Below are 72,089 nucleotides of genomic sequence, written 5' to 3' on the forward strand. Positions count from 1 at the left end.
CTCACACTGAGGCACACTGTAAAGGCAATCAAATTCTACCTCTGAGATAACCTTGCTAGACCTCAGTGTCCTCATCTGTAAAATGACTAAATGACTTCTGAGTTACCTTCCCCTTTTTAGATCAGAACCTACAAACTATTTAACTGATTTCTTCACAAATACCTAAAGCATCCCACCCCTACCTAGGGATCAAATTTACCTCAAACTTTACATATCATGTTTTCCTAAAAATAATGTGTGAAGAAACCAACTTAAATGTCATTACCAGATCTTCATGAATGCAAATATGAACTTTCCAAATTGTTAAGTATTTCGTTTGGTGACATGCACCATATACAATGAGGATAGCCTTCAGTATTGGGAGAATTTATAGTTCCTGCTTAACATTCCAATTGGCTTAGAGACTGAATCTTGCTTGGTGTTTTCTTCTACCTCTGGGGGAAAAGAAAAGATTTGAAGAATTTGAAATAAAGAAGCCATCAAGAATCCATCACTTATTACCCTCTAGCACCTTGGGCAAGTATTTAATTTTCTCTTCTGTAAAATAAAGGGTTTGGATGGACCCCTAAGTTCCCTTCCAGTTCTGGATCTATGAGCCTGTTAGTCTATGAACCTTAAGCAGAAAAAAAGCAATATCATAACATATTTGATTAATTCTTAAGGAAGCTTCATCAAAAGGTTTTAAACATTTTTTGGGAAAAAGAGTCCTTAAAATAACACCTCAAAATCATCAAGTGGGCAGGTGGCATAGTGGTAGGAGACTTTAAATTGAATGCTTAAAAAAGATAAACTATTTTAAATAATTGAAGGAAGAGACATGAACATTAACTATGATGATTTCATACAAAAGTTTGGCTGCCATATCTCTCTACTTGGTAAGCACGTTAATTTACCTAAGAGTCAGTATTTAGGATCCTTTGGTCTCATTATGAGAACTGATTTACATCAACTAAATTTCTATTGTGTTTGTTCTTTGTTTTCAAAGAGGACCATGATACAAGGGAAATGATGACATGACTTGGAGTTGACTTTGATTTGAGTGATGGAGGGCTGTGCAAGGTCACCAGTCTCACTTTCTCCTCCAGAGCCATCTGGGTCCAGTTGCCTGATATTCACCAGGATGACTGGAGATGGCCCAGGAGGCATTGCAAGACCCTGGCCCATTCAGACTAACATCTTCTCAGGTTCTGACTTTGAGTGAATAGGCGTCTTTAAGGAGTTAATCAAAAGATGGCCCCTTTAATCAAGACTCAAAAATAATCAAACAGGGAGGGGAAGACTCTCACAATTCCTGGGCAAAAGAGAAATAGTTACTATTCGGTATTTATGTTCACTCTGTGCTAGGAGGACTGGGACCTATTGTCCAGTCTATGAACTCCAGAGTGAATTGGGTTTAAGGCTATAGAGTTGTGCTGTTGGATAATGGATAAAGCTAGAAGTCCTGCCTTTGATATATACCAAGTGTCCCTGGGCATATGACTTAATCTCCTTTGGCTCAAGGGAACTCTGGGATTTTAAAGTGTCAATCAGCATTAATAAAAGGAATTTCCCCACTAACCGTTCCCTAAACGAATGATATCATAGGTCAAGATCAAAACACAAGCTAATCCATAGCTCTCTAGCTGATATTTATTTTTAATTCTTTGGAGAATATCGAATTCCATATCTTACTACTACACACCAACACCAGTAGAATATTGTTATTAAAAAGATAGGCTTTGCTTTACAGGAAGTTTGGGATTAGTAAATTAGTTTTGCAATTTCCTGAAAGTGGTCTAGCATAGTCTCTTCCTCCTATTCAACTCTGAACCCAACTCATTGTCCGTCTCTACGTTTTCCTAGATGTACATACTGATGAATAAGCTCTACAGGAAATCTAACTAAATGCATGTCATAATCAGGGCAATAGACATTATTCATCTATGTGAATGGAAACCTCCTTTGAGTGAGTACAACACTGTTCCAGGAGGCTCATCAGGGGTTCGGGACTTGATGCAATCAGCTGAGTGTAACCTGCAAAAAGGAATGTTCAGAGGGCCTAACCATACACGAAGAATCCCACTTGAACCTGGACTCTGCATCTATTCTAATTCATCACAGTGGAAAGCACCTTTGGCAAGCATACAACTCCCTGTTTTATACTTCAGATAATATTTATGATTGTTGGTCAAGATTTTTTCTGTTGTTAGATTTTTTGAGGAATTCTGGGTGATTTAAAGACATTGTGTTGAAAAAGACTCTATTAGGCAGCACTTTGATCTACCAAACCAAATTCTTTATTCATTATGAACAAACAATAAGTGCAATGAGATCTGATATTTCACATTTCATTCATGTCAGTTGTAAAATGATTAAAGCTATGATCCATTCTTACAAATTCCTTCAGAAAACTTACTTGTTCCCTTCTAAAGCTCTAATCAAAGATGTTGATTTGTTTGTAGATAACTCTCATGGAGGTTTCATATAGATCAGAGAGGTTTTTGGAGAGAGATATTCATAAGGTTCAATATTTTTTCATGCATTTGGTATCTTGATCACCTTCAAATACCTTATATAGAAATCTCTTGATGCCCTCATAATTCTATCACCTCCTGGATACCCTCTGTATACACTTGTTCCTATCTGTCCATTTTTCTCAACATTTATACCATCACAAAATGGGAGGCTATGGAGAATTAATTATCCCATATTGCTTATTATTTCTTGATAATAAAAAATTATTTAGGAGACCTTCCTCTAACAAGGTATCTCCATACATAAGTCGAAATTATATAAGATTCGTTGAATTGTATAATATAAAAGACAAATTTGTTTTATGACATTGTGTATCTTAAGTCATATATAAAATAGAGAGATATTCTTGTTTACCTCTGTAATGGGGGAGATCAAACACAGAGTCCAATGCAAAGAAGGATTTCCTATAGATGGTAAGATTCTTCAGATGCTCCTGCTTGCTGCTGACATTTTGCCAATTGCATGGAGCTCCACACTACAAAGCTTGTTTGAGGAGATTAATACGGAAAATAAAAAGTAAAAATAAAAACAAGCTGATAAGTATAGTGAGGTGACTGGCCAACGAGGCTCTCATCTCAGAGCATGAGGACTATGGTTTGATTTGGTTTGGTTTTTGGTATCAACCCACTTAAAAACTTGGCAAGCCTGTTCAAGAAATATATAATGATGGGGACTTTTAAAAACCTGTGCAAGTATTCTTTGATTGTTTCTCATCAGTTTATAGCAGTTTAATTAGCTCCTGAACCAGAACTAAAAATGTATACAAAAGACTTGAATGAATGAGGAAAACTCTTTGATGGCTTTTGAGTTAGACGGAAGAAAAGCTATTAATATGGGAGGGACCCATTTCCAATCAGGCATCATGTGACTATGAGTACATGGTACTGCCATATTTTATTGCATTTTTTCTTTCCTGATATTAGGTGACTGTATATCAAAGGTTAAATGGACCATATTATAATCTTATGAGCTTTTAAAGGTTTAAAGAATCATTAGGGACTGTAACAACAAAGCAGCTGCTGTGGGAGCATAAGGCCAACAACACCAGCACACAGAAGAGCTGCTAGCACAATTCTTTGATCTGCTTTACTACAGAAAGCAACTTTAAGGGGTTAACAATCTCACTTTAATTAAACATATATATATATACATATACATATATACACACACACATACATGCAAATATATATACATGTATATATACACACATACATGCAAATATATATACATATATACATATACATGTATATACATATACACACACACACACACACACACACACACACACATATATATATATATATATATATATATATATATATATGTATGTATACGTATATGTTCAGGGGGAAAAGTCAGCGCCCTGAACTTCAGAGAAAAGACAAACAGAAATTACAAGCAGAACTTATATAAACTGAGCAAATAACACAAATCAATAGACAGTCTTCTAGCTGTCTGAACAAAGCTATACATGCATAGTTACCATAGAGAGAGACACCAACATCTGGGTTTTCAAAGTTGAGGGGCTCCTTAATGGCTACCCAGAGTCTCCACACCAACAGTCTTCCAATGAATGAGCCCCAAGCAAAATGCTAGCCTCAGAGTATATATATACCCTTTTTCAGGGGCCTGAGTGCTTCACACTTCTGGAGGGCTTCACATCTCTCAAGGGCTTCACACCTCTTGAGGGTTTCACACCTCTTGAGAGTTTCACACTTCTCCTGACCTAACTAGCAAAAGGGTGTGGACCTTCCTACAAACAAAGGCAAGACTCAATCACTGAGTTCAAATCCGACTTCAGACACTTGACACACTTACTGGCTGTGTGACCTTGGGCAAGTCCTTAACCCCAATTGCCCTGCCTTGCCCCCTCCAAAAAAAAGTTTAAAACAATTATTAAGATAATTCAAGTGAAATTTAAAAAAAGTAAAATAAAAGGTGCCATCTTAGAAACTAGTAAACAAAAAGATAGTCTGGTCTTATGGCAAAAACAAGGGAAAACTACTGGCCAGTCTGTGTGCTCTATTGGTATACTCGAGAGAAAGCAAGGAAAGTCCCCAGTATATTAGAAGAACTCCCCTGTGATGAATTTATGATAGAGCACTCTCAGAAGTTGCATATAATGGGCAAGATGTGTTGCAATCTCGACCACTGGAGGGAATATACACATCAATGACATCATAGATCCATGTGAGTCCTTATATAATCTATAAATGGTATTTGTCTTTGTGGAAGCCACAATTCCGAAAGATCAATTCTAGAAAATTCTCTTTTCTTTTTCTATACCTAATCCACTATTCAATAATCCATGTGTATGAATGAATGAATAAAAAGCATTTATTAAATATTTGTCAACCACTATGCTAAATGATAAGGATACAAAGACTGCTCCAAAAGCCTTAGTACAATTTTGAACTATTAAAACTTTAAAATGAACTGAGACTTTTGGGACACCTTGTATTTTTTTAAATGAGATAACAAACCCCTCCCCTGCATCCCCCTGCTCAAGGATCCCACACTGTAATTGGAGGAGAACACACATGTAAAAAAATTCAGCTGCAGGGCAAATTAAAAGTCCTAAAGGTTTAGAGGGGGAGTGGATGGCAAGGACTGGGGTCCTCAGTATGTGCCAGTAGGTCAGATGACATCCCAAGGGTCTGAAGAACATAGCAACAGGGCAGATGCTAATAACAGTATGATTTGAAGACAGTGGTAGGATAGATGGTAAGGCCTGATGGTCCTCCATCTCGCTGGAAGACTTATAGTTGGTGACTGGCAGTTCGTGTAAATGGTATGAACAGCTATGAACAGCTTGCTCATCCCATTTGGTTGCTTGAATCAGTCTGGGCAGCCAAGAGGTCAGCAGATTATTTTCAGGATTCTTAATACATTGCTATTATTTGGTCTTTTTTCCCCCACTTACTCAAAATCAGTCTTTTTTTACTGACGTTACTATCAGACTCCTTGCCAGATAAATTATTTGCTTTCATTTTGTTTCAGTTTCTAGTCTAAAATTCCTATAAACATGATCATTTTTTATGTCAAAAGCCAATTAATTTTGAATACTTACGATATCTTTTGTAATCTCTAAGAAGGTTTCAGGTCCAATCAGAGAGAAGAGATACATGGACTAATAGACAAAATACAAGCTTGAACAATAGCATACTTAATTCTACAGTTTTTGTCTCCTTTGTTGACTGTCAAAAGTCCTGTCATAAAGACATTTAATGTCTCTCTCCCTTATTAAAGAGGTAAAAAGAGGAATAAAAAGGATTTTCCCTTTCTCATCTAAATGTACCTTTAGCCCCATACTTCTAGTTTGTTAAAAAAAAATTGATACAGATTCTCTCTCTCTCTCCTTGTTTCCTTGTCTCCTTGTCCTATACCACAAAACTGAAAGTTCCAAAGTGAAAATGTCTCTTTTAGGAGAGAAAGACAAATTAGCAGAGAATTGTTGAGGCAGCATGGGAGTAGAGTTTGCTTGGAAAGATGTGAGGCTGCTGAAGGAAGTTGAGACACATTCTTTTTCACCTCTCTGATCTGGTGCCTTTTTATTTTATTTTTCACAGTAGGGGAAAAATAACATGGTGGAAATGAATCATAATTACATTACTAATTCATATTCTAACTTTGTTCAATGACTGTCTCCAAAGTCACTTCTGGTATACTATACTTGTGTATGATTCATTTAGAAGAACTTTTTTTAGGTCTGTCTGTCTTTAGAGCTGAATGAACAATATCACAGTCAGGAGAGACTACAATTTTAAAAAGCAGGTATGTTTGAAGCCTGATATATCTGGGCTGGAGGCAGGGAAAGGGGAGGTGGACAGTGAGTTCTGAGCCTTAGCTTCTGTACAAATAAGTATCCAATTTCTAAAAATCTACCAATAATTAGATATATTAAATCAAATGGCTTTTTAGTAGCATGGTCATCTAGGGCTAGCATGTTCTAAATCAACTACCATGGGTCTGATTGACCTTGGCAGTATTACAGGGTCATATTTTCACATGGCTGAACTGTTCTTGAACAATTTCTCCTAAGTACTGGGTACAGATAGTCTTTTCTTCAACACTAGGCATACATGTCTTATCTCGGGACCTATTCTTTCTTTGCTTTCAAAATAAACATAGCCATTGTGTGACATGCAAAGGCAATGTTACTCCTTGGTCCTGTTTTAATTGTTTTGGCTTGCCTCCTTTTCATTATTTTTTTTTTTGTCTTTTAAATGTTGGTCTGACTTGTTTAGTACTTCAGATGGGTTCAGGTACTGTGTGACTACATGAAACTATATAGTTTGGTTTAAGTTTTTTATTATGAACTTGACAAACATAAACAAAGATGAAAATTTCCAGATACAAATAACTGAAGATGATTATATATTAAACTGTGAATTTTTATTATATACAGCTTTTTTTTAAAAGTACACATTAAATTTTACACAGCAATACCAACCTTGCCCTAGCTTGTCTATGTCTCTTTTGTGAATTTTGCTTCTGTGTATTTTTAAAATGTTTCATTCATGCTCTTTTCTTTCTTTTCCTCTATTTTGCATTTCTTTAAATTCACCCACTCTTGAGGGCTGACTGGGGAACAGGGCAACCAGAATATATGCCATCTTGGAGTGGGGGGGAGGGTAGAAATGGGGAGAAAATTTGTAATTCAAACTATTGTGAAAATCAATGCTGAAAACTAAATATGTTAAATAAATAAATTTAAATTAAAAAAAATTCACCCCCTCTTTCCTACCACTCTTTCCCCTTCCCCTAAGCAAAAGACCTCCTTTGCAGCAAATAAGTGTTGTCAAGCAAAACAAATTCACACACTGCTCATATCTGAAAATGTATCTCATTACATATCTCTGGTCCTCTGACTAGAGAAAGAATGATTCATCATTCTTCTGCAGTTATAATTTATCATTGCAATGATCAGGGTTTTAAATCTTTCAAAATCATTTTATTTTATAATATTGCAATCATTATATAGATTCTTCTCCTGATTCTGCTCACTCACCTTTGCACCAGTTCATATAAGTCTTCTTAGGTTTATCTGGAAAGACATATGTTCCTTTCACTATTTCTTGCCACACGATATTATACAATGGGAGAACTCCCCAATGGTAGGGGGGAACTAGACTAAAACTTTAAGTGGTTCCACAAAGCATTTCACTCCACCAAGTCTGCTTCTGAATTCGGCATTCTCAATAGATGGATCCTCTCCCTTATTTACAGAACACAGAATTTCAGCTGCTAGGTTGATTCACTAATAGGCTGAATCACACAGCTTGCTCCGTGGGTTTGCTCTGTTGCTCACCTAGCTTAGCTAGGGAACATAGAGAAGACTTTGCCATGAATTCTTTATCATAAGATCTCTTCATTGGATCTCTAGTGGCTCCCCTGATTTCTGCTTTACACAGTCATTCCATCTTTAATATTCACTTACCTAAAAGTAAGAACAGACACAACAGGGACAGAAGCAATATAGGCATCATGAGGCTTCAAAGCCATGTGTCAACAAAGTGTACTATGCTTCTTCCTCTTTCCTGGAATTGTCAGGGTGAGAAAGAGGCAATTGAGCAAGTTAATATCTTTTACATAGATCCAATTCCAGTTTAACAGCCAATAAAAAAGGCTATTTTTCATAAGTTAACAGGAAATAATTATTGGATACCTGTGCATGTCCCGAAGTACTTTTGGGCCTGTCCATTCCTTGTCACCAACTCCAGAAGGGGGCTCACAGAGGCTGGCAGCAGGCAGTGTATCCCACACATGCTCCCTGGACTAATCCTTCATTAGCCAGTCCCCTTCCCTCCATTATAACTACATTATACTCATATACCATATCCTAATTGACAGTCATGTGCTTTTTCCTCCCAAAGTCTTTGCTATAACAAAAAGTGCTTCCCTAACTTTAATCTCATTGGTATGTATGCCTACTAGAATTTTTTTTCTTTTTTTTCTTTCTTTGCTGAATCAGAAGATATGCAGAGTTTAGTGACTTTATCAGTCAGTAGTCAACCATCACTTATGTGACAGGTACTACACTAAGTGAAAACAAAAAAAGAAAACAATTATAAACAATACTTCCTCTCAATAATCTTTCTCTCTCTCTCTCTCTCTCTCTCTCTCTCTCTCTCTCTCTCTCTCTCTCTCTCTCTCTCTCTCTCAACTGGAAAAGTGTTCCTGAAGAAGGTAGTAAGGAATCCAGGGTAGCTCAGAAGTGGAGAGGGAAAAAAAGAGTTCCAGGCATTGGGGACACCTAGTGAAAATATTTGGAGTCAAGAAATAGAATATCATGTTCAAGTAACAAGCAAAGCAACCAATACCAGTAGGTCATCAAACGCATGAAGAGAAGTATACTGAAAGAAGAACAGAAAGGTAGGAAGGAACCAGGTTATAAAAGGCTTTAAAAGCCAAACATGAGACAATAGAGAGCCACTGGAGTTTGTTAGCCTGTGATTCAGACCTGTGATTTTTAGGAAGATCAATTTGACAGCTGTGTAAGATGGATTGGGGTGGGGACAGACTTATGGCAGAGAGATCATCCAAAAGTCTATTGCAATAGTCCATACATAAGCTGGTCAGGTTCTCCCCCAGATTGGTGGCAATGTCAGAGGAGAGAAGGAGGAATACACAAGAGTTGTTATGAAGGGAGAAATGACAGGAAGTAAAAACTGATTGCATATGGGAAAGGTAAGAGAAAGTGAAGAATCAAGGGTGACATCTAAGTTGTGAGCCTGGGTGACAGGGAGGATTGTGGTGCACTCAACAGGAATCAAAAAGTTAGGAAGAAGGGACAATTTGGGGTAGATGAAGATAATGAGATGGTTTGGGGTAAGTTGATGAGACATCTGGTTCACGATGTCTATTAGGCAGTTGGAGATGCAAGACAGGAAATTGGGAGAGAGGTTGGAGTTGATGACGTACTTCCAAATTACTTTGCAGAACAGTAAGATCATCTCACACCTCCACCAACAGTGTATTTATGTGCCTGTTTTCCAAATTAAGTCTTTTCTTCAATAGTTGAAGTTCTGGCTATTGTAACTAATTACTTTTGGCTCTTCTGTATCAAATCCCTTCTAGTGTTTACTTTCCTGTTTTTTTTAATAAGAATCGTGAAGTTTTTTTTCATTTTTTTAAAAATTTATTTTTAGTTTTCAACATTTATTTCCACATGTTTTGAGTTAAAAATTTTCTCCCCATATCTACCCTTATCCCGACTCCAAGATGTCATGCATTCTGATTACCCCTTTCCCCAGTCTGCCATCCCTTCTATCACCCCACTCCACCCCCCCATCCCTTTCCCCCTTACCTTCTTGTAGGGCAAGATAGATTTCTATACAGCATTGCCTGTATATCTTATTTCCCAGTTGCATGTAAAAAACAATTTTTTAATATTTGTTTTTAGAACTTTGAGTTCCAAATTCTCTCTGTTCTTCCTTCCCTACCCACCCTCCAAGAGAAGGCAAGCAATTCAATATAGGTTATACATGTATCATTATGCAAAACACTTCCATAATAGTCTTGTTGTGGAAGACTAACTGTATTTACCTCCATTCTATCCTGTCCCCCTTTATTCAATTTTTCCTTTGACCCTGTCCCTTTCCAAAGGTCTTTGCTTTTGACTACCTCCTCTCCCAATCATCCCCCCCATTCCCTTCCCCCTACTTTCCTGTAGGGTAAGATACTCAATTGAGTGTGTATGTTATTCCCTCCTTAAGTCAAATCTGATGAGAGCAAGATTCACTCATTCCCCCTCACCTCCCCCCTCTTCCCTTCCATTATAACAGCTTTTTCTTGCCACTTTTATGTGAGATAAATTACCCCATTCTATCTCTCCCTTTCTCTTTCTCCCAAAATATTCCTTTTTCACCCCTTAATTTTATCCTTTTAGATATCATCCTTTCATATTCAACTCACCCTGTGCGCTCTGTCCACATATATGTACATTCCCTTCAACTACCCTAATACTAAGAAAGGTCTCATGAGTTACAAATATCATCTTTCCATGTAGGAATGTAAACAAAACATTTCAACTTTAGTAAGTCCCTTATATCTCTTTCCTGTTTACCTTTTCATGCTTCCCTTGATTCTTGCATTTTAAAGTCAAAATTTTTTATTTAACTCTGGTTTTTTCATCAAGAAGGCTTGCAAGTCCTCTATTTCATTCAAAATCCATATTTTTCCCTGAAGTATTATACTCACTTTTGCTGGGTAGTTGATTCTTGGTTTCAATCCTAGCTCCTTTGACCTCTGGAATATCATATTCCAAGCCCTTAGATTCCTTAATGGAGAAGGTGCTAGATATTGTGATATCCTAATTGTGTTTCCACAATACTCAAATTGTTTCTTTCTGCCTACTTGCAATATTTTCTCCTTGACCTGGGAACTCTGGAATTTGGTGACAATATTCCTAGGAGTTTTCTTTTTGGGATCTTTTTCAAGAGGCAATTGGTGGATTCTTTCAATTTCTATTTTACTCTCTGGTTCTAGAATATCAGGGCAGTTTTCCTTGATAATTTCTTGAAAGATGATATCTAGGTTCTTTTTTTGATCATGGCTTTCAAGTAGTCAAATAATTTTTAAATTATCTCTCCTGGATCTATTTTCCAGGTCAGTGGTTTTTCCAATGAGAAATTTCACATTGTCTTCCATTTTTTCATTCTTTTGGTTCTGTTTTATAATTTTTTTTATTTCTCGTAAAATCACGAGCTTCCACTTGCTCCATTCTAATTTTTAAGGTGGCATTTACTTCAGTGGTCTTTTGGACCTCCTTTTCCATTTGGCTAAGTCTGCCTTTTAAAGCATTCTTCTCCTCATTGGCTTTTTGGACCTCTTTTGCCATTTGGGTTAGTCTATTTTTTAAGGTGTTATTTTCTTCAGTATTTTGTGGGGGGTCTCCTTTAGCAATTTGTTGATTCATTTTTCATGATTTTCTTGAATCACTCTCATTTCTCTTCCCAATTTTTCCTCTACTTCTCTTACTTGATTTTCCAAATCCTTTTTGAGCTCTTCCATGGCCTGAGACCAATTTGTATTTTTCTTGGAGACTTTTAATATGGGATCTTTGACTTTGTTGACCTCTTCTGGCTATATGTTTTGATCCTCTTTGTCACCAAAGAGAGATTCTATAGTCCGAGTCTTTTTATGCTGCCTCCTCGTTTTCCCAGACAATTACTTGACCTTTGAGCTCTTTGTCAGGACTGCTTCCAGAGTGGAGAGTGCTCTGTCCCAAGCTTCAGGGATTTGGGGCTGCTGTTTTCAGAGCTACTTCTATTCTGAGGTGCTATGATACTCCTCTCCTGGCCTGTGCTCTGGTCTGTGAGCACAAGCACTCCTTTCTGCCATGTAACCACCAGGAGGACTCCCTCTCCACAGTCATCACAAGCTCTGTCACACCAGTGCTTCTTCTCCGCAAAGGATGGTCACCCAGGACTGTGTCCCAGATCCAAGCAGGGCAAAGTGAGAGAATGCTTCCTTAGTGCCAGCAAAGAGATTCCTGCACTCCAGCTCTGATCAGCCGCCTGATACCCCCACTACCTGTGGGCCTGGAGCTGGAAGTAGCTGCCATGGTCACAGTTGCAGCCACCTCTGCTGCCCTGGGCCTGGGGCTAGACCACTCACTTCTCTAACCCAGGTCCAATAGTTTTCCCACTGACCTGCTAAGTTGTCTTTGGCATTTGTGGGTTGAGAAGTCTGGAAACTGCCACAGCTCAGTGATCTAGGCCCCTGAGGCCTGCTCTGCCCCATCTACTCTGTCCTGAACTCTTCAGCCATGGCCCAAACTGGGCTGCTCTCCACTTCCAGCATGGTGTGATAGACACTTCCAAGTGACCATCCAGACTATCTTGGGCTAGAATTCTCCTTTCTCTTTTGAAAATTTTTGTTTTCCTTTCTTTTCTTAATTGAATCAAATATCTTGTCTTTTTATTGTTCCCCTCAGAAAATTCAGCTCCCAGTTTCAGCAATTTCTATCTCTCCTCTGATTTTTGGAATTTGTATTGTTTTTTTTAATTGTGAGTTTTCATTTTGTTGCTTTTCTAGTTTTTCTTTTATTTATATATCCAATTTATTATTGTGTTCTTTTTCATTGTTGTGGATGAAAATATTTAAGAATATATAATTTCCTTTAAAGTCTGGCTTAGTTATAGCCACAAAGCTTTTGTATGTTGTCTCATTGTTGTCATTTTAAAAAAAAATGAAATTACCTATTGTTTCTATGACCTATTCTTTGTCCCATGCATTCTTTTTTTTAACAATGTATATTGATTTATTTATTTTTAGATTTTAATATACATCTCCACAATATTTTGAGTTCCAAATTTTCTCCCCATCTCTCCCCTATTCCCCACCCCAAGATGACATTCATTCTGAGTACCCCTTCCCCCAATCTGCCCTCCCTTCTATCACTCCCCTCTTATCCCCCTCCCCTTTATTTCTTGTAGGGCAAGATAGATTTTTATACCCCATTGCCTGTATATCTTATTTCCCAGTTGCATGTAAAAACAATATTTAATATCTGTTTCTAAAATTTTGAGTTCTAAATTCTCTCCCTTCTTCCCTCCCCATCCACACCCATTGAGAAGGCAAGCAACTCAGTATAGGTTATACATGTGTAGTTATACAAAATACTTCCATAATAGTCATGTTGTAAAAGACTAAGAATATATCCCTCCATCCTATCCCACCCTCCATTTATTCTATTTTCTCTTTTGACCCTGTCCCGTTTCAAAAGAATTTGGTTCTGATTACCCTGTCCCCCAATCTGCCCCCCTTCTATCACTCCCCCACCCTCTTATCCCCTTCCTTCCTACTTTCCTATAGAGTAATATACCCAATTGAGTGTGTATGTTATGCCCTCCTTAATCCAAATCCAATGAAGATAAGGTTCACTCATTTCCTTTCATCTCCCCCACTTACCCTCCATTGCAACAGCTTTTTCTTGCCTCTTTTATAATTTACCTGTAACAGTAAGGCAAGATTCATAACCTCAAGGATGACCATGAACATGCCTGAATGGTTTGGAATCACATTGTATAAGAAATTCTCTAGATAGAAGGGAGAGGAAATATAACATTTATTTAGACTCCAGAGGATCAGATCCCAAGACCAGTAATTCCAATATGATATAGTAGTAATTATATTCCAAAACCAGTAAGCCCACTTCAATGTAGCAACAAGGAAATTATAACAGTATTATAGCAAGGAACCAAGTCATCCTGTAACCTTCTCCCCTGCTAGGGCCTTCCTGTAAACAATCACTATAGCAAGGAACCAAGTCATCCTGTAACCTTCTCCCCTGCTAGGGCCTTCCTGTAAACAATCACTCATGAATCCTAACTCTCAGCTCAACACTCTCTTCTGCAGCTCTGCTGAGGCTGGCTCTCAATATCTGCTCTTCAGCTCCCTCTTGATGTCTGCTGCCTCAATATCTTCTCACTTCTCAATTCTGCTGCTCTCGGTCAGCTGCTCTCAGTTCTGGCTCTCTTTATATACAGTCATAGTTGGCATCTGATTGGCTAGAACTCAGGTCTCTGATCAGCTGAATTCATGATTGACTAGAACTCAGTGCCATACCATTGGCTCTGGTATTAGCAACTCCCCTTAGGGCCCTGAAGGCTTCACACCCACATCAGCTTAGCACCTAGTAAGTAGGGGCTTTAGGCCTACTTACAAACAAATATATAATCAAGCTTTCCCACCTAGGCCCACCTGAAGCCTATTGAATGGGTGGGGAAGATTTTTGATCACATTAATACTGCATTACCCCATTCTATCTCTCCATTTCTCCTTCTTCTACCATATTACTCTCTTAATTTTATTTTTTGACCTTAATTTTATTTTTTATATATCATCCCTTTATATTCAATTCACCTTGCACCCTCTGGCTACATATATGTATATGTATTTATGTAGATATATGTATGTGTATGTGTGTATGTATGTGTGTGTGTATTCACTTCAACTACCCTGTTACTGAGAAAGGTCTCATGAGTTGCAAATGTAATCTTTCCATGTAGCAATGTAAACAGTTCAACTTTAACAAGTACCTTATGATTTCTCTTTCCTATAAGACAAATTTTCATTCAGCTCTGGTCTTTTCATCAAGAATGATTAAAAGTCTTCTGTTTCATTGAATGTCCATTTTTCTCCTGAAGTATTATATTCAGTTTTGCTGGATAGGTGATTCTTGGTTTTAATCCTAGTTCCTTTGACCTCTGGGATATCATATTTCCAGCTCTTAGGTCCCTTAATGTAGAAGCTTCTAGATCTTGTTTTATCCTGATTGTGTTTCTACAATACTCAAATTGTTTCTTTCTGGCTACTTGTAATATTTTCTCCTTGACCTGGGAACTCTGGAATTTGGCTACAATATTCCTAGTTTTCCTTTTGGGATCTTTTTCAAGAGATGATTGGTGGATTCTTTCAATTTCTGTTTTACTCTCTGGTTCTTGAAAGATAATGTCTAGGCTCTTTTTTGATCATGGCTTTCAAGCAGTCCAATAATTTTTTAAAATTATCTCTCCTAGATCTATTTTCCAGGTCAATGATTTTTCCAACGACATATTTCACATTGCCTTCTATTTTTTCATTCTTTTGGTTCTATTTTATAATTTTGTGATTTCTCATAAAGTCATTAGCTTCCATTTGCTCCATTCTAATTTTTAAGGAATTATTTTCTCCATTGATCTTTTGGACCTCCTTTTCCATTTGGCTAATTCTGCTTTTTAAGGCATTCATCTGCTCATTGGCTTTTTAGACCTCTTTTGCCATTTGGGTTAGTCAATTTTTTAAGATGTTATTTTCTTCAGTATTTTTTTGGGTCTCCTTTAGCAAGCTGTTGATTCATTTTTCATGATTTTCTTGCATTAATCTCATTCCTCTTCCCAATTGTTCCTCTACTTCTCTTACTTAATTTTCAAACTCCTTTCTGAGCTCTTCCATAGCCTGTGACCAATTCATATTTTTTTGGAGGCTTTGGATGTAGGAGCTTTGACTTTATTGTCTTCTTCTGGTTGTATGTTTTGGTCTTCTTTATCACCAAAGTCAGATTCTATAGTCTGAGTTTTTTACACTGTTTGCTCATTTTCCCAGCCAATTACTTGACTTTTGAGCTCTTTTTCAAGGTAGGACTCTGCTTCCAGAGTGGAGAGTGCTCTGTCCCAAGTTTCAGGGGTTTTGCACAGCTGTTTTCAGAGATACTTCTAGGCTCCTGTAAATTTTCAGGTCTTCTAAGGAGGTATGATCCAAGGAGAGGTGTTTACTTCTTTTCTGGCCTGTGCTGTGTTCTGTGAGTGACCTCAAGGATTCTTTTCTGCCTTGAAACTGTGAGGGAAATTCCCTCTCCACAGCCACTACAAGCTCTGCCATGCCAGTGCTTCTCCTCACCTCAGGACTGCCATCCAGAACTGTGATCTAGATCCAAGCAGGGCAAAGCAAGAAAATCCTGCCTCATAGCCAGCACAAATATCCCTGCAAGCCCTCTCTGATCAGCCACTAGATCCCCCCCCATCTGTCGGCCTGGAACTCCAGAAGCAGCCACTGCCACTGCAGTAACAACCTCTGCCTTCCCAGGATGGGGGCCAGACCGCACTCCTACCTCACTCAGATCCCACAGAGTTTTCCCACTAACATTCTATATTGTCTTTGGCTTTTGTGGGTTGAGAAGTCTGGAAACCATCACAGTTTCCAGTGATTCAGTCCCCTGAGGCCTGCTCCAGCCCATCTGTGCTGACGTAGCCAATGTTGGAGTGCTCTCCTCTCCCAGCCTGGTGCAATAAACCTTTCCCACCAACCTTCCAGATTGTCTTGGGCTGGAGATTTGTTTCACTCTATCATTTCGTGGGTTCTGTAGCTCTGGAATTTGTTTAGTCATTTTTTACAGGTTTTTGGAGGGATTTGGGGGAGAGCTCAAGCAAGTCCCTGCTTAACTCTGCCATCTTGCCTCCACTGATGCATGTATTCTTTAGAATTTTATTATTTAGTCTCCACTTAAGTCTGAATCCTTTCTCCACGTGGTCTTTAGCAATTAGACTTTTTACTATATTGTGGACACTAAATTATTTGTTTGATATTTCTGCTTTTCCACATTTGTTCATGAGGTTACTTACATCATAGCACATATACAGTTTTTGTAAAAATGTGATATACAACTGAGAAATATGCACACTCCTTTCAGTCCCCATGCAGTAATCTCCAGAGATCTAATTTTTTCTAAAATTTTATTCAGGTCCTAACTTCTTCATTATTTACCATTTTATTAGATTTACAGTTATCCCTTCCACATATCAGGGGTTAGGGGCATGAAGGCCCCACAATCTGGAGAATCCAACATAAAGTTTTTTGGCTCTCCCTTTGTACCAGAGAAGAAGTCTGAATTTTTTTTTCTTTTTCTTTTATGCTTACAGCACCTTATTTTAAATTTGGGTATATTTATAATATTAAAAGATAAAATATGTTGATGTTATATAATACTATACATATATTTCATGAATTTCTAAGTTTCTCAACTTTTTCTGGATATATGGGCAGCTTCTGCAAAATTCACCCAAAATTCCCATTTAATTTCTTATGTTGATCCACAATATATCAAAACCAAGATAGGGAAAGTCATGATGTAGAAGGAATAATTGCATTTTGGTCTGAAAGAGACATATAGATGTACTCAATTATTATAAATTACTGTTTTTCTCCCTGTAACTTGGTTAGCTTCCTAATTCATTTCATATATATTTAGTATTTATATTTCATTATCTACAATGTCTTTAAGTACAATGTAGTTTTCCTGATTATTTCTTTTAACTATGTCAATATTTATTGTTTCCCTGTCTAACACGATTAATATGTCTGTTTTATTTTTAACTCATTTGATGCATAATAAATTCTTCTCCAGCTATTCATTTTTCCTCTGTGTGAATCCTTGTTTCAGGTGTATTTCTTGTTAATATGCTGGATTCTGCTTTCTAAAGCATTCTCCTACCACCCACTCTGTTTCATGGGTGAATTCATCCTATTTATATTCATAGTTATGATTGTGAATTTTTTTCTTATCCTTTTCTCATATACTTTTCCCTCTCCTCTCTACCACATACTTGAGAAATAAGAAAGAAGAGAACATGGTGGTTGGAAAGCAGGGACTTCCCTAAAGCTCTTCCCCAAGACTCTCCAAACACCTATAAAAATGCCTCTGAACAAATTCTAGAACTGCAGAACCCACGAAATAGCAAAGGGAAGCAGGGCTCCAGCCCAGGACAGCCTGGATGGTGACTGCGTAAGGTCTATCGCACCATGCTGGGAGAAGAGTGGAGCAGAGCCCAGTCTTGGCCATGCCCAGACAAACCAAAATGGGAACTGGGAGGAACAGGCTGTAGAGCCCTGAATAAGTGACCTGTGGCAGTTACCAGGCTTCTCAACCCACAAACAACCAAAGAAAACCGAGAAGGTTAGTGCAAAAAACTATGGGGACAGAGTGAAAGGAGTTCACGGTTGGCCACCATAGGGGCGGTGGAGGTGGTGCTGCTCTGAGGCTGCTTACAGAGCTACAGCTGCAGTTGCTTCCAGCCCCAGACCCACCTGGTGGGAGGAATTAAGTGGCCGATCAAAAGCGGGAGTGCAGAGCCTGCTTATATCTGAGTCACGGTCCTGATTGGTGGTTCTTGGGGGAGGAGGAGCACTGGTGTGGCAGAGCTTGCTGTGTAGAAATAGCTCTGAAAACAACAGCACAGCCCCTCAAGCTTGGGACACAGTACTCTATACTCTACAAGCAGTCACACCCTGATGAATAGCTCAAGGATCAAGTAGTCTGCTGAGAACATGAACAGGAAGCGAAAACAAACTTAGATTCAGAGTCAGACTTTGGAATCTTTCTTTGGTGACAAAGATCAAAACATACAGCCAGAAGAAGTCAACAATGTCAAAAAGCCTACAGCAAAAGTCTCCAAGAAAAACATGAACTGGTCTCAGGCCATGAAAGAGCTCAAAAAGAATTTGGAAAAGCAAGTTAGAGAAATAGAGGAAAAATTGGGAAGAGAAAGGAGAGTAATGCAAGAAAATTATGAAAAATGAATCAACAGCTTGCTAAAGGAGACCCAAAAAATACTGAAGAAAATAACACCTTAAAAAATAGACTAACTCAAATGGCAAAAGAGCTCCAAAAAGCCAATGAGGAGAAGAATGCCTTGAAAAGCAGAATTAACCAAATGGAAAAGGAGGTCCAAAAGACCACTGAAGAAAATACTACCTTAAAAATAAGATTGGAGCAAGTAGAAACTAGTGACTTTATGAGAAATCAAGATATTATAAAACAGAACCAAAGGAATGAAAAAATGGAAGACACTGTGAAATATCTCATTGGAAAAACCACTGACCTGGAGAATAGATCCAGGAGAGATCATTTAAAAATTATTGGACTACCTGAAAGCCATGATCAAAAAAAACAGCCTAGATATCATCTTTCACGAAATTATCAAGGAGAACTGCCCTGATATTCTAGAGCCAGAGGGTAAAATAGAAATGGAAAGAGTCTACCAATTGCCTCCTGAAAAAGATCCCAAAAAGAAAACTCCTAGGAACATTGTCACCAAATTCCAGAGCTCCCAGATCAAGGATAAAATACTGCAAGGAGCCTGAAAGAAACAATTTGAGTATTGTGGAAACACAATCAGGATAACACAAGATCTAGCAGCTTCTACATTAAGGGATCTTGAAATATGATATTCCGGAGGTCAATGGAGCTAGGATTAAAACCAATAATCACCTACCCAGCAAAACTGAGTATCATGCTTCAAGGCAAAATATGGATTTTCCATAAAATAGAGGACTTTCAAGCTTTTTCAGTGAAAACACCAGAGCTGAATAGAAAATTTGACTTTCAAATACAAGAATCAAGAGAAGCATGAAAAGGTAAACAAGAAAGAGAATTCTTAAGGGACATACTAAAGTTGAACTATTTTGTTTACATTCCTACATGAAAAGATGATGTGTATAATTCATGAGACCTCAGTTTTAGGGTAGCTGAAGAGAATATATATATATATATATATATATATATATATATATATATATATATATATAGACAGAGGGCACAGCGTGAGTTGAATATGAATGGATGATATCTAAAAAAAAATCAAATTAAGGGATGAGAGAGGAATATATTGAGAGAGGGAGAAAGGGAGAGATAGAATGGGGTAAATTATCTTGCATAAAAGCAGCAAGAAAAAGCAGTTCTGTAGGAAGGGAAGAGGGGGCAGGTGAGGGGGAATGAGTGAATCTTGCTCTCATCGGATTTGACCTGAGGAGGGAATACCATACATACTCAATTGGGTATCTTACCCCACAGGAAAGAAGGAGGCAGGAGATAAAAAAGGGGAGGACAATAGAAGGGAGGGCAGATGGGGGAGGAGGTAATCAAAAGCAAACACTTTCGAAAAGGGACAGGGTCAAGGGAGAAAATTAAATAAAGGGGGATAGGATAGGAAGGAGCAAAATATAGTTAGTCTTTCACAACATGAGTATTGTGGAAGGGTTTTGCATAACGATACACACGTGGCCTATGTTGAATTACTTGCCTTCTTAGGGAGGGTGAGTGGGCAGGGAAGAGGGGAGAGAATTTGGAACTCAAAGCTTTAAAAGCAGATGTTCAAAAAAAAAGTTTTTACAGGCAACTAGGAGATAAGATATACAGGCAATGGGGCATAGAAATCTATCTTGCCCTAAAAGAAAGTAAGAGAAAAGGGGATGGGGGGCAGTGGAATGACAGAAGGTAGGGCTGACTGGGGGATGTGGCAATCAGAATACATGCCATCTTGGAGTTGGGGAGAGGGTAGAAATGGGGGGAAAATTTGTAATTCAAACTTTTGTGGAAATCAATGCTGAAAATTAAAAATATTAAATAAATAAATAATTTTTAAAAAAAAGAAAGAGGAGAAATAAAAGGATGTTGGTCAACATTAGCAATTTATAATTAAAGTGTTCTACCCTTACCCCTTTGCCTTTTCATCCAGCCTAGACCCCAATCACTGCTTAATATACTTTTTCTGCTTTCAATCCTGCCTTCATAATTTATTCTTTGAAGAAGAAGTTTGTTTTGCTTGTGATTATTGCCTCCCCAATCTGCCCTACCCCTTAAACCCAACTCCTCTCTCTTCCACTCTCACATGTTTCTCTGTTAAGTTTAGTGTATTTCTATATCAAATGCTTTGTGTGTTCATTACTTCTTTGTCCAGGTTCAGATAAGACTAAGGCTCATGAAATGCCTTCCTCATTATTTATATACCTTTTTCCTCATGTATCTCAGTTAGGAAAAATATTAGATTCCTGCCCCTTTTTCTCATTTCTTCCATAAAGTAGCATTTTCAGTTTCCTTTTCTTTCCTCTGCTAAAACTAATAAGCTGGAACAAAACTCCAGGCCCTGTATTTGTTTTTCTTTTGTCAGTCAATAAATATCTGGTAAGCACCTATTATATACCAAGTACTATATCTGTAAAATGAGCTGGAAAATGAAATGGCAAACTACTACAGTGTCTTTGCCAAGTAAGCCCCAAACAGGGGTCATGAAGAGTTGGACACAACTGAAACAACTGAAGGACACAACTGAAACAACTGAACAACACAACTATGTTAAGAGTTGGGGGTACAAATAAAGGCAAAAAACAATCCCTGACCTTGAGAAGCTCACAATCTAATGAGGGAGAAAACAAGCAAACACACACACACATACACACACACATACACACACACGCACACACACACACACAGAGCAAGATAAATAGGAGTAGTGCTTTATTTGAATTTAATTATTTTATTCTTTTATATCTTATCACAGAGAATGTTGTTTTATTACATCTTATAATCCATAAGTGGCTTGCTACATTCTAATATGAAGCCTGAATCACTGGACTGGCCTGAGTTAGGTTATGCCCAGAATATTGGCTGCTTAATTTTTGGAATATCGTAGTACAGGATTTTCTCTCCTTTATATTAGTTGAGGCATAGTTCTGTGTGATCCCAATTGTGATTCTCTGGCACTTGAATTTTTTTCTGACTACTTGCAACTATTTACAATTTTTCTCAATTATGAAATTCTGGATTTTGCCTGTGACATTTCTGAGTGTTTTCAGGTTGGATTTCTTCCAGGTGACCAAGATATTCATTCCATCTTCATTTTGTCCTCTGGTTCTATAGATCTGAACAGTTTTTTCTCGTGATTTCTTGAAATACGGACTCCAAGGTTTTTGTTTTGTCATAATTTTAAGACTTGTCAGGAATACTCCTCTAATGCCAATACCTCTTAGTTTGGATTTGATGTCAGAACAAAATGAACACTCACAAGTCATAGAACATTTACAAATGGAGATTTACAGTGGCGCTTGGTTTCTCTGGACATGCCCCTTCCCAACCACCAACGCTTTTCATCTTCCTCTAGAAAGGTGTCTGGTCAATAGGTCTTCAGGGGATGGCTACTTATGTTGTCATAGGCAGTAACCAAGTCTGAGAGCCCCAGAATCTATGTAGGTGGGACTTTTTATACCCCTACATGAACAAGATGCTTCACCAGGGAAGCTGGGGCAAATTAGGTCGAAGGGGCAGCTTTCTTTTTTTAGGTAAAGTTTCTCCATGTAGTGGGTAGGAAGAAAGATGTTGCATGCAGAAAACATTGCTCCTATTACAGGACAGCAGTAACTTTTAAATTACCTGTCCTTATCTCTTTTCCAATTCAGTTGTTTTTGATAACAGGTGCTTTACATGTTTTACTATGCTCAGTTTTTTTCAATTTATTCTAATATTTCTTGCTATTTCATGAAGTCAGTTTCAGTTTATTCCATTTAGTTTTTCAGGAGGTCTACTATTTAGGTAATATTTTTTATTTTCTTCTCTGAAGTATTTATTATCCTTCCAATTATTTTCTTGATTTCTCTAATTCTATTTTTTGTCTTTTTTTTCATTTCTTCCATCCACTATTAGAGTCCTTGAGAACAAGCTACTCTTTTTTCTGAGGATCTGCTTATACTTCTGAATTTACCCCTTTGCTTCTTTTAACCAAGAGTATTTCTTCATTGTACTCAGAATTTTCTTCTATTTACCCATATCTCTAGTCTTAGTTCTGGAATTGAAATTTTGTGCCAAAGCCCAGCTCTTCCTTTCCCATACTCTTGGATGGAATGGTCAGACCCCACTTGTCCCGGGTCACTCTAGAGTCTATAGGCCAATGCAACCATGATTCTATGTCTCTATTTCCTTCCTCCTGTCAAACTCCCAATTGAGATTTGGATCTATCCCTTCCTCTGGCTTTGATAGGCCCCACTCAGGTGTTGGAGATCATGATAATCTTCAGAGCCTCCTACAAGGTTTCACTCCACTTGTCAAGCTGAACCTTTCTGCTTCTGTGGGTCAGAGCATTCCAAACTATACCTTGACCAGCCCAGTTTTCTTGCTTAGTGACCTGTCAGGTACTAACTGTCCTCTACAGCTGCTGTAACAGACCAGGGCGCAGATCCCACTGACTTCAGGCCCCATTATAGAAGCTTATATTGACTTCATGACCCACTGGTATGACCCCAAAGTACCTTCATACTTCAGGCCCCATTTACCAGAGGTCAGACTGGCTTCCAAACCCCTCCCTGCCCACTTCCTGGATAGAAGAGCTTACAGGTATTCTTCCTTGTTGTTAGTAATTGTTCCATGTAGTTCCTTTTAGATCTTTGCTAGGGTATTAGGAGAGAGCTGACTTTCTCTAGGACTTTTCACATTGCCATCTTAACTGGGTAAGGCTATAAATGACTGACTTTAAATTTCTCTTTCAATTTAAAATTTTTGCCACATCCAACATGGTACAGTGAGAAGAAAATACTAGAATAGAAGCCCCAGGTTACAGTCCTATTTCTGTCACTCAACTAGCTGTGTGACCTTGATCAAGTTATATATTCTCTCTAGGCCAAACTTTCCTCATCTATAAAATGAGAAAGTTGAACTATGTTAACTAAAGTCCATTCAAATTCTAACATTATATATTTTCCTTATATTTATTATGAAGAGGAGGAAAAAAGAGATAAAATAGGGATTGCCAATTACATAAAAAAAATCTTTAAAATTGGTACTGCTCTCCTTCTTTGAAGCATCCTTTTTTAAAGTATAGGTGATATGACAAGATGGCGACTGGAAAGCAGGGACTAGCGTGAGCTCCCCACTGAGTTCCTCCAAAAACCTATAAAAAGTGGCTCTGAACCAATTCTAGAACTGCAGAACCCATGAAACAGCAAAGAGAAGCAGGGCTCCAGCCCAGGACAGCCAAGATGGTCTCTGCGTGAGGTCTATCCGGCACAGAGCTGGGAGCAGAGCAGAGCAGAGCGGAGCAGAGCCCAGCATGAGTGGTACGAACCAACCAGACCAGGAGCCGGGCAGAGTGTGCCCTAGCTCCCTGAATCAGTGAGCTGCAGCACTTACCAGACTTCTCAACCCACAAACACCAAAGACAACAGAAAAGGTTAGTGGGAAAAGCTGCGGGAGTGGAAGGAGTTCGCGATTCGGCTACCAACCCAGGGGCAGCGGAGGTGGCACAGCTACAGAAGTAGAGCTGCAGTTGCTTCCGGCCCCAGGCCCACCTGGTGGGAGGAATTAAGTGGTGGATCAGAGCAGGAGTGAAGAGCCTGCTGAAGATCTAAGTCCAGTCCGGGTTGGGGGTTCTTGGGGAAGGAGGAGTGCTGGTGTGGCAGAGCTGGCACATCCCCCCAGGCTTGGAACATAGTTCTCTTAACTCTACAAGCAGTCATACCCCGATGAAAAATTCAGGGGCAAGTAAGTTGGCTGGGAACATGTCCAGGCAGAGAAAACAGACTCAGATTCAGACTCAGACTTTGGAATCTTTCTTTGGTGCCAAAAAAGACCAAAACATACAGCCAGAAGAACTCAACAAAGTCAAAGAGCCTACATCAAAAGCCTCCAAGAAAAACATGAACTGGTCTCAGGCCATGGAAGAGCTCAAAAAGGATTTGGAAAAGGAAGTTAGAGAAGCAGAGGAAAAATCGGGAAGAGAAATGAGAGTGATGCAAGAAAACCATGTAAAACAAGTCAATGACTTGCAAAAGGAGACCCAAAAAATACTGAAGAAAATAACACCTTAAAAAATAGACTAATTCAAATGGCAAAAGAGCTCCAAAAAGCCAATGAGGAGAAGAATGCCTTGAAAGGCAGAATTAGCCAAATGGAAAAGGAGGTCCAAATGACCAATGAAGAAAATACTACCTTAAAAATGAGATTGGAGAAAGTGGAAGCTAGTGAATTTATGAGAAATCAAGATATTATAAAACAGAATGAATGGAATGAAAAAATGGAAGACACTGTGAAATATCTCATTGGAAAAACCACTGACCTGGAGAATAGATCCAGGAGAGATCATTTAAAAATTATTGGACTACCTGAAAGCCATGATCAAAAAGAGCCTAGATATCATCTTTCAAAAAATTATCAAGGAGAACTGTCTTGATATTCTAGAGCCACAGGGCAAAACAGAAATTGAAAGAATCCATCGATCGCCTCCTCAAATAGATCCCAAAAAGAAATCTCCTAGGAATATTGTTGCCAAATTCCAGAGCTCCCAGATCAAGGAGGAAATACTGAAAGCAGCCAGAAAGAAACCATTTGAGTATTGTGGAAACACAATCAGAATAACCGAAGATCTGGCAGCTTCTACATTAAGAAATCGAAGGGCTTGGAATACAATATTCCGGAGGTCAATGGAGCTAGGATTAAAACCTAGAATCACCTACCCAGCAAAACTGAGTATCATGCTCCAAGGCAAAATACAGACTTTCAATAAAATTGAGAACTTTCAAGCTTTCTCAGGGAAAAGACCAGAGCTGACTAGAAAATTTGACTTTCAAACAGAAGAATCAAGAGAAGCATGAAAAGGTAATCAAGAAAAAGAACAAGAAAAAGAAATTGCAAGGGACTTACTAAAGTTGAACTGTTTTGTTTACATTCCTACATGGAAAGATGATGTGTATGATTCATGAGACCTCAATATTAAGGTAGCTGAAGGGAATATCCATATATATATATATATAAAATATATTTATGTATATATAAAAGTGAATGTGTATGTATGTATATATATACATATATACATATATATATACATATATACATATATATATATATATATATATATAGAGAGAGAGAGAGAGAGAGAGAGAGAGAGAGAGGGCGCAGGGTGAGTTGAAGATGAAGGGATGATATCTAAAAGAAATAAAATCAAATTAAGGGATAAAAGAGGAACATATTGAGAGAGGGAGATAGGGAGAGATAGAATGGGGTGGATTATCTTGCATAAAGGTGGCAAGAGGAAGCAGTTCTGTGGGAGGAGGGGAGAGGGCAGGTGAGGGGGGAATGAGTGAATCTTGCTGTCATCAGATTTGGCCTGAGGAGGGAATACCATACATACTCCATTGGGTATCTTACCCCACAAGAAAGAAGAGGGAAGAAGATAAAAAAAAGGGGGGGATGATGGAGGGGAGGGCAGATGGGGGTGGAGGTAATTAAAAACAAACACTTTAGAAAGGGGATAGGGTCAAGGGAGAAAATTCAATAAAGCAGGATGGGTTGGGAAGGAGCAAAATGTAGTTAGTCTTTCACAACGAGTATTGTAGAAGGGTTATACATAATGATACACATATGGCCTATGTTGAATTGCTTGACTTCTTAGGGAGGGTGGGTGGGAAGGGAAGAAGGGAGAGAATTCGGAACTCAAAGTTTTAAAAACAGATGTTCAAAAACAAAAAAAAAATAAAATAAAATCACTGAGCTCATCAAAAAAAAATAAAGTATAGGTGATATGTACATTAAATATAAACTGAGAATTTTGTGTAGAAATTATATAAATGCATCAGGGTAGAAAATTATTTTGGTTTTTTGTAACTTTCTTTAAATAATGTCAATACAAATTTTAAATTACTTCTATGTTTATATTGTAATTTTCCTTTTTTTCAAGATGTGGTACAGAATCTAGTTATTCGGTTTAACAATGACAGAATTTTTTTTATTCTAACCATTTAAGTTGGCATTTGTTTGCATTTCTCTAAAAAATAAAACTTTCAACAGATATTACCTTGTTAATTTCCTTCCATTTGCTTAGATGTCCAAAAGTATTAAAAATTAAAAATCTTTTGAATACATTCAATATATGCTGGTGTATTATCTTGACCTTCATATCAGGAATTATCAACTTTCTGAAGTATGAAGCCAAGTTCCTGGATCATTTTTTTTCTGATGTTCAAGAGAAGGATCTACTCAGAGTAGGAAAGGAGAGTAAGTTTCTGAACCTACTAACTGAAACTGTTTCCCTCAGACATTCCATTGATTACCCATTTTTTAGGGTTAACAAGATCCTCTTTCAAAATGCAAACATTTCTCTTCACCTTAGGGTTAAACTTAGTCATCTCCAGCTTATTGTGAACAGTTTTAGACAAATAAATTCTAACCCCTAAGTGATAATGTCTTAAAATGAGAAAAACTTTGTGTCAGGAGACAGAAATTGCTATGGGAAATCGAGGGGTATTTTGAAAGTGTAAGAAATTTTAAGAGAGGGTAGACTTGGGCAAGGTGAACAAAGTAGGGGGTTGGACAAATGGAGTGTAATATGAGAATACTGGAAATCTTGGGGCTTAAAAAGGAGTGCTGGGGGTGGGGGTGGGAAGGGGTACAGAAAGGAAACATGAAGGGATCAGAGACAAACAGCCTGCTTTCTTATTTTTCATTGGATCCTAACCCATGTCCTGCTAAATGCCGCTAAAAACCACCTATTATGCCACTTTTGGCACACCTGCATAGTTATTTAATAGACCAATTCACTTGTTCTGAGTAGACAAAGGAACAATAACCTATAGATGTAGGTATTTGTTCTGTCTGATTGTGTGCTATGATTTCATTGGTGTGATGAACTCAAATGGAGAAATTTCCTTCACTAGTGTAGACTAACACTTTGACTGTACAATAGAATGTCCTGATGTGCCGTCAGACAGTGGATCCCAAATCTTCCAGTCTAGGTAGGAAATAGGCCTTGTAGTTTGATTGGAAAAAACCCATATTTGACTTACATAATAGTGACATTCTAGTCTTCTAAGGAAAATAGGGGTGTCATCAAGAGAAGGTAAGCACTGTGACTGTGGCATTCTAGACTCACCAATCATCTCTGGAATTTTGACATTAACTGGGACCAACTCCAACTTTCTTAAAGTACTGGCAGAATATGGCATGTGGCAAGATGAAGCCAAGTAGTAATACCTTAAGAATCTATACTTTCTGTGCAGAAATTTACCAAAAAATGAAGGATAAGTTTGTCTTGGAGCACTAAGTAAGAATTGAATTGTCCAGATCGAGAAATTCAATTTTTGAAATCTTTTAATAGTTACCTATAGAAGAAAATCAGAGTTGGAAGAAACTCAGGATATATACATTCTATGGCATGTTCTCACTCGCTTAAGCATGATGTAAAATGTAAGGAGTTTTGCTTTTCTTTGTATTCTAGCACTTATCATAGTGCCTGGCACATAAGAGGCAATTAATAAATACTTTTTGATTAATTGATTAAGCAATACTTACAATGCACCTCAGTGACTCCTGACCTTCTCAAAAGCAGTCGCAGAAAAGCACTCTCAAGTAAATGGTATCATTTTGGAGTCCTATAGTCCATATGACTCACCCACTGTGGTGGCCTGGGAAAAGGATGGAAAGATTAGGATGAGTTTGTATTATTCATACTATGAATACACATGAGTTTAAGATGCCCTGTACTGTTTTGTTTGCTGGACAGTTATTGGTTCTTAGTATTAGATCTGTACTTTCAGGTCTCTGTGACCTGATGCAGGCCACTGAGGGATTTCTGGACACTCTGCTACTCGAAAACAATGGTTCGCAGAAAAAAAACCTTTATTGACATGAATTTGAGTAAGTGGTAAAGTATCTGAATAATCTTTAATTTGTAAAGATATCAGAAGAATATAAAGAAAGATTTCTGAAGGTGTTAGATTGGCTAGAAGTTACTGGTCTACTTCATCAGAAATGTCAGTTCTGCAGCTTTTGTGAAGTATATAGGTCACTCAGAAAAGAGAGGAGAGTGTTCATCATATGGTTATATCACAGAACTATTGAGAGCTGAAAATATTGCTATATGCTACTATTAGAAAATTACGAAGAAATAGGCCAACCTCTCAATAATCTCTCCCATAGGTACATGGTTGTAAAGCCTCTCAATATCCTATCCATGGGTTGACGTTTAGAAATAACCAAAAGTGGAATAAGAAATGTGAGTAGGCTTTTAAAGGCTTTGTTAACTGCAAGCCCTTTGTATTACATGCTTATGACAGGCTAGAGCATCACAATTTAGGCTATTCTTGATTGACCTCACCTTCTCTCATCCTATATATCTAGTTGATTGTCAAATCTTGCTGATTCTCCTTCAACAACTCTCCTATTTGCATTCACCCCCTTCTCTTTGCTACTGCAGCTACTACTCTAGATCAGGTCTTACTTATCTTACCTGGACTTCCTACCTCATCTCTCTCCTCCAATTTACCCTCTATACAATAGCAAAAGTAATATTCCTAAAGCATAGGACTGAGGATGTCACTCCCTTACTCAACAAACTACAGTGGCTCCCAATTTACCTTTGGGATAAAATACCAACCCCTTTGGTTGGTATTTAAAGCCCTTCACAACCTACTTCTAATCAATCTTTCCAGCTCCATTATCATTTACTTCCTTTATCCTTGCTACAACCTATTCAAGCTGGCCCTGCTGTTTTTCACACAAGACAGTCCATCTCATATCACTTGCACCTTCGAAGAGCTTTCCAGAATACCTAAAAGGCATCTTCTCACCTCTGCATCTTGTAAATCATAGTTTCCTATGAAGTTCAATTTAAGAACCACCTCCTACAATAATTCATATTTTTTATATTTAAAATTATTTATTTAAAATAAACTGTGGAAAATGAGAAAAATATGTTCTTTTATGGTTTAAAATTACTACACAATGCTTGATAAAATGCAGTGGATGGTGTGTTGGATTTGGAGTCAGGAAGGAAGATCTGGGTTCAAATACTGCCTCAAATCCTTACTTGCTATGTGACTCTGGGCAAATCACTTAACCCTTCTGGGTTTTAGCTCATCTATAAAATGAAAGGATGACATCAGATTAAGGCTTCTTAACGTGGGGTCTGTGAACTTACTTTTTAACTATTTTGATGACATTTCAATATAATTGGTTTCTTTCATAATCTTATATATTTTATGCATTTTAAAAACATTATTCTGAGGAAGGATCCATAGGCTTCCCCAGACTGTCTGAGGGGTCCATGACACAGAAAATGTTAAGAAAATCAAGACTACAAGGTCTCTGATACTTTCTACTTCCACATCTATGATCTTATGAATATGCAACATATCATCACACCATATAATAACCCGTTCTTGATCTCCCCAGTTTCTATGTCCTCCCTCAAAATGTTACCTTGCTTCTTTTTTGTATATTATTTGCATATACTTTTATACATGTTGTCTTCTCTGACGAAACATAATTTCCTCAAGGGAAGGAAGCTTATCATTTTTATCTGTGTCATCATAATTAGCACATTCTCCGGCATGTAGAGGACACTTAATAAATGCCTTTTGATAGATTGCATTGTAGTTGTGTGGACAATCTGGTTAATAGAAAGCTACAGTTAATGGAATGCCTGATACAAGTGCTTTTATCGTGACAGGAAAGTGAGTTAAGCCTACACATAAGTATTTATAAACGACAATGTAAGATTTCTTCACCAGTGTCAACCTTTTAAAGAGAGAAATTCCTGGGCACAGAAAACACTTAGCATTCTTCAAATTCTCATTATGGTTCTGAATTAATAGAGTAGCATTCACTCATAGTTTCAATGAAAAAGAACAACAATCTTTTCATTGTTAATTCATGGATGGTGGGTAGACCATATGTTCTCCTTAATAACATTGTCTTCTGTTTCTATAGACAGATTCAGGGTATGGCATTAAGTAAAATAGAAAAACTGGATATATGGATTTCAAAAAACTAAATAGAAAAAATGACAATTAGGACACTAACGTGTAATTTCTAATACAAAAACAAATGTTGGTACAATCTACTTCTTTCCCTTATATATTCAAGTATTTCACAAACATTTATTGAGTGTCTACTAAGTGTAATGCACTATATTTGGGGTTTGAGAAAATATGAAGGTAAATAAAACCTGGTCTTGCCCTTAAGCAGATGTAATTAGACATGAATATTAATAACTCTAAGGTGAATTAGAATATGGGAAATGTTATTAGATCACAGGAGGGGAGAGAAACATTATTTAAGGAAGTTAGGAAAGGGGAGTTTAATAATAATAATAGCTAGCATTTATATAGCACTTTAAGTTTTGCAAGGTGTGTTGCTCATGTTATCTCATTTATTCCTCACAGTAACCTTGTGAGGTGGGAGTTATTATAACCCTGTTTTACATATGAGGAAACTGAGACTTAGAAAATGACTTGCCCAGGGTCACCCAGCTAAAAAATATCTGAGGCAGGATTTGAATTCAGGTCATCCTGACTCCAAGTCCAAAACTGTACCACTTAAATGATTAATTCTAGGAAGACTGTGGAAGGAAGCCTTCATGGAAGAGGTAGCATGTGAGTCTGGCCTTGGACATGGGGTAGAATGCACATTGTGATCGGTGATGATGACATTTCAGGCATAAGCCTTAAACAAAAAGTACAGAAATGAATGTAGTTAATGGTTGGAATGTAATGCAGTGTGGCTGGAGTAGAGAGAAGGATGGAAGTAGTGTGAAACGAGACTGAAAAGTTAGCAAAGGTATCTTCATAAGACAAGTCCTAAACTATTCTCTGAAAATGTTTCCTTTTTATCTTATGCACTTTTTAGCTACAAACAGGCATTAAAGGTAAAGCAGAACGTGAATTATTTGACTGCATTATGACCCACTGACCATCCATCAGACCATCTATCAGAAAAGTTTGGTTTGAAAACCTTTCCTACATATGCCAGACTAGGATTCTAGGCTGGAACCAATTTCCTCATTGACAAAATAATCCCCATAGTCACACGTACTGGTTGATTTCTTCCCAAAGTGTTGATTGCTGTTATATTGCCATCCTGATTATATCTGTCCTCTTAATTGGAAAGTCTTGAAAACTCTTTGTCTTACTTATTTGCCCATGGAAATCAGTGTAAAACATGAAATACAGCAAGTCTTATTTCTTGCATTTTACTTTATATCTCAAATACTTAAAATAAAAATTGTTTCAATTGTTTCCTGAAATGAGACTTTTGATCAGGGGTGTGCTAGTACAACCAGATCTCTATACAGGACATACTTTAAAATTTAATCTTCATTATTGACATTTTCTCTATCACTTTTTTAAGCATAGAAATCAACAAAACAATAAATTAATCTGATTTATAACATTTGACAGTTTATGAGTTGAAAATGCTTTTATTGAAAAATTAATAATTGGAGTTTACCGTACATAGTTACAAAAGGAGTGTTGCAGTATGATGTGTAAAAAGTCAGGGCTTTTAAGAGGGAGCATGGGGGGAAATGGCTAAGTAATGGAAGTTAGAGTAGAATAAATTAGTGCCCCAAGAAAGGGTTTTGAGAGTGTGGTTATAAAGAACATTTCTAACTGCCTTAGGATATTTAGGTAATTTGGGGGGGGGGGTTCCTCAGTTTTTATGCTGAGCAGAGTTTTTCTCTTAAGAAATCTAGATTGTTTTGTTTTTTCTACCCAGTTCACTCTTTCACTGGAATAGTTCTTGTATTTGTGATATATGTGTGTGTTTGTGTATGTGTGTATATGCATGTATATATTTGTACATATATACATATACATATACAAACACTATGTACCTATATACATACACACATATACATATATAACTGTGCTATACCTAATGGTAAAAGGAAGCAGAAAGCAGGATAGAACCTTTGACTCTTGTCTACATTCTTCTTATTTAGATCCTTAGATGAATCTGTAATCTCATTGGTGGATAATCACTGTGCAGATTGCAGCTTCTCCAAATCCTACGAATTTTTTTTTCATAATTTGTTCATAGAAGAGCTACCCAATGTGCCGGAGACCTTCCTATGGCGTTTTATTTTTTAAGTTCTCAGGGCATCAATGTAGCATTCAGGCTATCCAGTTACTATCTCCCATTCTTTTTAACTAACCAAGTCATCTCCTTTTCCACTGGATAGTAAATTCTTTGAGGGTGGTATTGTTGTTGTTGTTTGAACACCAATTCTTATGCATAATTCATCACTGATAATAAACCCACCAAAACTCTTCATATCCTTTAGGGTCACTTTTACATTTGATTTTCCTGAGATGCACATGTTCTATTATTTATAACCACATAGAACCACAGGGAGAATTTTGGCATTAAAAGGGTTGGTTTTCTTGGCAAGGAGAAACTTGGGATCACAGAAAGCACAGTTCAATTTCCCAAATGGACTACAGCCTTTTCTACTCCCTCAATTCAATTTAGGTCCAATTCATTGGCTCTCTGAGATGCATGTCTAAGATATTCATATTGATGCACTAACTAAATGGACTGAACATTCAACTGTATTTTTCAGTCTGAGTAATTATGGATTCTTCATCCTCTTGGTTTTTCCTCTATGGAGTGCTGAGATACTTTTGTGTGGCCATTAGGAGTTTAAGGCTCATTGCAATCAGTGCAATAGGATTCATAAGTAGGAGCATTTAATAAGGTATCCCTCTCCCACTAAGACTTCAGGTAGACCTCCTCTGTGATACTAGTGAAAACTTTTGGTGAGTATACGTCACACTTCTGTGTCTCATTTGATATCAAAAATCAGAAAATTGTTTAACATTTATCTTTTTGGTTGCATCTATTAAAGCAATCCTGTATGAACACGCATGGAAGGTTCTTTTAGATTATGCTTTGACCTACAAAATAAAATTTTTTTTTGTAATCATAAGCACAGGAAGAAAGATCTTATATTCATAATATCAAAACATCTCAAAATGCACACACATGTATATAATACATAAAAAGCATAACAAGTAGATTTAGATTATCCTACTACAAGGAGAAAGATATGTGTGTGTGTTTGTGTGTATGTGTGTGTGTGTACCACATTGGTCATTTTTAGTGGTGTTATGGAAGAAAAATGGAAAAAATATTAATCTGTGTGGGCTATCACACTTTGAACAAAAGAATTAAAATGGATGTGTATACCATGTGAAGAATCCAAGATGCCCTGGACTATCTACTAGGTTCAGTTATTCTCAGTATTTGCTTTATATAGTAGCTACTACTAGATTTCTATGTTCCTATGGCAGAGGAATACATACAAACATGCATACATACATACATATATATAATACACAACCAACAGATCATACCTACATTTCTTATATTCATTAGTCATACATTTTTTACAAAACCTTTAGAAGAATTGCTAATGAGCAATGAAATTAGCTAATTTTAAATATTTCCTCATTTCCTTTTTTCTTTTTATTTTCTAGTAGATGTGCTTAAAAGTACAAGTATCAAGAGGAAGAAATAGTTAAGTAAAGGGACACAGACAATGTTTAGATGGGTTAATAGAGAATAGATGCTATCAATTTCTGATTACATGTTGAATACATTCATGTAATTTCATTATTAATATGGCTGAAGTAACAGAGGCTAGAGGCCTTCTCTTTTTCAGAAATAGCTATACAACTTATTTTCAGAAAATCGGGATTTCTTTGAATATCTTATTTGTCTTCTGCAAATGTGGAAGTCTGTAAACATTTTTAGTCCCTTATATTTCACAGAAAGTATGAAAAATAGTTTATATTAATTAATTAGAGATTAATATTTAATCATATCTCATAATTTAAAATTTGACATAAAGCTTACTGTGCAACCAAATACAATATTTTATCCATCTCATTGCTTTACTCAACAGTAGTTTGATAGCATATGTGTGTGTGCATGTATGCGTGTGTGTGTATTCCATGATTGGGGCTGGCATTTAAAAAATACAAATAAATCTGTAATCAGTGCTGGCCATCTTTGATTATACATTAATGCATGAAATCAAATGCTTCTTTGGGAAATCAAAGTGGGGATTTTGTTCCCAAAACACTGTGATCACCACATTACAAAAAAATAATTGAAAATTGAGAAGTCTTAACCCAAAATGCATATTCCAGGGGAAAAAATTATACAATCTCAGCAGGTTTGGCGAACATAATGGATGCTAGCCAGAACTATGATTTGGAGGAAGGAGATGTTTTTTCTGTTAATTATTTCTTATCTCTTTCCTCAGTTCTTTTAGTGAGTACATTGTAACATGATTTACAGTGGAGCTGCCCTTTGCCACAACTGTGGCCTGGAAGGACACATGAATGATGCTGCAGCTAAGTGAAAAACTCAGAGCTGGTGTGGAAGAGATTGACTTCCAAGGACTTGCCAAGCATAGGGAAAGAAGAGAACAGAGAAGGAGATTACCCTTGATCCCCAAATAATAAGCATGACTTCATCAATTGCTTGTGGGTCTATCCCTTCTGAACTCACAAGATCTCGCAGAGGTGGTGAGAAATAACAAACCCAACAAAAATGATAATAACATCAGCCAGCATTTATATAGTGCATTAAAGTTTGCAAAAGATTGAGAACGTACAGGTAGCTAGGTGGCACAGTGAGTAGAACACCGGCCCTGGAGTCAGGAGGACCTGAGTTTAAATCCCGCCTCAGACACTTGACACATGTATTAGCTGTGTGACCTTAGGCTTGTCACTTAACCCCAATTGTCCTCCCAAAAAAAACCCAAAAGACTGAGAATGTGTGATGCTCTGCTTTCCTGCTCAGTTGCTCTCAAGTTTCCATCCTATTCCAATCTTTCTAACAGAGACATCTAAAGAAATTATCTTTACAATGTATGGAAATTCCAGCAGTAGCAGCTGGAGCCTAATGAACAAAGGAAGGGACAAAAGGAGACCACAAAGCCTGGGGAAGGAAATATGCAAGCCCTGAAGAGATCAATGCCCAACTTCAAGCTGAAAGACTTAAGGCAAGGGAAAAGAGCAAAAATTAAACAAGAAGCAGTCTTTCTTTCATTGCACGAGTAGGCCCTAGTGGGGTATGCCAAAAAAAGCAAATCAGGCTCCATATCACTGACTCCTCACCATTCAAGGAACTACTTAGTAACATTATTTTGTCTATAATGGAAAACCTCAGAAACTGTATCAAAGAACTTGTGGTTAGTGGTATAATCATCACAGAATAGAGTAGGCCATATTTGTCATTTTTAGTGGCATTATGGAAGAAAAATGAAAAAATATTAATCCGTGTGGGCTATCACACTTTGAACAAAAGAAAGTGGATATGTATTACCATGCCAGGGATTTAAGATGCCCTGCACTATCTATTAGGCACTCAGTTGTTCTCAGTGTTTGCTTTACATAGTAGCTACTACTAGATTCCTATGGCAGAGGACAACAAGAAGAAAACTGCTTTTATCTGCCCAGATGGATTTCACCAGTTCGAGCCTCAAGGCATCTTGGGAGTGCCTACCACTTTACAACAACTGATAGAGAATATAGTTGGAGACACGAATTATCTGTAAGTGTTGGTGCATCCTAATGACATAATTTTCTTTGGGAAGAACTTGAAGGAAGACTGAGGAAAGTGCTGGATCAGCTAGAAAGGTGGCTTGAAGCTTTCAGATTAGAAGTATCGATTTTGAAGAGCCTCTGTCAGCGTATGAATCAAATCCTATCTCCACAAGTTGTGAGCACTGACCCAGAAAAGACAGAAGTGCTCCTGAATTAGCCATACCTTTGAGATCTGTGGGTGTTAGGATCACAAATTTGTTAAGAACTATGATCCTATGACTAAAGTGTTTTTATGGCCTCATTTGTGCCTACGTGATTGAAGATAACCAGAAAGAGAAGTGTAAGAAAAATTGCATTGTTTTAAAAACTACAAAGCCATTTGAAGATAGGTGGACTGAAAAATGTGAACACATTTTCAGAATTGTGATCAACTACCTCACATGTGCACACATATTGACCTGTGCAGCTCAGGAACACTATTTGTTTTGTATGCAGTTGTCAACCTAGTGGGCTAGAGAGCAGTTCCTTACTAAGAGCAATAAGACGTATGAGACATGCCCATTGTGTTAAAAGAAAAGTGCTACCAACTCATGCTATGTACTGGGAGATTGTAAGTTCTAGCAAGTCTTTGGACTTGTCTGCAGTCGTTCTTATCTCTGGAAGGAAACAGCAAGAACATCTCATATTTTACTAGTGACTCTTCATTCTACCAAGTGTACACAGACTTACCCTATGAGAAACCAGAAAGCATCCACAGTAGCTAAAGTACTGAGGGAGGATTATTTCTCAACATATGGAATCCTTACCAGGATACATTATGATCAAGGCAGACACTTTGGGAATAAGTTACTCAAGGAAATGTTAACTTTGGCAAAAAATTTTCTAAATCAAGAACCACACCTTAACATCCTCATGAAAGTCAACACTCTGAGTGTTTCATTTGCAGATTATTGATCATGTTATAAATATTGAGTCCAGAATAAAAATCTTAGGGGAAGGAACATACAGAACTTCTAGCACATTAGTATAACTCCACTGGAAATGATGCTGCAGACTTTCAACCACACTTGCTTTTGTTTGGACAAAGATCACACTAATGACTTTGGTGTCTCAGAGGATGTAGAGAAAGCAGACACTCCCAACTGACACATCTCTCAGCAGAGAGTGAGGCTAAAAAGTACCTGACAAGTTTCCATAGCTTCTTTTCCTCTGATGCCTGGTCCCTATGCTCAAACTGTACCACAACTCTTTGTTGAGGTCCACATAGTCAGATGAAGAAGGACCAACAGACCAGACCTGGTCTTTTCACCACATAGCCCCTCTGTTTCTCTCATTACCCAAGCTGGGTTGGGTGGAGCCATCATACACTGGGTATATATTTCCATATGTGCTAAAGCTTAAGCATGTTCTGGTTTTTTATAGACCCACTAGTGCTATTTATTAACTATGAGGAATGTGCTGCTGTGATATGTACACGTAACAGGTTCCACTTGTAATTGATATGTAGTCACTGAAATAGGCTGTAATATTTTGTACTGTGCCATCTTTTTTCCTAGGCCCTTTGGGTGTATTTGTGATAGGCCCCTGAAATATTTAACCTGAAAAATTCAGATAATTATCATTGCTTTTTAAGTGTTGATGTTCACTGTTTATGTCATATATTTGTAGATGTCAAGTACACTGTTGCGGATTTTGCAAGGAAATGCAAAGTTTCCTAACCTTGAGGGTGAATGTAATTTGATTTTGGAGCGCAGAGATTTGGGAGGAAAAGCCAAAATTGTTAAAAAGGCAGTATTCATTCCAAAAGAGTTATGAGACTGCCTATATCTGTTGACCCAGCAATACCACTGCTAGGTCCATTTCCAAAGATGCTTAGGAAAAAGGAAAAGAACATATATGTTCTAAAATATTTATAGCAGCCCTCTTTGTAGTAGCAAAGAATTGGAAATTGTAGGGATGCCTGTCAATTGGGGAATGGCTGAACAAGTTGTGGTATATGATTATGATGGAATACTACTATACTGTAAAAATGATGAGTTTGATGATCTCAGAAAAGCATGGATAGACTTGAACAAAATAATGAAGAGCAAAATGAACAGAACCAAGAGAATGTTTTATGCTGTAACAACAATGTTGTTTGGAGAACAACTTTGAGCAACTAAGTCATTTTGACTATTATAAATAACCAAATTAGCTACAAAGGACACGTGAAGGAAGATACTATCTGCATCCAGAGAAAGAACTGATAAATAGACATAAGTATAGAATTATTTCACATATGGATACATGTTTGTGTCTAATGGTAGCCATCTCTAGGGTGGGGGTGGGGGAAGAAAAAAAAGGAAAAGAAGAAATTTACATGATAACTTTTTTACATATTCAAAAGGAATAGCAAGTTGTACATAACAGATTTTCAGTTTCATGTACAATCATCTTTTTTGATTATGCTATGTTATAGAAATGCTTGTTTTATTCCATAAATTAAAAAAATTTAATTTTAAAAAAGAAAGGCAGTGTTCAAACTCCAAATTTGTGGACTTGTGGCTGAGCAGACTGATACAAGTTCAGAATGTTCTGCCAAAGGTTGGGCACAAACAGGCCCTATGAACATTTGGAGTGGAGATATCTCTAAATTTTCATATCTCATGTTTCTTTTGATCTATTGCATTTCTGCTTCACTCATATAGCACAGCACCTTCTTTGATATAGGTGTGTCATGCTGGGTGATCCTTTATCAGCATCTCTCATGTGATGCAATTGATTCCAAAGTTCTTCAGAGAGACCTTGAGAGAGTCCTTGTATTACTTCTTCTGACCACCATGTGAGCACCTTCTTTGTGTGAGTTCTTCATAAAATAGTCTTTTAGCCAAACGTGCATTTGGCATTTGAACAACATGGCCAGCCCATTGGAGTTACACTCTGCAGTAGAATTTGAATGCTTGGCCGGTCATCTCAAGAAAGGACCCCAATGTGTGCAGTACCTTATCCTGCCAAGTGATCTTCAGATTCTTCCTAAGACAATTCATATGGAAGTGATTCAGTTTCCTGTCATGGCACTGATATGCTGTCCAGGTTTCACAGGTATACAATGATGAGGTCAGCAGAATGGCTCTGTAGACCTTCAGTCTGGTAGCCAGTCTAATACCTCTTCTCTCCAACGCTTTCCTTTGGAGTAAGACAGCAGATAAAAGTCAGTTTTATGCTGATAGTAACAATACAAAGTCTTTTTAGGATGCCCTGACAGAGATCTATGGTGCATCTCAACTACTCAATGCTGATGAAGCCATATTGATGAGTGATAAGGACATGATCCTGCAGAGATGGGCTGAACACTTCCATAGTATTCTCAACAAACCATCATCAATCAATGCTGAAGCCATTGACCATATATCTCAGATGGAAGTAAATCCCTCTGTAGCTGAATTTCCAACTGAAGAAGAGGTTTTGAATGCCATTAGGTTCCTCTTGTGTGGCAAAGCACCCTGTGCTGATTCTATTCCAGATGAAATTTACAGGGCAGGGGGTCCACTGATTTACAAAAGCTGACTGAAATTTTCTGGGGTATATGGTAAGAGGTTGTTATTCCCTGGGAGTTCAAGGATGTCTCCATTATCCATCTTTTTAAAGGTAAAGGAAATATATTGTTTTGTGACAATTATGGGGAGTGGGGTCTCCTTTCTCTTAGTCATTGCTGGTAAGATTCTTGCCAGATCCCTCCTTAATAGACTAGAAGATGGTTATCTACCTGAGAGCCAGAGTGGCTTCAGAATGAGGAGAAAGAACAGTAAAACTGAGTGAACAGTTAGAAATGGTAAGGAAAACTAGTGGGATAGAAGATGATAAAGTATCACGTGGAAAGAAACTGGTTAGCCCTGATTGGGAGCAGCTGTTCACAGATGAGGACCTAGTGAAGGGTGAAAAATTAAGTCTGAAATCACTTTCTACCTTATTAAAAAAGCAAAAGATTTTGTCTCTTCTCTAGTTAGCTGAATGTATAAGCTTTATGTATTACTTCTTATTTAGATTTGTGTATTACTTTCTATTTAGATTTTATTTATCCACTATAAAAATCTGTTGGCCTGCAGAAATGTTAAGTTATGTGCATTTTATTTAATAGTTACAAATGAAGAAATTATAAAGAGAACATTCCTCGTTTTAGAAAGATGAAAGATTTGGTTGAGACTGAACCCAAGGGCTTGGAGCTAATACAGAACCACTGGTCAAAGTGGACTAAAGAAAATATTCTACTTTGCAAGATGGGCAATAACCAAAGGTCAAGATACTCTTACTAGAGAAATGCGAGGTGACATCACCCAGAAGTTGTAAGCAGGAGAAAAACATGGCCATTTTCCCTTTTCCTTAGCTCAGCTTCTATTTTAAATACAAATTGGAAAAAAAACACGCCCTTATGAGAGAAGAGGAAATAAGTTTCTTAGAAATGGAAAACCGAGTCCATAAAAAGGATTTAGCCATACCAAAATGTTCAGAAGGGTGGGGTATTAGTTATCTAAGTATGTTCAAATAGGTTTTCTGTCTCAGGAGATGATTAACAGCTCAACCTGCTTTGTTTGCCAATGCCACCTGCCACTTTCATTATTTTTTATTCTACCTAAATTTTCTTTATTGTATTTCCCTACTTAAATGCATGTTTTTACATAGTTATAAGCTTTTCGAATAAAGCACTACTCTTACCCCTACTATCAGTTCTGTTGCTTTTAAACAAGATATATCCTTTCTGGGTCATACGATAGTAATGAATCCCATTTTATTAAATCCTGGTGATTTTTTTGACTTTTTGATATTACCTAATGAAAATGAAGTAATCTTAATTATTCAGCTCAAATGAAATTTATCAAAATTTATCATGATAATACTGAATAGCATATGCATCTATATCTGTCCACATATATGTATGTATATGTATTTCTATATATACACAAATGTATTTTGTATTATGTTTATGTTCATATATACTATGCATCATATTTGTATATGTGTGTATATATATATATATATACACATATATACTAGGTATAGCATTTGCTCATACAAAAACACAAAGATATATAGTATATATTATATATACATATATATATATATATATATATATATATATATATGTAAGTTGGGATTTTTCTGAATTAGACTAATGAGGACAGGGTAACAGTGCATAGTCACACCAGTTCCTTCTTCCCTTCTCCTGGTGAAAAATGCAGCATTCATTTTTCTTAATTTTACAAAAAGCCCTATTCATTAACCATAAACAGATGGTTCCTCCCGGGCAAAGTACTACCATTGATTCTCTCCACTAAGGATATAGTCTATACTAGTAAATAGTGACACAGTTCCCTCAAAGGAGCAAAACAAATCTCAGTTAACCACAGCTCAAGTACGGGAAGTTCATTCCCTAAGGGTCACGCACTGTTCACTCCACACTAGGCAGCAGTGTCTGCCCTGAAGAAAACCCTAAAGCACTTAGTGCAAGGGATTCTTACCTCCTCTGAAATGTTTACCTTTGAGCAACTGCTGCTCTTCAGTTTCATACAAGGAAACCTCAATACCAAAGTGTGCAAGCCATGATGCATATTTTGCATCTTTATTCAATGATTTCTGAGCAAAGCAGATATGAACCTTTACTCATTGATCTTCTAAAGAGGGAAAGAGAACCCCGAAAGCAGTAATAATTAGTCACTAATTTTAATTCCAAGTGAAAGCAAGTCCTGAATACAATTTTCTTTCCTCTCATAAACTCTAAAACCACAATGGTAAAATAAGCATAATTCATGGCATAAATCTTCTAACTGGTTAACAAAATTAGTAGTAACATGTTATGTTACTGTTAAATTGAATACAATAGAAAATTAATGCCCCATAGACTATTTAGCTCCTGGGGACTTTCCAGGCCAATTTTCCTCTTTCCCCCTTCCCTCAGACATTTTAACTAACCATATGACTGTTCACTACCCTATATCAATAGGTCTACCTGAGTTTTACCCTGGGTATGGTTTTATCCACATTATAACTCAAGTTTTCTCCATTTATCTGACTCCCCTTTTAATGAAGCCATTTCTAGAGCTTCCCTTTTCATATTTATGTTTTTAGGCTGATGTCATCTCCTACCCCTGGTAAATCTATATACCCAAACTCATTTTCAAACAAGAGTTCCAGCATATCCCAATTATATGTTTCCATGTGCAAAATTTGAGAAGGATGTTCAGTGGAACATATTTGAATTCCAAATTCTTTTTCTTCTTTCTCTCTATCCCCTCTCATTGGGAAGGCAAGCCATTTGCTGTAATTTATATATGTGCAATCATGCAAAACATTTTCATATTAGTCACATTGTGAAAAAACAGACAAGAAAAAAAGGAAAAGAAAAAAGATTCCGTCTGTTTTTTCTTTGGAGATGGATAACATTTTTCATAAGTCCTTTGGAATTGTCTTGGATCATTGTATTGCTGAGAATAGCATTCACAGTTGATCACCATATAGTATCACTGTTACTGTGTACAATGTTCTTCTGGTTCTGCTCATTTCACTTTGCATCAGTTCATGTAAGTTTTCTCCAGGTTTTCCTGAGAGTATCCTGCTCATCATTTCTTATAACACAATAGTATTCCATCCAATCTTATATCACAATTTGTTATTTTCCTTTTTTTGTCATATTAGCCAATCTGATAGATGTGAGGTGGTACCACAGAGTTGTTTTTATTTGCATTTCTCTAATCAGTAGTGATTTAGAGTACTTTTCATATGACTATAGATAGCTTTGATTACTTTGTCTGAAAACTTCATGTTTATATCTTTTGACCATTGATCAGTTGAGAAATGGCTCCTAATTTTATATATTTGACTCAGTTCTCTATATGTGTTAGAAATGAGGTCTTTATCAAAGAAACTTGCTGTAAAATTTTTTCAGTCATGATTACTGTTACTATGATTACTGTTATCCATCCTATTTCCCCCCTGTTTATCCTACTCTCTTTTCTTTCACCTTCTCCATTTTCAAAAGTGTTTTGCTTCTGAGTATTATCTCCCTCAATCCACCCTCCCTTCTCTCAATACCTCCCTTCTCTTACCCCTTCCTCTCCTACTTTCCTGTAGGGTAAATTAGATTTTTATATTCAACTGAGTGTGTATGTTACTCTCTCTTTGAGCAAATTCCAATGAAAATAAGGTTCATGTGTCTCCCCCACCTCCCTCATCTTCCCCTTGACTGTAAAAACTGTCTTAAAGCTGTCAGAAAATTTTTAAAGCTATCAGATAATTTACTTCATTCTACCTCTCCCTTTTCCCTTCTCCCAGTCCCTTCCACTTTCTCACCCCTTAATTTTATTCTTTTAGTCAATCATCCCAGCATATTCAATTCATACCCATGCCCTCTGTCTATGTACACTCCTTCTAACTGCCCTAATAATAATAAGGTTCTTAGGAGTTACAAATATTATCTTACCGCATATGAATGTAAGTAGCTTAACCTTATTAAATCCCTAATGATTTCTCTTTCCTGTTTACCTTTTTATATTTCTCTTGAGTCAGCTCTGGTCTTTTCATCAGGAATGTTTGAAAGTCTTCTATTCCATGAATATCCATTTTTCCACAGAAGGATTATGTTCAGTTTTGCTGGGTAGGTGATTCTTGGTTATAACCCAGCTCTTTTGCCCTCTGGAACATAGGTTCCCAAAGTGAGTGATACCTCCCCCTGGGGGGCATTAGAATGATCAGGGGCAGTAGTAGCCTTAGGTTCAATTGGGGGGCATTGAATAAAAATAAGGGGGTGGTGGAAAATAAGGAAAGAAGAGAATTTTGAAAAACTGTTCATACATGTTTCATTTGTTATGTAACAGAGTTAAAGTCATAGTGATTATATTATTTTCCAAATAAACACATAAAATGCAAGTTATAACTGATCAGCAGTCAAGTCCACCAACAGGTCTTAACAAGTAAGTACCAGCAGTCAAGTATGTCATGCATTGTTGGGAAGTCCAGCATGCATTGGCAGGAATATGTGTGTAAAATGTCTTGTTTATAATATGATGCTATATGGTTACATGATGCAATTGAATCATCAAAATTTCAATGCAAGAAAAATCCCACAAATTTGTAACAAATTATTAAATTTAAGATGCATAATTTTTTAAATATTCTATATTTCTTTGAAATTATGCTAATTAAAAACAATGTTAATGGTTTAAAGAAAGTAGATTTCCAGGGATGGGATGCTGAGTAATTTTTTTTAAAAGAGGAAGTAGACCAAATAAGTTTGGGAACCACTGCTCTGTAATATCATATTCCAAGCTCTTTGAGCCTTTAAGGTAGAAGTTGCTAAATCTTGTGATATCTTGAATGTGATTCTACAATATTTGAGTTGTTACTTTCTGACTGCTTGCAATATTTTCTCCTCAAACTGGGAGCTCTTGAATTTGGCTATAATATTTCCGGGGGTTTTCATTTTGGGATCTCTTTCAGGAAATGATCAATGGATTCTTTCTATTTCAATTTTACCCTCTGCGTTAAGCTATCAGGGCAGTTTTCCTTGATAATTTCTTGAAACATGATGTCTAGGCTCTTTTTTTTACTCATGGCTTTCAGGTAGTCTAATACTTAACTTATCTCTCCCCAATCTATTTTCCAGGTCAGTTGTTTTTCCAATGAGGCATTTCACATTTTTTCCTATTTTTTTTCATTCTTTTCATTCTGTTTTATTGCTTCTTAATGTCTCATGGAGTCATTGGCTTCCATTTGCTCAGTTCTAATTTTAAGAAATTATTTTCTTCAGTGAGCTTTTATACCTCCTTTTCTATTTGGCCAATCCCACTATTTAAGTTTTTTTCTGCAGTGAATTTTTGTACAATTTTTACATGTTGCCAATTCTCCTTTTTAAGGAGTTCTTCTCTTTCGTGAATTTTTGTATATCTTTTTTTCCATTTGGCCAATTCTACTTTTTAGGGCATGTATCAGGAAGACAATAAACACAATATAGATGATAATTGTCAAAATGCCTATATGGCTCTGTATCACAAAATATACGAGACTCTCCACATAGAAGGTAGAAGAAGTAAACCGTTGATTCGTACACCAGAGAACCAGATCCCATAAGCCATCCACACAGTACATCATAGCAGCAAAGAATTAGATACACAATATCACAGCATGGAGCCTTGCCATCCCAAAACCATCTGCCCCGGCTGGGGCTTTGCCACCAACAAGCAAAACTTACAGCACAGCTATCACAGGTAGTCTTTCTTTCCCTCAGCTCTATCATAACTGCCGTAATTGCTCTCTCAGCATTTTCTGTGACACGATTTCCGTTTCCTCTCAGCAAGTTCCTCCCACCACATGTGACTTGGGTTTCCTGTGATGTAAGCAGGTCACATGGCCTATTAATTAGTGGGAAAGATCTTCAAATCTGAATTGCTATTACAAGGCATTCTTCTCTTCATTGGATTTTTGTGCCTCTTTAACATATGGCCTATTCTGTTTTTTAAGGTATTATTTTCAACAGTATTATTTTGTGCTTCCTTTATCTAGCTGTTGACTCTTTTTCTTCTTGATTTTCCTGCAATCATTGTCATTTCTTTTCTCAATATTTCCTCTACCTCTCTTACTAGATTTTTAACAGTTTTGTGCTCCTTCATGAATTCTTTTGGGGTCTGAGACCAATTCACATTTTTCTTGTGGCTTTGCATGTAATAATTTGACTTTGTTGCTTTCTGAGTTTGGGTTTTGATCTTCTCTGTTGCCACAGTAACTTTCTATGGTCAGGATCTTTTGTTGTTGTTGTTTGATCATTTTTTCTGGTTATTTCTTTACTTTTAACTTTATATTAAAGTTGAGCTCCACTGATGGGGTGGAGGGGTCACTGTCCCAAGCTTCATTATTTTTATGCAGCTAGTTCTGGAAGTTTGTAAACTTTCAGTTCTTCTAAGGTTGTTTGACCTAAGAAGTGTGTTTGCTACTTTCCTGGCCTGTAAGTAACCACAAGCACTATTTTCTTCCCTGGGGAAGGAAAGACTCCCCACTCCCCTGGATCACAGACTCTGGCCTGCTGTTTCTTCTCTTCACTCTGGGACTGCCATTAAGGACTGCAACTACTATCTATGTGTGGGCGATGCAACAGAGTCCTTCACCCAGTGCCAGGAAAAGAACATCTGTAATCTCTTGATCAGTTATTTGACCCCCTTACCATCTGTGGGATGAGAATTTTGGAAATTTGGTCACTCCCAAGGTCTGCTGCTAGTTTGTTGGAGCACAGCCTGTAATCTACTTTCACACCAGTGCCATAGACCTTTCCTGCCAACCTTCTAAGTTGTCTTGGGATGGAAAATTGTTTTACCCTATCCTTTTGTGGATTCCTCTACTCCAGAATTTGTTTTGAGGCATTTTTTAAAGTCATTTAGAGGGGAATTTTGGAGGGCTAAGGTAAATCCCTGCCTTTTCTCCAACATCTTGCCCCTTCTTACCTTAAAGTATCTAAACTAATACAAGTTAACATGTATGTACATTTTACTTAAGCACATGAATATGTATTGTGTGTGTATGTATATGTATGTGTGTGTGTTGATTTTTTCCCCATGGACAAAGAAAAAATACAGCTATGACTTGGGATATAGGACTTTTCAAGGCAAAAATGGCAGAATCACTTCCTATTAATTGTACTGAAATTCGAAGGGCCCATGTGACTTTCAAGTTAACACCTCACAGTAGTGAATAATATTCACTTTGGTACAACATTAACTCACCAAAGGGAACTCGGCAAAGGGAAGGGTTGATTTCATATGTTAGCCGTTACTGCTTTCTAGTCAGCTGTCACTAAAGGCTAAAGCTCCCATACAAACTAGAGCCACTGTCATATGAAGTCAGTTTGCTGCCAGATTAGGTCAAGAGGGCAGCAGAAGATTAGGTTACATTGTGACAGCTGTATCTTTTCAAGATAATCATATCTCTTTAATGGAAGGTTATGTGCTACAGAATACTACATAATGCATTCTCTTCCCTTCAAATTGATGCACAATTGCATCTTTTTCTAAGATTTAACACTTCTGTTACCAATGTTACAGCTCTTCTAAATAACGGTTTGTTCATTGAGAGCTAATAACAGTATCTTGATATAGTAATACCTCTAATAACATGTCTAGATATGAAGTTGTGAATGCTCAGCTCTCTTTGCTCACTCTCTGTCAAACGATGCTATTTTGTAACACAGTCAGTTAAAAATATTTCTCAAGTATCTACTATATTCCAGGTACTGTTCTAAGCACTAGAGGTGGTTATTATCCTTCATATTCCAAGAGGACTAAAATGACATCATTATGTTGGGTCAATGTCTTACTGTGTGTGACTAATCAGACCAATACAAGCTTGGAAGTCTCTACCAAGGTCAAGAAAGTCAGGCGCAAATAGCCTGTATGGGATAGAGATATCTTTAAACTTGTACATCTCAAGTTTCTTTTGAGCTATCATAATTCTGCTTTGCTATAGAACACAGTGCTTTCTTTGACGTAGGCATGCCATACTGAATGGTCCTTTGCCAATGTCTCCATTGTCTCACAATTGATTCCAAAGTTTTTCAGAGAGATCCTGAGAATGTCCTTGTATCATTTCTTCTGACCTCCATGTGAGCACTCACTTTGTGTGAGCTCTCTGTGAAATGGTCTTTTAAGCTGCCCAAGTTTCAGAGGCATACAACAATGAGGTCAGTACAATGGCTTGGTGGACCTTCAGTTTGGCAAGCAGCCTACTACCTCTTTTCTCCCACGCTCTCCTTTGGAGTCTCTCAGACACCTAGATAGCTCTGGCAATGCATGAGTCAACCTCACCATCTATGTGTACATCTCTAGAAAGTATATTGCCAATGTAAGTGACCTTATCCTCAGCATTCAATGTTTCTAGATTTACTGTAACCATTGTTTCAATGTTTGGAGATGAGGTGTTAAGTAGTGGAGAAACTTGGTTTTCCGGGTGTTAATTGTCAGGCCAAAATTAGCACAAGTGTCAGAGAATCAATCCATATTCTGTTGCATATCGGCTTCAGAGGCTGCCTTGAGTGTACAATCGTCTGTGAACAAAAAGTCAATCACCAATTCTCTCTGCACTTTAGTCTTGAGTTGTAGCCTTTTCAGAATTAACAATTTACCTTCAGTGAAGTAGCTGACCTTGAAGTTGTTTTTATCTTTGTTTAAAGCATCCAATAACATCACTGAAACCATTATGCTAAAAAACACAGGAGTAAGCATGCAGCCCTGGTTCATTCCATTGATGCCTGGGAAAGCATGAGAACATTCTTCATTATCCAGAACCCGTGCAAGTATGCCATCGTTGAATGGTATACAATACTACTGTATCAATACTGATGCCCTCACAACCTATGGTATCAAAGGCAATGGTCAGATTGATGAACCCTGTGTACAGACCCCTGTTCTGCTCCTGGCATTTCCCCTGGAGTTGTCAGGCAGCAAACAGCATATCAACAGTTCCTCAGCCCTTTTCTGAAGTCACACCAGCTCTCAGATAGATGATCATCTTTTAGGTGAAGGATCAACCAATTAAGGACTGTGGCAAGAATCCTTCCAGCAATGACAGAGAGATACTCCGGTGATTGTCACAGGACAACTGATTTCCTTTTCCTTTATAGATATGGACTATTAAGGCATTCTTTACCTTCTGGGGAATAACATCCTCTTGTTAATATCCAAAAGATTCCAGTTACGTTTATATGAGCAGCAGACCCCTTACGTTATAAATCTTTGCTGAAATGGAATTGGCACCAGGCACTTTACCACATGAGAGGAGCCTAAGGAAATACAAAGCCTCTGCTTCAGTTGGAAGTTTGGCTAAATAGGAATTGACAGAGGGGGGCTGAGACAAGGTGGTGGCTGAAAAACAGGGACTGGCTTAAGCTCTCCCCCAAATCCCTCCAAACACCTGTAAAAATGGCTCTGAACAAATTCTAGGGCTACAGATCCCGTGAAATAGCAGAGGGAAGCAGGTCTACAGCCCAGGAGAGTCTGGATGGTCACTGGGAAGGGTCTATCACACAGTGTTGGAAGTGGAGCACAGCCCAGAGGGGAGCACACCAGGACAGACCAAGCACTGAGGAGATTGGGTAGAGAAGGCCATAGGGCATGAATCACTGAACTGTAGCAGTTACCAGACTTCTGAACCCACAAACGCCAAAGACAACTTAGCAGGTCAGTGAGAAAACTGCTGAAAGGGGAGAGAGAAGTGTGTGCTCCAGTCCCAGGCCAGGGGTTGGTGGAGGTGGCATGGCAGGGGCAGCAGCAGCAGGTAGCTCCTGCAGCTGCTTCCAGAGCTCCAGCTGAGGTTGCTTCCAGTCCCAGGCCCACATGATGGGAGTAATTAAGCAGCAGGTTCAGAACAGGAGTGCAGGGAGCACTTTGCTAGTGCAGAGGCAGGGTTTTCTTGCTTTGCCCTTCTTGGACCTGGGTTGCAGTCCTGGTTGGCAGTTCTTGGAGGAGGAGGAGTGCTGATGTGGCAGAGCTGGCTGTGCAGAAGTAGCTCTGAAAAAAGCAGTGTGAGACCCCTGAAGCTTGGGACAAAGCACTCACCACTCCGAAGGCAGTCATACCCTGACAAAAACCTCAAGGGTCAAGTAGTTGGCTGAGAACATGAGAAAGCAGTGAAGAGACCCAGACTACTGAATTTTTCTTTGGTGACAAAGAAGATCAAAACATACAGCAAGAAGAAATCAACAAAGTCAAAGAGCCTACATCAAAAGCCTTCAAGAAAAATATGAATTGGTCTCAGGCCATGGAAGAGTTCAAAAAGGATTTGGAAAAGCAAATAAGAGAAGTAAAGGCAAAATTGGGAAGAGAAATGAGAGTGATGCAAGAAAATCATGAAAAACAAGTCAATGAGTTGAAGAAAATAACACCTTAAAAATAGACTAATCCAAATGGCAAAAGAGCTCCAAAAAGCCAATGAGAAGAAGGATGCCTTAAAAGGAAGAATTAGCCAAATAGAAAAGGGGGTTCAAAAGACCACTGAAGAAAATACTACCTTAAAAATTAAATTGGAGCATGTGGAAGCTTTATCAGAAATCAAGAAATTATAAAACAGAACCAAAAGAATGAAAAAATGGAAGACAATGCGAAATATCTCATTGGAAAAACCACTGACCTGGAAAATAGATCAAGGAGAGATGATTTAAAAATTATTGGACTACCTGAAAGCCTTGATCAGAAAAGAGCTTAGACATCATCTTTCAAGAAATTATCAAGGAAAACTGCCCTGATATTCTAGAACCAGAGAGTAAAATACAAATTGAAAGAATCCACTGATTGCCTCTTGAAAAAGATTCCAAAAAGAAAACTCCTAGGAATATTGTAGCCAAATTTCAGAGTTCCCAGGTCAAGGAGAAAATATTGCAAGCAGCCAGAAAGAAACAGTTCAAGTACTGTGGAAACACAATCAGGATAACACAAGATCTAGCAGCTTCTACATTAAGGGATCGAAGGGCTTGGAATATAATATACCAGAGGACAAAGGAGCTAGGATTAAAACCAAGAATCACCTACCCAGCAAAACTGAGTATAATACTCCAGGGCAAAATATGGATTTTCAATAAAATAGAGTACTTTCAAGCTTTCTCAATGAAAAGGCCAGAGGTGAATAGAAAATTTGACTTTCAAATACAAGAATCAAGAGAAGCATGAAAAGATAAACAGGAAAGGGAAATCATAAGGGACTTACTAAAGTTGAACTGTTTTGCTTACATTAGTACATGGAAAGATGATATTTATAACTCATTAAACATTCCTAAGTATTAGGGTAGTTGAAGGGAATATACATATATATAGACAAAGGGCACAGGGTGAGTTGAATATGAAGGAATGATATCTAAAAATAAATAAAAAAATGCAATTAAGGGGTGAGAGAGGAATATATTGGGAGGAGAAGAAAGGGAGAGATAGAATGGGGTAAATTATCTCACATAAAAGTGGCAAGGATAAGCAGTCCTATTGGAAGGGAAGAGGGGGCAGGTGAAAGGGAATGAATGAATCTTGCTCTCATTGGATTTGACTTAAGGAGGGGATAACATACACACTCAATTGGGTATCTTACCCTACAGAAAAGTAGGGGGGGAAGGGGATAAGAAAGGAAAATGATAGAAGGATGGGCAGAGTGGGGGAGGAGGTAATCAAAAGCAAACACTTTTGAAAAGGGATAGGGTCAAGGGAAAAAATTAAATAAAGGGTGACAGGATAGGATGGAGGGAAATATAGTTAGTCTTTCACAACATGACTGTTATGGAAGTGTTTTGCATAATGATACATGTGTGGCCTATGTTGAACTGCTTGCCTTCTCAAGGAGGGTGGGTGAGGAGGGAAGAAGGGAGAAAATTTGGAACTCAAAGTTCTAAATAAAAATGCTCAAAAAGAGAGTTGTTTTCATATGCAACTGAGAAATAAGATATACAAACGATGGGGTATAAAATCTATCTTGCCCTACAAGAAAGTAAGTGGAAAAGGGTTGTAGGGGAGGGAGAATGGGGTGACAGGAGGGAGGGCAGACTAGGGATAGGAGCAATCAGAATATATGCCATCTTGAGGTGGGGGGAGCATAGAAATGGGGAGAAAATTGTAACTCAAAAACTTGTGTAAATCAATTTTGAAAATTAAAAAATATTAAATGAAGAAAAGGAAAACAATTTTAAAAACAAAATAAAATAAAATAAATAGGGATTGACTTCTCCATGAGGTATATGGTTAATTGCTTCAACATTGTTTAATGATGTTTGAGAAGTATTCAGCCAATCTCTCCAGGATCGTGTCCTTATCACCAATCAGTATGGCTCCATCAGCACTGAATAGTTAAGATGTGCCATGGATCTTTGGCTCATAAACAGACTTCAGGGCATCATAGGAGTGCTTTGGGTTGTTGCTATAAGTATAAGATTGAATTTCATCTGTCTTCTTACTAAGCCAAGAATTCTGCACCTTTCTAAGCTTTGCTTACACTTTACTTTTAATAGAGTTGAATGCTGCCTTCCTGGGGAGTTTTTCATTTAGTAGCTTTTGAATGTCCCCATCATTTTCATCAAACCAATCCTGATGTTTGTAAGTGTTCTGGCCCAGATGAGTAAATCTAGTGATAAACACTAAATCTCTGAAAACTGCCCATTCCTTTTCTGCTCCACTATTGCCAACTATTTATTGACTCAGCTTTCCCTCCAAGTTAGCAATGAACTGTTCATTCTTGGAGAAGCACTCTAATCTGCTGACTAATGTCAACTTAAGATTTAAGAAGAAGACTTAATAGTCTTCTGGTAGTTGTCTTGACTTGCATTTTTGTTGAATGTGAATGTTTAGTTTGGAGAGGACAAGTCTATGATTGGTCCAGCACTCTGTGCCACACATCACCTTCATCGCTCTCACATCCTGTCTGTCTTTTCTCCGTAAAATGACATAGTCTATTAAACGCCAATATTTTCTGCAAGGATGAATCCATGAAGTTTCATTGCATTAGAGTAAATGGAAGATAGTGTTGGTGATGAGAAGGTCATGAGATACCCAAATCTTCAATAGTAAGTGATCATTGCTGTTGCTGTTTCCAATTCCATTCCCCCAAGGATTCCCAGCCATGTCTGATAGTCTGTGCCTACTCTGGCATTAAAATCACTCAGAATTATGAGCTTGTCCTCCTTTTGTACAATGATGATAAGGGTCTCCAGGCCTTCATAAAATTTTCTTTAGCCTCATCAAGATGATGATCATGATGAGAGCATACACACTGATGATGGTGGTGTGGCACTTTCCTGCAAGTGGCAATTACATTGTCATGAGCCTGTCATTCACTCCTTTTGGAAGGCATACAAGCTTGTTGACTATATTAGTTTTGATTGCAAAACCTATGCCAGCTTCACAGTATTCTTCATCGTGTTGACCACTCCAGAAAAAACAAGTATCTAGCTCCAACTTCAGTAAGTTGACCTTCATTTGCCAGCCTTGTTTCGCTCAGGGCTGCTATTTTGATGTTATACCTGCTGAGTTTTCTTGCAGCAAGAACTGTTCATCTTTTAAGTTTACTGGATTTCATGTTGTCCATAAGTGTGCACACATTCCATGCACCAATGGTGAGTGTAATCATCTTCACAAAACTTTTTGTACATGTATTTTTGTATTTTGACCAGAGGGTAGGATCCCTACCTGCTGCAGTAAGCATGTCAGCATTAGGTTAAGTAAAGCAAAAAAAATTTAAGGCATCTTTTCTAGTAACTTCTGCATGCCTGGAGATGAGCAGTGTGGTCCTTAAAAAAGACTTCTCAGACACCCAAGGAGCTGGTGAATCTCTTGATATTTCAGTCCAGTGAGAAGACCCTATGCTCTGGAACTCCTGTGTGCAGAGTTGTGACTACAGCTCCCGGTGTATGTGCATTCGCTGCTTTGTCACTTGCCTGTCACCACAGGACTCTGAGGGAAGAGTATAAAGTGATAAAATAATGAAACAGTAAAATGTAAAATATTATGGGTGATGTCTTTTGATTCAAGCATAAATTGGACTTAAGTGAGGCAGCAGTACAAGTCATCAGCCTCACTCTTTCTTCCAGAGTCATCATAGTCTAGTGGCAAGATAAAAGTCAAGATGACTGGTGATGGCTCAGGATGCAGTGGATGAGTTTGGCATCTTTGATGCCTAACCAATCTCTTAGCACTTCACAGCGCCCAATCCAGCTGCCTTCATGAGCACTGGAACAAATTGTTTTCATCCTCCTGTTCTACTGGGATAAGTCTTTATATACTTGAGGTAGATAGCCCCCTAACACACTAATAGGTTTGAGCCCTGTCAATTACCCTCAACTTGGTTTAGCCCATCTACTGAGACAGTTTTCTGGGGTGTGGCCACTGCACATGCTACAGCTTCTTGGAACCATGAGTGAGAGTTGGGTGGCAGGTAGATACCAAAGGTGGAAAGCAGACCTGAAAAAAGGACTTGGTAGTTCTCACTCCAGAGGTACCAGTCTTTCTTGAACACCTCATATGACCCTAGCACCAGTAATTATGGATACAAAAAGAAGCAAAAAGACAGTCCCTACCCTCAAGGAGCTGACAATCTAATGGGGGAGAAAATAAGCAAAAATATATGTACAAACAAGCTTCTACAGGATAAATAGGAAATAATTTAAAGCGGATGGCACTAGAATTAAGACAGTTTAGGAACAGCTTCCTATAGAAGTTAAGATTCTAGCTGGGACTTGGAGGAATCCAGAGAAGCCAGTGGTTAAAGATGAAGAGGGAGAGAATGGGGATAGCCAGAGAAAATATCTGTAGGAGAGAAATGGAGTATCTTGTTTGTAGAACCAAAAGGAGACCAGTATCATGGTGGGGAGCAAGTAATAAGAAGACTGGCAAGGGGGCACAGGTAGGGAGTAGGTTGTGAAGTGCTTTGAATGCCAGAGGATTTTATATTTGATCCTGGAGGTGATAGGGAGCCCTTGAGTTTACTAAGTAGAGGGCTAATATGATCAGAAATTTTAGAAGAATTACTTTGGTGGCTGAATGGAAGAAAGATTAGAATGGGGAAAAACTTGGGACAGGCAGACCTACCAGCAGGGTGTTGCAATAGTCCAAGTGTGATGAAGGTCTGCACTAGTGATGATAGTGTTAGAGGAGCGAAGGGGGCACATACAAGAGGTAAAAATGACAGACCTTGGCAACAGCTTGGATATGGGAGGGGGATGGTGAGAGACAGTGAAGAGTTAAGGGGATGAGCCTAAAGACTGGGGGGATGGTATTGCCCTCTACAGAAATAGGAAAGGTAGGAGTTGGGAAGGGTTTAAAGGGAAAGATAATCTTTCACTTTGGACATTTTAAGTTAAAGATGTCTACTAGACTTTCAGTTCCAAATTTCTGAAAAGCACTTGGAGATGTAATATTAGAAGCTAGCAGAGAGGTTAGGGCAAGATAGGTAGATTTGAGAAACATCATCTTATATAGATATCACTCAAAAGTTCTTAATCATCCCCTTCTTTTTTCTCATAATTTTGGGCTTTACAGCTAAGTACGTAAGATCATAGAATCATACATGTAGAGTAGGAAGTGACATCAGAGACCATCTTTTCTAAACCTATTCTTTTTAAAGAAAGGCAATTGAGACCTAGGGAGGCAGAAAGAAGCTTGGTATTCATAATAATAAACTTCTCCTGTGTATGTCTTGGGAAATATTTCTTCTGTCCTTCCCACTATCATCTATATTTTTTCTGCCCTTTGTACTAAACACCTCAAAAAGGCCACTTTTTCTCCTCTCTCTCTTTTAACTCCCTACAATATGGCTTCCAGTCTTATTCTGCCAAAACTACTCTCTCCAAAAGATATGAATGATCTCAGTTGCCAAATCCAGTGGCCTTTTCTCAATCTTCATTACCCTTGACTCATTTGCCTCCTCATTTGCCTTTGACACTATTAATCACCTTTTCCTCCTTAATACTCTCTTTTCTCTTGCTTTTCAGGATACCACCCTCTCTTCATTCTCCTCCTATCTATCAGACTGCTCCCTCTCTGTTTCCTTTGCTTGGATCCTCTTCCAGATCATGCCCTCTAACCATTAGGGGTTTGGGGTCCTCTTTTCTCCCTCTATATGACTTCTCTTGGTGATCTCATCAGCTTTGACGGATTTAATTACCCTCTCTATGCTGATGATTTTTTCATCTATCAATCCTGCCTCAATTTCTCTGCTGACCTCCGATCTTGCATCGCCAACTGCCTTTCAGAACTCTCAAATTTTATGTGTAGTAGACAACTTAAACTCAATACGTCCAAAATAGAACTCATTGTTTGATGTTCAGTCTTTAAGTCATGTCTGACTCTTAATGACCCCATTTGGGATTTTCTTGGCAAAGATACTTTGCCATTTCCTTCTCCAGCTCATTTTACAGATAAGGAAACTGAGGCAAATGGGAGTAAGTGACTTGCCTAGGGTCACACAGCTAATAAGTGTCTGTGGCCAGATTTGAACTCAGGGAGATAAATCTTCCTGACTCCAAGCCTAGCACTCCATCCACTTCACAACCTACCTGCCCAGAACTCATTATCTTTCCCCAAAACCCTTCCTACATCCCTCCCATCTTCCATATAATTATAGAGAGTAGAAGAGAGAAATATAGAGAGAAACTCTGAATGCTGTTGATAAATTCACTTACCTCAGCAGTATACTTTCTGGGGATGTACACATAGATGATGAGGTTAACACATGCATTGCTAGAACTAGCTCAGCATTTAGGAGACTCCAAATGAATGTATGGGAAAGACAAGGTATTAGGTTGCCTACAAAACTGAAGATGTACAGAACTTTTGTGCTAATCTCATCAGAAGATAACCTGGCAAGATAAGGTATTAGACAATGAGGACCCCCGTCAAGCTGAACTGCCAAGCATTCAAACTATTACAGAGAGAATAACTCTGATGGGTTGGCTATGTTGATCAAATGTCAAATGTACTAAAAGAGTATTTTATGGAGAGCTCACACAAGGCAAGTGCTCACATGGAAGCCAAAAGATGTAATGCAAGGACACTCTCAGGGCCTCTTTGAAGAACTTTGGAATCACTTGTGAGAAATGAGAGACATTGGCACAGGGCCACCAATCATGGTGTACCTGCAACAAAAAGGGCACTATGTTCTATAGGTAAAGCAGAATTGCAGTAGGTCAAAAGAAACATGAAATGCACAAATTTAGAGCCATCTTCACTCCAAATGTTCATGTGGACTATTGTGATTGACCTGTGGTAGGTGCTTTCAAGCTTGTATTGGTCTGATCAGCCATGGTCAGGTACACTGTACCTTAACCACAACAAAGTGATGTCATTTTGGTCCTTTTTTGTTCCTCTTCGAGAATGAGGGACAACAACCAACCAAAACTAAATGCAGACACTTATTGTCATTTACCAGGACTACTGTAAGAGCCTCCCAATTGGCCTCCCTGTATCCAATTCTTAGCTTCTCCAATGCATCCTCCATACAGATACTAAACTAATATTCCAAAAGTGCAGGCCTAACTATATCATTCCTTTCCTCAAGTAGCTCCAGTGGCTCTCCACTGACTTTATGATCAAATACAAAGTCATCTGTTTGGCATTTAAGATCCTTCACAATTTCATAACAGCTTATTTTTTCCTGGGTGATTACATATTAGTGTTTTTCCCTCTCAGGCACTAAATGCTCCGGTCACACTTGCTGTTCTCCATTCATGACACTCATCTCTTCCTTTGCACGGGTTTTCGTCCCTTTTGCCTAGGATTCTCTCCTGACTTCCTTACTTGAACCCTTAGTACCCATCCAGCCTCATCTCAAGTGCTGCCTCCTTCAGGAAGCCTTCCCCAATTCCCTCAGAAGTTAGCTCCATTCCAAGTCACTGTGTATTTTTTTTATACAACTTGAACTTACTCATCTAGCCTTTCCTAGTAAAATATAAGCTCCCTGATGTCAAGGATTTTCTCATTTTTGTATTAGTGTCTTTAACACCTCACATAGTACATGACACATGTTATTATTATTCAGCTGTACAGTCATTTCCAATTTTTCTTGACCCCACAGACCATAGCACACAAGGTCTTTCTATCCTTTACTATCTCTTGAAGTCTGTCCATGTTCGTGTTTGTTGTTTCCATGACGCTATCCATCTCATCTTTTGCCATCCCCTTTTCTTCTTCCTGAGACAATTGGAAGTGGTAGATTGTCCAGGTTTCACAGGCATACAATCCATCTCTTATGAGCTCAAGTATTACATAAGAGAAAATTTCATTCCTATGTCTTTCTGTCTTCAAGCTTTAAGACTGGTAAGTGATTTGAGGATTGGGCCTGTAAGATTGAACCCCCACCCCTTATTTTACCCTTTCTCAGAGATACCTTGAGAATCTTATAAACTTCAGCAGTAGGAATCTACTATTAAAACTAACTGTGGTTCTTACTCTTTAAAGACATTAATTATAAAAGCAATAGATGTGCATTCATCTTCTTGTCTTTTCTATAGAGTAAAAATACATTGTTTTATTTATTTCGTTAACATTATTCTAGAGCGTTCTATCAGGTCATGAGCTAGGAGCAGAGACCCCAGAGTGAGGATGTATCATGATTACTACCTTCATCAAATAAGAATGAAAGATAATTGCTTATCATCTACTCAATAATTTCTTAAAAAAACATCTTCTTAGTCTAATAATGCTATAAAGCTACATAAGTGATAACAGATATATATATATATATATATATATATATATATATGTATTTATTCTTGTTTAGTTATGGAAACAGCTAAAAACAAACATGTTTCTTATACTTCTGAGACTGTGAATCTAGGAAGCTAGAAGAATACTTGTGCCCTTAACAGAAAGAGAGAAGTTTCAAAAAGTGATGGGTTTGAGGTGAAAGATAATGAGTCTGTTTTGTGATACATGGAGCTTCTAGATGTCATTGGAAAAACTGATTTGAAATATCTGGTGCGGGACAGAATCTAGAGAAGAGGTGATGAATGGGATGAAAGGGAACTATAGTGGTGGACATGTGAGTAAAATGAAGGGGATCTGATGAGAAATATTGTGGAGGCAAATGATAAATAATGTGGCAAATGATTGGAAAAGTTGGATAAAGGTAAAAGAGTCTAAGATGACACCAAGGTTGTAAACTTGAGTGACTAAAATAATGGTGATATCCTTAACAATAGGGAACTGGAAGAAAGGTGATTTGTATTGTATTTTTGCACTGCATTCTGTGCACTTTACTCTGTCCTATCCTAAATGAAAAAGGAGGAAGTGGGTCTCCTACTAAACAGTCACTGACCCTTAATGCAAAACCCATCCTCCAAGGAGGCACTTGCTACCTTGTTACTAGAAGATAATCTGAGAGTGGGGGAAGAGGGTGCAGCAGGAGGTGGGTAACCTTTTGGGGATGGCATTTTCCTAGCAGCATCTGTATACTGTAGTTATTGCTGCCCTGGTAGGGTATAGCTGCCCTGAGGGATGACTCCTGACTCAGAAAAAAAGGTTCCTTGGAAGCTTGCACAATGGTGTGAGGAAGCTGAGTGGAAGGACATTGGAGTGTAAAGGTATTTGTGGTTATGTTAGAAACAAGCCCCATAATTAGCTCTTGCAAGGAGGGGTAGGATGTGACAGATACATGTGGCTGATTGATCATACACCCCTGAGGTGACCATGGCCCCCATTTCAGAGAACACAGCTGTAGACAACAGGAAGCCACTGAAAGTTTCTGAACAAATGAGTGAAGTTGTAAGTCTTGGGCCTAGTTTATCATTTTATGAATAAAAGTGTAACTTGGGCTTGCTTTGTTCACCTAAAATAAAGGCAGCCAGTTGAGAAACACCAGGGTTGATTTGTTGTTCATTCTGGAAGAGAACCATAACATCAGGGAGATTATGACATGACTTGCAATTGAATTGGATTTGAGTGAGGGAAGGCTGTGCAAGGTCACCAGCCTCACTTTCTCCTTCAGAGTCATCTGGTCCAGTGGCCAGATATAGATCAGGACAACTGGAGATGACCCAGGATGTAGTGGGAGACCTTGACCTTTTTAAGCTAAGGTTTTTTCAGGTTCTCACTTTGATTGAGTCAACATCCATTCAGTGAATAGGCCTCTTTCAGAAGGGAGTCAAGGGATGGCCCCTTTAATAAAAAAAATCAAAGTGGGAGGGGAAGACCCTCAGACTTGCCGGCCAAAAGAGAAACAATTATTATTTACATTGGCTCTGAGCCAGGAGGGCCCAAAAATTTAACCATTAAGTGGTGGTTGAGCAGGGACCTATTTGTCCAATCAATGAGATTCAAAATGAATCGGGTTTTAGGAGAAAATATCCTCCTGTGTTCCTCTATAAAATAAATGGGAGTAATCTCCTTCAAGTGACTTCATAGGCCAAACAGCCTACGTTGTCAAATCTGACAGACTGTAATATTCTCACTTTTTTCTGCCCAGCCTCCAGAATGGATGAAGGCTAACTCTCTACAGGAGCACCCTGAACTGAACCAGTGAGTGGTTGCAGGTAGAGCTTCTTCCTTCTCCTGTTCTCCCTTTTACCCCTTGGCTCTGATAAATGATCCTGAGGTCTCTGTTTGTTCTGTTCCATTTGACCTTCTCAGTTTCAGGTGCAGGCAGTAATCCTCACCAGACCTGGAACTAAGCCATGGCAACCTCAAAATCAGGATTGCAGGAGGGATGTTGCAGCCAGCCAACCTGGCAGGGAAGCCCTGAGAAGCTAGGGTGTCCAGGACGCAAGCCAAAGTGGGGCTTTGGACTTGGAACTGGGACTACGCTACATAGAAACCCAGCTAAACCAAAGCTTCCTTCTTCCCAGAGACTGAGGTGGTGGTGGATTATATCCCAAAATGTTAGAAAGTATGTATGTTTATTTTTATACGTTTAAAGTATAAAAAAATTAATAATATAAGAAGCTTGTCTAATTGTTAGTGGCTAAATGAAGCTGGGTCGCATCTTCTCATAATTGAGAGAACACTGTGGGTGAGATCAAGAGCATATGGAAGAATCTAGACACTCCAAGTCCCCTTAATGGTATTACAGAAATATAACATACTTGATCTTCCAACAGTGGAGACAGGATGGTCAGTGTTACAGAAGCATAGGGGTCAACTGCCCAAACAACAGGTAGCACTTCCCAAAGAAAATACATTATACCTCTAAGGTGGATTCAAATGTTGTTTATCAGATACTGATATTTAAAATAAAATAATAATTACAAAAATTAAAATTTGCAAATCAAATTTATTTGAATTTTTAATAAAACTAATATTGGAATGCATTATTTTCTAATTTGAGAAGCAGCCTGGTGTAGTGGATGTAGAACCTCAGAGAAAGGAAAAAGAGGATTCGAGTCCTGCCGCTAATAAACACTGGCTGTGTGACCCAGGCTGTAATTTAAACTCAAGTGATTCAAGTAGCATGCTAAAAACAATAAAACAATGAAATTGTAGGTCCAATCCAAAAAAATTCTACTTTGATTCTGAGGACACCAGAATGTTTTATACATAGCATTGTCTTTATGGGAATTAAGAAATAGCACCATTTTCTAAAGAATATATTCTACAACTTCTTATAAGATCATGGAGTAGTAGGAAAAATGTGAGACTGCATAATAATAATAATCAGTCATGTCTCCAAAGACAAAAAGGGGAAAGAATAAAAAAAACTTACTTAAATAACCTGGAAAAGGAAGATATTTTGCTACCACAACCAGTGATTTAGCTATATTCTCCTCCTGCCACAGAGTCTTATATCCCTCACATGTAAACCCTGAATCTGCAATTCATATGGGTCACCATATCACCCATATAGATGGTATCAATGTGGGATGTCTAAATATATCAGTGGGTGGCTCAAGAGGAGATGCTGATAAATATCTCTGAAATACTGCTCACCCTTCACCAAGAGATAATGTGATTCCTTCCTTGAGGAGAGCAAGTTAAGAGACTTCTGTTCTCCTCTGAGAATGGGTTGTTGTTTGACAAACAAAACAACACTATCTCCTCTGAGAATGGGTTACAGAACTAAAATTTCATCTATCTGTTCCCCTAATTATTTCTTCTATAGGGACACAATTTTTGTTCAATCTGTAAAAAACAATACTTTGTTTTTCTGACTGCTGTCTCTTAAAAGGAGAGGGGACACTAAGATTACATTCACACTTTTGACTCCTTTCCACCAAATGCTAGTTACATGAAAAACCAACAAAAATAGTGAACAGCAAACAAACACATTTATCCAAGCAAATAGTACATGGAAAATGAGAGAAGTAAAATATACTGGAAGATACATAGGAATGAGTAAGCTATTTAGATACAAAAGATAAAGGAAGAGGTTGTAGTACTGGAGGGTCACTTATGCCTGGAGAAACGGGAAGGCATGGACACAGAAAAATTTTGAGGTAAATGGAGAAGATGACAAGAGGCAGTGTAGAAGTCAGTGGTGGGTTGCATAATCTGGGATATGTGTATGTGTATGGGGCTACCATGGGGCAGTGTCCTCTCTATCACCTACAGGAACTGTCATCTTTCTAGGACTGAGGTACAATGGAAGAGGAAAATCATAGGGACAAGTTCCATAAATTAATCAAAGAAACAGCTTAGAGGGGAAAGCCCAGATGCAGAGCCTTTTGATTCAAGGAGGAATACATATAGAATAGTGAGAGACCAGATAATTAAAGGGGTCAGGAACCAGGGAATGAGGGTCTAAAATGGACAGAAAGGGAGGATTGGATAGGGAAAAGAGTGAAGGAAAAAATTCTTCTCTGGAAAGAGGTGCAAAAAAAAATGAAAATTTAATGAACAGGATTAGATAAGGGGAAGAGATAAAGTCAGAATCTACTTGATCAACTGAGAGGAAAAAAAGAGAACCATCTTAAAAAGATTAACCAAAAGTAACAAAAGAGACACAGCACTGTGTTTACAGTGGAAGAGAGGGAGGAAATCATAACTTGAAAAAAAAAACAATCTTGAAAACAAACTAGCATAATTTTAAATGTGAATGGATTAAGCAATCCAATAAAATGAAAAAGAGCAACCGATTGGATAAGAATACAAAACCCTATAACCTGCTGTTTACAAGAAACACATTTACAAAAACAAAAATGAAGATAAAATAAAACTAATAGGAATATAATTTTTTATTATGCATGCATTGAATCCAAAGAAGCAAGAGTTGCAATCATACAATGTGACAAAACAAAAACAAACAATTAAAAAATAAAAAGGGATGAACAAATAAACTACATTATGTTGAAAGGAAACATAGACAACACATCAACTTTAGTAATAAACTGATGCTCTAAATGCCTTCACATTCAAGTCCATAAAAGAAACATGAAATGACCTGCAAAAATACATAAACAGTAACATAATAGTGATAAGAGACTTCAATATCTCTCAGTTTTGGACAGTCTAACAGAAAGGTAAACAAAAGAATTTTAAAAATAGAACAGAGAAAATTCCTAGAGATACTAGAACTAAAAAACTTGTCGTGTCTTTCAAATGTAACTACAAAGGAATATATGTATTTTTCTCAGTACCACCTAAAACTTTTACAAAAAATGATGTATTAGTGTGCAGGAATATTGCAAAAAAAAAAAGCAAAAAGACAGAAATTGTAACTGCATTCTTTACATACCAAAACATTATAAAAAGAGTCATTGGTTCAGTGCCAAAAAAAAAAGTAACAGAATGGATGCTTAACAGTGAAATATTAAAAAATTAGTGGGTAAAAAAAATAAATCATAGAAACAATTAATAACTATATGAAAGAAAATGATAATGATCCAACAGCATACCAAAAGTTCTGTGATGCAGCTCAAGCAGTTCTTGGGGGGGGAAATCATATCCCTAGGAACACATTTTAACAAAGTACAAAAATAAAGAATTAAAGAACAGAATATGCAAAAAACAATAAACCTAAAATAAACACACAAAAGGAGATATTAAAATGGAAGAGAAATAAATTGAAAACAAAAAAGCAAAGGATAAATAAAAGCTGGTTCTTTGACAAAACTAATAAAATTGGTAAATCTTTAACCTCATTTAAAAAGAAAGATGCAGAAAATAAAATCAATAAAATAGCAAATGATCTAGCTGAAATAACAACAAAATCTGAAAAATAAAAACAGAACATATTATGTACACATATCCTAACAAAACAGAGAACACAAGAAAAAAGAGGAATATCTTCAAATATATAAAGTACCTAAACTATCAGAAGACCAGATAGAGATCTTTAATGATTCAACCAGAAAAGTAAATAGATCAAGCTATAAAGAGAAAGGAAAAGGGATTAAGGAGGGGGCAGGGAACTCTTGGTCATAAGGGATTCACAGGAGAATTCTATCAAACACTTGAATATTTAGTAGCCATACTTCACAAATTATTTTCAAGAATTGAGAAAGCACCCAGCCACAATTCTTTCATAAGAAAAATGTATAGTCCTAATCCCTAAATGACAGAAGATAAGGCAGAGAAGGAAAACAATAGGGCACCACAATTAATAAATATAGATTCAAGAATTTTAAACAAAATACTGTCAAACAGAGTACAGAGATCTACGAGGAAATCATTCATTATGACTCAGTGGGATTTATGCTAGGGATCCAAGGATGGTTCAACATTAGGAAAACAATCAACATAATTGTATTAAGAACCAAAACATCCAAAATTACATTTTCATATTAATAGATTCAGAAGAAGTCATTGACAAAGTAAAGCAGTCTTCAATACTAAAAAGCTCTACAAATTGTCGGCATAGAGGGACCTCATTTTAATACCACAAAATCATGTACCTAAAGTGAAAAGCAACCATCATGTGCCATGAAGATATACAAGAAACTTTTCCAATAAATATTGAAGTGAAGCAAAGATGTCCACTCTTCCCACTATTATTTGATACACTTGTGGAAATGCTACAAACATCAGTAAGACAAAAGGAAGAAATTAAAGGCATATAGACAGGTAAGGAGGCAATAAAATTATCCCTTTTCATTCATGAAATTACTGTGTATTTGGAAAATCTTAGGAAATGAGTGAAGTACTGATCAAGATGATTAATAGTTTCACAAATTTCAGACTACAAAATAAACCCTCAAAAATCAACAGCATTTCTAGATAATAATAACAAAGCACAAGAAGTAATAACAGAAAAGGAAATCCCAATACAAATAACTACAAAATACAGATAATATCTGGGGACCAATCACTCAAAGTACACAAAATGTATAGTACAAATGAATAGATTAAATTACAAAATGCTTCTTAGAGAAATAAAGAATAACATAAAGAGCAGGAGGAATATATAGTGTTCATGGCTAGGCTGTTCCAATATAATAAAAAATGACAGTACTACCATAATAAGTTTCCCATTTAAAACTATACCCAAATTTGCAATTTTTCTTTTGAGAACTGTTTGTTCATATCCTTTGAGGATTTGCCCACTGGGGACAATGGCTCTGCTTATTTCACTACACTTATTTCATTAATTATGAAGAGGATATTTTATTAAACCTGATAAAATAACAAAATTCATTTGGAACAATGAAAGATCAGGGATATCAAGGAAAATAATGAAAAAAAATAAGGATGAATGGGGAATAGCACTTCTAGACCTCAAATGATATTATAAAGCAACAGTTATCAGAACCATTTGGTAGTGTAAAAAACAGAAAGATTAATCAATGGAATAGACTAGAAAAGTGAGAATCTGAAACAAGAGAACTCAGTAACCCAGTGCTTGGTAATATAGAAAACTTCCCTAGGATAAACTTCTCATTTGATTAAAAAAAACTGCTGGGAAAACTGGAAAGCAGTCTTACACCAACACCTTACACCATATTCCATAACATACTTTAAATGGATACACAACTTTAATATTACAGATCGTACTATAAAAAAGTTAAAAGAGAAGCAGATCATATACCTCTCATAGCCATGGATAGCGGATGTATTCTTAACCAAATATGAGAAAGAGGCAATTACAAAAAGAAAAATAATACATGAAAATGAAAAACTTTTGCACAGACAAAATTAAAGCACCTTGGATAGGTGGTCAAATGGTTAAAAAAAATCTTTATATCAAATTTCTCAAATAAGAGTTTGAAATCAAAAATATATAAACAATATATGTGTATATGTATGTGTGTGTATAGATGCACACACATACATATATAGATGTGATGGGGTTTAGACTGTGGGAGCCCCCTTGAAGTCTCCTTGAATCTTTCCACTTGATGAGGCTTTTGCCTGAGGCCATAAGACTTCCATTATGGCCAGGCCCAAATCTCTAGGCTAGCTTACTTTTAACCTAGCCTAGCCCTCCCCGATCTGGCTAGTTTCCACCCTTGATCCTATCAAAGTGCCTATGCCCAAATCTGTTACCTTTAAACTAGCCTAGCCCTACACTTTCTGTTATCTCCAGGTAACCTTCAGCTATTTCCCACCCTTAATCCCATTCTCTTGGTTCCTGGAGTCTGACCTCATCTTAGTCCCATCCAGCTCCTGCCTAGACTGCTCCTCAAGACCCTTGCTAAACCTCTCCTCCTATCACCCCAGGACCACCCTAGATCCCTCCCACAATCTTTCTGTATATAAATTTCATCTTGCCTCCATCAAGATGCTCAGATTCAATCTACCTCAGATTAAATATGGCTGGCTTGTGAAAATGAGTGCCACAAATGATGAGATTTCTTAAGACAACTCAATATGGTGAATCTGTAATAAACTTTGTTTTCCTCTTTGGCTGTGAGAAGGCTTGAGTCATTGAATTCATTCAAGCGGGACCCAGTGTGTTGGTATTTTGGGGTCTCAAGCACCCCTAAAAACATAGGGTTCCCGGACCTTATCAGATGCATATTCATATATGACTAATAGCCATTCCCCAACAAATAAACCATCAAGAGAAATGAACAGACATTTCTCAAAAGAATAATTGTGAAATATTAACAAGTATGTTGAAGAATGTTTGACATCATGAATAATAAGAGAAATGCAAATCAGAATAACCCTGTGGTTTCACCTCACACCCTGAAAATTGACAAAGATGACAAAAACGGCAAGTCATTGCTGGAGGGGTTCTGGATATTATTTTAGGGACTGTGAAATGGTACAGCCATTTTGAAAAATAATTTTGAATTAGGCAAATAAAATGACTGAAATGTCCCTGCCCTTTGAACCAGAGACTCCATTACTAGGCTTGTACTACAAGGAAGCTACCAATAAGAACAATGTCTCTATACATACCAAAATACACCAAAAGCAACATTTTTTGTGATATTTAAGAATTGGAAACAAAGTAGATGTCTATCATTGGGGAATTGCTAAACAAATTGTGGCACATGAATATAATGAAATGTTACTGTGCTGTAAGAAATGATGCATGTGATAAATACAGAGAGGCCTGAGAAAATATATACGAACTGATTCAGAATGAAGCATGCAGAAGTATACACAATTACTAGAACAAGAGAAAAATGGAAAGAACAGCCATACACCAAAATATTAAAAGTGAATGTAGCAAAATTATAAATATCATATAGGCCTGGAATGAAGTTGGTTGGAGAGGTATGAGTTATGGGAGGTCACCTGTAACCCACCCCTTCATCAAGGTAAGAGGTCTAAGGGTGTTACATATTGCACATGTTTTGGGGATTTTTTCAATATATTGATCAATTGTCCTAGTTTTTTCCTCTTTAAAAAATACTATATGTTATAAGGGATGGCTCTTTGGGAGTCTGAGGTACAAGGATACTTGGGATAACTGTGATGATTTAAGAAACAGTAGTCATCAATAAAAACATTTAAAAATAAGAATTACTCTTTCTTAGCAGCTTTCTGAATTTGTTCAAAACTGCTATTTAAAAAATATTTTAAAATATCCAAATTTACTCTCTGCCCTCTGTTAATAAAACCCAATAGGGTAAATGTACATTTGTTGTTGAACTCTTCTTAATTATGAACTCCTTCAGGGCAGAGCCTATTTAATCTAAACTTTGTATCTTCTAAATCAATGGTGTCAAACTACATTAGAAGCAGATCTCTTCTTCTCACATATTAACTTAGAAAACAACAAATTAGCATTATTTATGTTGTATTGTATTTTTATTTACTTTGATAGACACTTCCCAACTACATCTTAATTTGTTTCCAAAATGGCTAGAGTTTGACATCTCCCTTGTAAAGTATCTAATGCAGTGCTCTGCACACTTATTATTGTGATAGAATCCAAGTCTCCTAGATCCTGGGTTAATATTTTTTCCTACTGCTTTGCTTGTTCAGTGCAATTTAAATATAGTCAGGAGAAGAGGCATAAAAGAGGGCACCCTTTACATGTATGACTAAGAGAGGATATTGTCTGTTCAAAAGTTGAAATTAAGTGTTACCTAATAAACATTTTGAGTCCCAGAACATGAACTGCAACACATTAATTAAATCTGATATGAAGGATTTATGGAAGGATATGTACAATAATTACATGGAATGAAAAAACAGCTGAATCATTAAGGTAAGGATACTTACAGTAATTCATCAAAAATATCCTCAACTCCAATGTCACTCCCTTTTAGTCATTCTATAATTATCCTTCAGTAAAATCTTAAGCCTTTAGATTCAATTTTAAGCTCCTTGAATTAATGCATTATTAAAGTGCAGATTTTATGCCTTTGTTTCTTAAAATATAAAACTTTAACGTTCTTTTTTATGCTTGGCAATCGAGTTAATGTCTTAGGAAGAAATTTCCTTTGTTGACCTTAAAATTTTAATTTTGAAATATACTAACACTTAAAAGGCAATTGTAATCTTGGAATAATATTTAAATGATTTTTTTAGAAATTATCTAAGAATAGTATTTAAATGTTCTGCAATAATAATGAAATCAAAGGATGGCAGTTTTGAAATTTTAATGTAAGATATATTTACTCTTTCAGCTTTTAGAACTGACCCAACTAATCTGCTATAATTGGAAACCTTCAGGCAAACAGTGAACCCGATCCTACTAAGTAAGGAATAAGTGCCTCTTCTTTTAGAAGATTCCTTTTTTTAGGCCATGAAAGCCCTGGAGTGACTCCGACAGAGTTAATCCATATCCCAATGATTAGAAATATATAGAGGTAGGTATATCATCCCAGAAAAGTGAGAAACATGGACTGTATCCATTTAAACAAGATATGGCTTTGAAACTTTCTAAATGATCTCTTTTTATCAGAGCTAAGAAAAGATTGTATCTGCATACTCAGGTCCTTACCTGGTGCAAGTACGCTCTCTTTCACTCTCTCTCTCTCTCTCTCTCTCTCTCTCTCCCTCTCTCTCTCTCTCTCTCTTTCTCTCTGTCACACACACACACACACACACACACACACACACACACACACACACTCATTTTCCATACATAGGCAGGCACAATTTGGCCCGGCAATTTTATTTTTTTTTACCTCCTCTTTTCACTCTTCTTGCTCAGTCTTGTTCCATCCATGGAATCCACCTAAGAAATGAAAGGCTAGACATGGAATAGCCAAGAATCTGTGAGTGGGCTGACAGGTGTCAGCTGAACATATGAATGGATTATTAGGTGAATGAATGGATGATTTAAAAAACAAAATGATTAACTCATAAATGGTCCTAAGAAGTCTTCTTCTAATGCCTCATCCTGAAATACAAGTGATTTTGGACAACAGGCTGACAGAGAGCCAGCTCTGGCAGATTCTAGCGATCTGAAAGAGTTTCAAGTACTACTCTGAGGCAGCTGGAGGACAAGCCTAGCTAAGTTTGGAGAGTCTCATCACTAACATGTTGGCCTCTAGTAATGAATTCTTTGCCATAGTGACCCCCAGGGGAAAAAAGCACATAACTTCAGACAACTAATCTGTCCTAAACCCTCCTCATCCATCCATCCTAATGAAAATAGAACCAACATGTCCCTCTAAATGAAAATTTAAAACCGCCTAATTAGTGTTCATATGGGAATAGGACAAAACCCAAATTCTTCATGAGCTCACCGTTTTTCCCCCTTTAGTTGTTGTTATAGGAATCCTTGTCACAGAAAACAGGCTCTGACTTTTCTTTTCTTATGTTACAGTTGTAGAAATTATTTTTGTCTTAAAGGAGAAAAGAATTCTTTAAAACTTGCTTTTATCTGCTTGACTGCATGCTTAGCTGCTGAGATATTCGGCAAGAAATTCAATTTCGACAAATTCTATATGGTTGAAGAAAAATTAACTAACATATAGATGTATATATATACATTTATATGTATATATGAGAGTATACTGTATATACATATACACATATAGATATAGATATATGGGCATACATGTAATTTGTGTGTGTGTGTATGTATATATGTATATGTACATCTGCCAAGAGCTATTACAGACCTTTTGGCATAAGGAATTTGTGATAATCATGAATTTTTACATTTAAAAGTCACTTCATTAAGTAATCAGCATGGGGAGAATCTGATTGGTTGATTAAATGGAGAAAATCATTTGTTTCTTTTTATGGAAATTTCCATCAGAATAGCTCTACCTAGAGAGGTTATAATAGGAATAAATAAGTTTATACATATCAGATAAAGTTACCCTAGCACAGACATGGTTCTTCAATCAGAATCCCTCCAAATGGCTTGTTCTAGTAGGGAAAAGACTCAAGAATACCTTTCTCTAAGGTTAATTGTGTTCTCCATTCCTTCTCTGTGATGCAGAGTAGAAATTCATGCCTCTGAAATGACTTAATCTTACTGAAACGACCTTAGGCAAAAGTGTGAGGTACACAAAGCTAGTTGTCAGCTATTCCTCATCTTCTCCTTTATCCACCCACATACCCTGTACCCTCCTTATCTGTAAAGGCAAAAAAAAAAAAAAACCACCAGTAAAATTTCAGGATTAATGACATCTAAGTTTAGAGTTGAGTACAATTGAGCTTTTTAAGCATAACTCAAATCAAACCTTCTGTGAGAACACCTAAGATTTACCCTACATTGTACTGGGAACTGATCTTGAGGATTGATATATAGCATATATAGGTTACAATATTCTATTTATAGCTAGTGGACCACAAAAATTTTGATTATTACAACAGCCTTCTTGACTGTAACACATGTTTAGATAGCACTGCCCTGCCCTTATTGTGAAGAAGCCCTAAAGCCAAACCCTGTATCTCCAGTCCCACTATTAACATACTGCCCAATGGGAAGAACTACAAAGAGGATAGATCCCACTGCTGAGCTCTCAGGAAACACCCTAGTCAAAGCCACACAGGTTTTGAGGGTTCTGATCTCCTAATTGTCATCTTTATTAGAGCTGCTCCTACCTAACTTTATTCACTATGCATAACAAACTCCAAACATCTGTCCCTCCCAATCCCTGTGATGTTTAGTCACAAGTTTACTGTTGTTGTTCATTCATTCAGTCCTGTCCAAATCTTCATGACCCCACGGACCATAGCACATGAGGCCCTTCTATCCTGCACTACCTGCTAATATCTGTCCAAGCTCATGTTCATTGCTTCTGTGACACTATCTATCCATCTCATCCTCTGCCATCCCCTTTTCTTTTTGCCTTCAGTCTTTTCCAGCATCAGGGCCTTTCCCAATGATTCCTGTCTTTTCATTATGTGGCCAAAGTATTCGACCTTCCAATGAATAATCTGAATTAATTTCTTTAACCATTGACTGATTTGATCTTCTTGCTGGCAAAGGGACTCTCAAAAGTTTCTACAGAGCTACAGTTTGAGAGCATCAGTTCTGTGGCATTAATCTTTCCTTGTAGTCCAATTTTCATAACTATACACTGCTACTAGAAAAACCATAGCCTTGACTACCCAGACCTTTGTTGGCAAGGTGACATCTCTGCTTTTTAGTATGCTATCCAGATTTGCCATAGCTTTCCTTCCAAAAAGCAAGCATCTTTTAGTTTCATGGCTGCAATCACCATCTGCAGTGATCTGCAAGCCCAAGAATATAAAACTCTTATACTCCTTCCATTTCTTCTCCCCCTATTTACCAGGAAGTGAGGGGACCAATTGCCATGATCTTAGGGTTTTTTTTAATGTTAAACTCCAAGTTGGATTTTACACTTTCTTCTTTCATCCACACCAAGAGGCTTCTTAATTCTTTTTCACTTTCTGCCATCAGAGTGGTATCATCTACATATTTGAGATTGTTGAGATTTCTCCTGGCAATTTTAATTCTGGCTTTGGTTAGTCTAGCCTGGCATTTCGCATGACATATTCTAAATATAAATTAAATAAATATATAATATATACGATACAATCTTGTCACACTCCTTTTCCAATTTTAAATTAATCAGTTGTTCCATGTTCTGTTGTTTCTTGACTTGCATACAGTTTCCTCAGGAGACAAGTAAGATAATCTAGTACTCTCATTTCTTTGAGGACTTGCCACATTTTGTTGTGATTCACCCAATCAAATGCTTCAGTGCA

Source organism: Trichosurus vulpecula, chromosome 2 (assembly GCF_011100635.1).
Source record: "Trichosurus vulpecula isolate mTriVul1 chromosome 2, mTriVul1.pri, whole genome shotgun sequence".
Taxonomy (NCBI): Eukaryota; Metazoa; Chordata; class Mammalia; order Diprotodontia; family Phalangeridae; genus Trichosurus; species Trichosurus vulpecula.